Source organism: Anarhichas minor, unplaced genomic scaffold, assembly GCF_050575085.1.
Source record: "Anarhichas minor isolate MPS153535 unplaced genomic scaffold, ASM5057508v1 ptg000037l, whole genome shotgun sequence".
Classification (NCBI taxonomy): domain Eukaryota; kingdom Metazoa; phylum Chordata; class Actinopteri; order Perciformes; family Anarhichadidae; genus Anarhichas; species Anarhichas minor.
This window is the reverse complement of record NW_027466483.1, coordinates 2,374,203-2,442,500: the sequence shown is the minus strand read 5'-3', so window position 1 is coordinate 2,442,500 and position 68,298 is coordinate 2,374,203. Positions and strand designations below refer to the sequence as shown.

Sequence of the window (68,298 nt, the reverse complement as noted above, 5' to 3'; positions counted from 1 at the left end):
CTATTTTGGTTTCATCTGACCATATGACATTCTCCCAATCCTCTTCTGGATCATCCAAATGCTCTCTAGCAAACTTCAGACGGGCCTGGACATGTACTGGCTTAAGCAGGGGGACACGTCTGGCACTGCAGGATTTGAGTCCCTGGCGGCGTAGTGTGTTACTGATGGTAGCCTTTGTTACTTTGGTCCCAGCTCTCTGCAGGTCATTCACTAGGTCCCCCCGTGTGGTTCTGGGATTTTTGTTCACCGTTCTTGTGATCATTTTGACCCCACGGGGTGAGATCTTGCGTGGAGCCCCAGATCGAGGGAGACAATCAGTGGTCTTGTATGTCTTCCATTTTCTAATAATTGCTCCCACAGTTGATTTCTTCACACCAAGCTGCTTACCTATTGCAGATTCAGTCTTCCCAGCCTGGTGCAGGTCTACAATTTTGTTTCTGGTGTCCTTTGACAGCTCTTTGGTCTTGGCCATAGTGGAGTTTGGAGTGTGACTGTTTGAGGTTGTGGACAGGTGTCTTTTATACTGATAACGAGTTCAAACAGGTGCCATTAATACAGGTAACGAGTGGAGGACAGAGGAGCCTCTTAAAGAATAAGTTACAGGTCTGTGAGAGCCAGAAATCTTGCTTGTTTGTAGGTGACCAAATACTTATTTTACCGAGGAATTTACCAATTAATTCATTAAAAATCCTACAATGTGATTTCCTGGATTCTTTCCCCCCATTCTGTCTCTCATAGTTGAAGTGTACCTATGATGAAAATTACAGGCATCTCTCATCTTTTTAAGTGGGAGAACTTGCACAATTGGTGGCCGACTAAATACTTTTTTGCCCCACTGTATATGTATGTATACAGTTGTGTGAAAAAGTGTTTGCCCCCTTCCTGATTTCTTATTTTTTTGCATGTTTGTCACACTTAAATGTTTCAGATCATCAAATAAATTTAAATATTAGACAAAGATACCACAAGTAAACACAAAATGCAGTTTTTAAATGAAGGTTTTTATTATTAAGGGGGAAAAAAATCCAAACCTACATGGCCCTGTGTGAAAAAGTGATTGCCCCCCCCCCTGTTAAAACATAAATTAACTGGTTTATCACATCTTTGGAAAGCTGAGTTCAATTTCTCTAGCCACACCCAGGCCTGATTACTGCCACACCTGTTCTCAATCAAGAAATCACTTAAATAGGACCTGCCTGAGAAAGTGATGTAGACCAAAAGATCCTCAAAAGCTAGACATCATGCTGCGATCCAAAGAAATTCAGGAACAAATGAGAAACAAAGTAATTGAGATCTATCAGTCTGGAAAAGGTTACAAAGCCATTTCTAAAGCTTTGGGACTCCAGCGAACCACAGTGAGAGTCATTATCCACAAATGGCGAAAACATGGAACAGTGGTGAACCTTCCCAGGAGTGGCCGGCCGACCAAAATTACCCCAAGAGCGCAGCGACGACTCATCCAAGAGGTCACAAAAGACCCCAGAACAACATCCAAAGAACTGCAGGCCTCACTTGCCTCAATTAAGGTCAGTGTTCATGACTCCACCATAAGAAAGAGACTGGGCAAAAATGGCCTGCATGGCAGAGTTCCAAGACGAAAACCACTGCTGAGCAAAAAGAACATAAAGGCTCGTCTCAGTTTTGCCAGAAAACATCTTGATGATCCCCAAGACTTTTGGGAAAATACTCTGTGGACTGACGAGACAAAAGTTGAACTTTTTGGAAGGTGTATGTCCCATTACATCTGGCGTAAAAGTAACACGGCATTTCAGAAAAGGAACATCATACCAACAGTAAAATATGGTGGTGGTAGTGTGATGGTCTGGGGCTGTTTTGCTGCTTCAGGACCTGGAAGACTTGCTGTGGTAAATGGAACCATGAATTCTGCTGTCTACCAAAAAATCCTGAAGGAGAATGTCCGGCCATCTGTTCGTGACCTCAAGCTGAAGCGCACTTGGGTTCTGCAGCAGGACAATGATCCAAAACACACCAGCAAGTCCACATCTGAATGGCTTAAGAAAAACAAAATGAAGACTTTGGAGTGGCCTAGTCAAAGTCCCGACCTGAATCCGATTGAGATGCTGTGGCATGACCTTAAAAAGGCGGTTCATGCTCGAAAACCCTCCAATGTGGCTGAATTACAACAATTCTGCAAAGATGAGTGGGCCAAAATTCCTCTACAGCGCTGTAAAAGACTCATTGCCAGTTATCGCAAACGCTTGATTGCAGTTGTTGCTGCTAAGGGTGGCCCAACCAGTTATTAGGTTTAGGGGGCAATCACTTTTTCACACAGGGCCATGTAGGTTTGGATTTTTTTTTTCCCTTAATAATAAAAACCTTCATTTAAAAACTGCATTTTGTGTTTACTTGTGTTATCTTTGTCTAATATTTAAATTTGTTTGATGATCTGAAACATTTAAGTGTGACAAACATGTAAAAAAATAAGAAATCAGGAAGGGGGCAAACACTTTTTCACACAACTGTATATATATATATATATATATATATATATATATATATATATATATATATGTATATGTATATGTATATGTATATATATATATATATATGTATATATGTATATATATATGCATATATATATATATATATGTATATATATATGTGTATATATATGTATATATATATATATATTAGTGCTGGGCAACGATTACAATTTTTAATCGCATGGATTTTTTGCGATTAATCTCATTGTTATGGCAAAGTTCAATAATGAATTCAAAAGTAGTGTATTGCGCACTTATATTTTAAAAGTACTGCTATATGAACAAACGGTCAATAACATTTGGTTTGTAAACACTTTGAACAAATTAGGTTATTTTTAACAGCAGTATTCCCTTTACACAGTAGCAGTTCTATTTCTTCACTATCTGTGCTCAGTGTGTGACTGTATGTGAAACGTTCCACTGCTGTGCAACAGGAATAACATGTTTCAGCACGTTTCAGCAAAAATGTCTGTCTTCATGACAGTCAGAGCATGTGAATGCAGCTCTACTGTTCATCAATATAATGCTGTAACTCAGAGGTGATGATGGTTACCCAGCGATCAAAGAATAAAGACACTTTACCCACAATTTAGGTGCATTTTCCCTTTAACTCACGATATGCAGCATGTTTTATACTTAATGTGAATATAATTCATACTTTGTTATCTTATTCTGAAATATCTTATTCTGAAAACCGGACGTTCGTCTGAAGAAACCGGATGTTGTCTCACATTAATCTTTCCGCTAACTTTCTTAGCTCATTCTTGAGGCTCATACATGCCGTCATTCGTTGCGATCCTAAAGGTGCGTTCACACCAAACGCCATGCGAATACTAATCAACACTAACCGGCTGCAGTTTGTCTCCACTTCTCTGTAGCATCTGTTAGCTTGTCTTGCTTTAGTTTATGTCTACTTCTCCCACACGCTGCATCAACGCAGTCTGAAGACTTCCTCCACCGCTGCCAGTGAGCTACGGACTTTCAAAATAAAATAAAAATTTAAAAATGCGTTAACGCCGATAAAATAATTGTCGGCGTTAATTAATTAATGCCTTAACGCGAAATTAACGCGTTAATTTGCCCAGCACTAATATATATATATATATATATATATATATGTGTATATATATATATATGGCACTAAATAGTGCGAGTTAGATATTATTGTAATGTTTCGGACCTTTGCCCAAGGAGAATTTCTCAATCTGGACCTTTTGGAATTGTAGTTGAAGACCCCTGCCCTGCCCTGCACTAGTGCCTGAATTTTGTGTTTTCCTTTACATAAATGAAGACATTTATATCATAAATTGATCCAGAAAATGGCGAATAAAACTTCACCACAATGTGAGTGTTTAACACTTTACATTTTCTGTGTCTCTCAGGTAAAGTAGACATTGTATTGTAGTTGCAATGTATTTTCAATACTTTGAGTTTTTTTGGAGAATCATATCAATGAAATGAGATATCATGTCAGAAATGTGTGTCAAATTGGAGTAGTCAATTTCTGCTTTGACCCATTCAAGAAATAAATTAAATTGTCAACGTTTTATGTTTTGTTCTTGACTTTCTTTTCATTTGACTTAAATCAAGTAATGACCAATCATAGTGACTTATAACCAGCTTGTACTGCATCATACCATGTATCATGTATAAGTCTATTATGTATATTACTCAGTAGTATATTATATACGTAATCAGTTGCAACCTCTTATAAACTCTCTGTGATTCTTTCATTTGGTTTAAATGTTAAAATCGTGAAATCGTTATCCTCAAGTTCTGCTTGGTTTTAGGAACAAGGCACAGACTATTTGCTGTAATGCTAGAACAGAATATGCACTTGCAGTCAAAGCCTGCTGCAGTCATGGTTGGTGGATGTATTTATTGTGAACTGTGACATGGACGGTTGCCACACATTTGTATTTGTTGCAAACTAACTTTCTGTCTTGGATTTAAATGTCCTACAGTTTGACCTAAACAACACCGTGTCTGCTGTGCAAGACTTCGGGTTTCTGGGATCCACCATCACCCACGACCTCTGGTGGACCTCCAAAGTAGACACCATCAGGAAGTTCAACCTGCCTCAAGGGGCTGCTGATACAATTCTCCACTGCAATCCTCCAGTCTGTTCTCCACGCAGCCATCACTGTGGGGTTTGGATCAGCCACCACACAGTCAGCACTGCAAATCATTGGGGGCCAGCCTGCCCTCCATCCAGGACTTACACACCTCCAAAGTCAGGAAGCATCGCTGCGGACCCCTCACACTCTTTAACCAGCTGTTTCAGCTGCTCCCCACTGGGGGACGCTGCAGTACACTGAACGTCAGTCACTAGTGTCAATCTCCTCTAGCAGTAAATGATACACTTCATAGTTTAAATACTCACTGTTCTATCACGTGTTAATATCACTACTAATACAGATACAAGCATCACTGTATACACTGTCCATACTGTCCAACTACCTGTTCATCATTACATTCATCATTCCATATATTACAGCACCCTTTGCACTCGGCACCGTTTTACTGTTTATGATTCTATTGTGTAGATCTGTACTTAGTTGTCACCTTTGTTCAGCTTTCCCTGTTTTTAGAATCAGTAATCAGAAATACTTCACTGATGCCCAGTGGGAAATGAATAACAGCCATATGTCAATATCTGTGCATTAAGAGCAGCAAACTCCTTGTATGTGTTCGTACTTGGCCATTAAAGCTGGTCCTGAAATATGATGATTGTGGAGTCTGTCCATCTTTTGTGTTTTTGGATGCGTACATGAACGAAACAAAAAACAAACAAACATAAAGCTCAGCAAGGAAGTGAAAATCCTAAAAAATCTGAGCGTAAAAATACTTTAAAACATGTAAAGTCACGGAGCAGAGAGAGGACTCAGGACCACAGCTCAGTGAGACCAGTGGAAGCAGCCAAGGTCTCGCAGCTGTTTGTAGCAGGATACTGTTGTGGTTTCATGAGAGCTTTTATATATCAAGCCACTTAACCTGAAGATCACTTCATAATGTAATACTGTGGAGCAATAAATAATAGCCACCTTACGTATTAATGTTCAGTTTTTGTTGATACTACTGTAGTTGCGTGTGTTGACTCGGTTATATGTTTGGGAGTGTGGTGGTATTATAGTGGAATGTACTATGAAAAAGGTGTTTCTGATATTTTACCCACCTCACAAAATCAGCATAGGATCTGATCTGACTCGATGTAGATAACAATATACATATATCCAAACATATTTATGAATTACCATTATAATGATATAACATTGCACTGCGGTTTCTATTTCATGTATCATTCTACGAATAGTAGAATGATATTGAGTGCTCAGTATATGTATCATGGTGGTGATGTGTCTCCTGGTGGGCCGGTCAGATTTTTATTCCCATTGTTTACTAACGCTGATTCATCAAGATAGGTCAGAGGACTAGATGGGGAAAGTATGATGCACTGAGCTTATATGCAAAATGTTTTTATTTTTCATTTCTCTGTTTCTGTCTGAATCCTTCCAGCTGCCTCGTCAGCCTCCGCCATGAAAACAAGTGCAAACCAGAAAGTACCTGAGAATCAAGCTGCTGATTGAAGCCTTAGAGAGTGTTAGCGAATAGGAAAATGAGCTGACGGCGCGTGCTTAGGCAGATAATCAACGCAATGTCAAGTTTGTGCGACGGCGCGCCCGCTGCTGTGTCCTCCTGCACTCTCCGAGCGCTCTTCCCCTTCCACACCGTCTGATGAGACGCAAATATTGAAATGAGGTTTTGGGCATCGGAGGCTCGGGTAGCAGCATGGGAACGGTGGGAGAGGTGCCACATAATTAAAAATATCATTTCAGCTCCTGCTCGGCCTATTTCCATCCAGCATTACCACGTCTCCACAGGTAAATTGCTCCCTGTACTCCTGCGATGATGGTAATGAGCGGTGGTTAGGTCTGACACCACGTCTCTTTGATTTAACCTAAATGAGAAATATGCCATCAACGGGGGCGGCTCAATCATAGCGACTTTAAATGTGATACAGCTGTAACAGTATGATATTAGGTTGGCTGATGGAAAAGAGATACTCACACCATCAGAGGTGTTGCGTGTGTGTTATCGCTTGAGTCATGTCAACTCTTCTAAAAAAACACTAAAAAACTATTATGCAGATAATAATATGTCAAAAACATATCAGCTTTGCCGTCGGCTCCGTCTTCGTCCCTCGTGTCTCTTCATATCACTCAGGCTGCATTTCAATTAATTGTGCTCTTCATTCAAACGCGAGCAAAGATATGATTTGATCTCCTCCCACAAGAATCATCTGAGAGGACATGTGATGGACTCTGAGACACTCTGATGTCAAACCTCCCTTAAATCCAGCAATAATATGAAAAGTTTCTTTTTCCCCTAACTTTTTGTTGAAGAGATCACAGCACAAATCCTTTAATAGTACGTTGCTTTCAGAGTTTTGGTCTGGAGAAGTCTGCTTGTGAGTGCAATGAGACCATGTTATCACAGTGAAGATCAGCAGGGCTCATGGGAGGAACCAACCAATCAGGTGGAAGGAGAAGACAACACAGAGGGAGAAACAGCTGGACAAAGAGTTGACCTTAGTATTCAGTTTATTACCTATAAGGAACGCTCAAAACTTAAAGGTTCTCTATACACTGTTGCCGTTGTTTGCACTGTTCATGCGCCGTTAGCGGCTAACCTCTGGCTCAGTCGTCTCCATGTTGAGAGCCATGCGGCGGCAATCCCTCAATCACAGATATTCTCTGAATTTCTTATTGAACACCTTCAATTTTTAGGGGATTGAATTCAATTTGCTTCTTACATTTATTCAATCTGAATCTCGGCGTTGGAACACTCCATTCCCCGAAATAATTCAACTTTAATAGGAGTTAATTCAGCTGTTTATGCTCATTCTGACACCAGAACTGGCTTGAGTTTAGGCTGATGACTGATAGCTCCTCGTCTCCCAAACACTAAGAGACACGTTGTCACAGTTCAGCTCCACACCCTCCTCACTCTACTTGTCCTACCTCATTAGTCTAAACTCCCTTCACCTGTTCACTCACCTGCCTCTGATCAGTAATCAAGCCCCTATATAGACTCCTGCCTCCCAGACACATTTGCCAGATTGTTCTTCGGTTCTATGCCAGACTCTCCAGCACGCTCTCACGGACTGATCTCCTGTTACCGATCCTGACTCCCGGTAAACCCACCCGCATTCAGATCCTGATCTTGATTAACTCTGCCTGCCGTATCTGGAAACCCTGCCTGCCCCTGTTCTACCCGCCTTGCCTGACTCCCGGTAAACCCACCAGCCTTCTGATCCTGACCCTGTTTGAACTCTGCCTGCTATATTTGAAGTTAGTAATAAAAGACAAAGATCTGTGGAATCCTGTGTGTTGCATTTGGGTCCATATACAACCCGTTACACACGTACTGCTCCTGCCTCTGTAGGGGAGCCCAGCGGAGTGGAGATGAGCTATTTCCACTATGCTAGCCCATGATTATTAGTCATTAGTAACTCAAGATGAAAACATTAACTTGATTGTGCCTGGTTCTCTGGAGTCAAAGCACGCTATAGCAGCACACATGCTAAGTCGGGTGATTGTTGTGTGCTTTGAGCGTTGGACCACAGTAATCAGCGTGTCGGTTTAAATTAGACACTGATCACGTGTGTGTGTGTGTGTGTGTGTGTGTGTGTGTGTGTGTGTGTGTGTACACACACACACAATGTCAGACTTTGAGGAAATAAGTGCAGAAAGAAGATTGCGTGTTAACATGGACACACGCATGGACTGGACACACACTTGTGAAATGTCTGTCTTGTTCATATCGATGCGAATGTGTTTCATTGGTGCTCAGGCCGTGTTTGCATTTGAAGACGACGTGATCCTTTCACAGGCTGAGACCGATGTACAGACTGTGGGCGGTGGATTTGGTTGCATAGTGTTCTGCAGCTGCAAAGTTATGATCGGCCACATCAAGCTTTGGCCCAGTAACATATTTTGAACCCTTGTGAATTCCTCCTCTGGGGATCAATAAAGTCTTATATTATATCAGGAGTTTCTACCATGTAACAAAATCTGGTAAAGCTAAGTCCCTTTCACAGGCTGCCGGCCGTGTCCACAGGACGACTACAGCAGACAGTAACCGCCACGTTACTGCTGCATATGTATGGAGCAGAACAGCCAATCCTTAAGAAAAACAAACAATGGAGAACGCTTCTTGGACAAACCAGCATGCCCAGGCCCTCGTTAGTATTTGTGAAGAGGCCACATATTAAACAGTTCAATCCACCTTTCTCTTGTTATTTCCGTCTAGTACCACCATGGAGCCAGAGTCTCTGCTCTCCTCTGTAAGGTGAATCTGTAGTGGCTATTTGTCAAAGAGGAAAACAATGAAAACCAAAACGTACATCACAAGGCCACTGATGCACCATTTCAGTCAGATTGTAACTCAGGCAAGAAGTTCAATGTCCAGTCGAGATTTGCGGTTTAGGTTGATTTTATTATCGTGATCAACAGCAAAGATTCGTCCTGCAGTCTCTCTCTTGCTCTGGTAAAAAAGAACATGTCTCTTCGTGGTGCATCACCTGACGCTGACCCACCTACTATATCTCTTCATCTAAATAGAAGAGACCAGGCCTGGTGCTCAGTGCCCTAGTGTCAACAAAAATATATTCTCCCAGAGGAGATATTAAAAACACAAATACAAGTGATTGACAAAAGAGCTGTGACACTGTTTACACAGAAAAGTTGGTTGAAGTAAAGGCGCGACTCAGCGTAGCTTTCCTCCAGCCCCACCCTCAGGCTGACATTTCAACATTGCAGCTACTAAAACGTCAGCCCAGGGTCCAGTTACGTTACTAGTGGGTCATTCTGCAGCGCTTAAGGTCAACTAGATGGTGGTCTCGCTAAAACAGAAATGACTGATATGCTGTGGAAGGCAACTAGTGTGTCTGCTTGATTATGACACTTTTAAAATATTTTTTGAAAAAACATTTTAAATGCTGAGATATCTTATTATTCACCTGCAAAAGTTTGTATTTAGTGTTTCTATTATGTTTATTTTGTGCAGTGCATGTGTAGAACAATTCCATTCATTTAGAGCGCTGACATTTGAATTCTATTTAATTCTATTCTACCATCTTCTTTGGCTGGATTAGTGTTTGTTAAAGGAGAGAGAGAGAGAACTCAATTCATAAGCTTTGGCCTTTGCTTCCAAGCTAATATAGAGACAATGAATTCAGGCAGGAGTTCCCAGCTCTACCTCCCATCTTGCCTACCAATAAATGGAAACTTTTTTTGGTCTTTCTTGTGTGTTAATTGTGTAATAACTGATTAAGGCTGCAAGCAGCTTTGATCGCGTTTACGCGGCCTTGCACTTTCTTGACTATCAGACACTGCGTGCATGAGTTAGACCTTATTTAAGACGTGACGCAGTGACGTCGTCAGGGGCTTAAAGCTCAGATGTTTTGAGTGTCTCTCTGAATACTATTTTAAATGTAAGCCTGTAAAGATAGAAAAAAAACCTTAATATGTGTTAATAGCTATATATATATATATATATATATATATATATATATATATATATATATATATATATATATATATATATAGTGTTTGTAACACAACAGACTGTCAAAGTAAATGCAGTTCTCTAAACCAGCTGTGTGTTTGTGCAGGAGGGTCTGACAGTAATGTAGTAAGTTAGCAGGAGTCACAAGAGCAGTCGCAGAGAAAAGGACCAGCTGTGAATACAGAGGCTGAGGGAGAGAAGTGGGATAAACTTGCTGTTAGTTCAACACTTCAATTAAACACTGACACTTTCATTTGCAGATGTTTAGTGATCTGTTTTAGCCTCTTCTGCATTTTCAGAATGTAGTGTGGATCATTCATTGCAACCTGAATCTCACTGTTTACTGCTTTACAGGTATTATTGTGTCGCTTTGGACAAAAGTGTGAACTATATTATCTGCCAGTAATTGATATGGCATTATGACATTCACATTGAGAAGATGCAGCATAACTTGTAATACAGTGCAAGATTAGATGGTCAGATGTCTCTTGATAAAGTTATCATGAACATACAAGCTCCCAATCTCCCTCTTCCTATAGCTAGCTACTCCACTGACAAGTTAACTTGCTAAACACTGGCTATGCACTAGCCTAGACAGCATGCTAGCGTCGTTAGCATCGATCGCTAGCTTGATATTATAACCATCACCATGTATATACAATAGGCTATGTAGCCAGACCCAGACATAAATTATACATCAAACTAGTTGACATCTGTCACACTCAGATAAAATATTTAACTTGACAGACAATCTGTTGAACTTGAGGATCTGAAGACTGAACTCGTGAACTGTTTTTTGATTCGTGGAGAAAGTATTTTGAGTATTTTAAATACAAAGTTACTCCACTCTAAAGTATTTTGTTACAAATTACGTTCGATTTTTATCGGCCCTATCAAATACAAATTACAAAATACTCAAAAGTAATTGAAATACGTATTTCAAATACAAGTAATAGAAATACTGCCCATCTCTGGCCATGGTGTGGATTTAGATTAGATCATTGAGCTGCTTGAACTGCTGTTTCCAATGTTGGGCACAAACTTTGAACCTCATGTCTCAAGATCAGTTCTCAACAACGGTTTCTTTAGAGACTTTCATTGCCCGTACGACCAGATCATACTGTATATTCATTTACACTCGAATGCATCTTGCAAAGAGTCAAAGACTGGCTTAAGATGGGATCTCTGTCACAAAGCACCAGATAAACACACAGAGTTGTTATCAAGCTAGTGTGTTGCAAGGAAACGCATTTACATTTTAAAGCCTCTGACAACTTACACCTAAGAAGTAGGTGGCACTACTAAAACATTCAGCTTATTCCAGCCCTTCATTGAAGCTATATTTACACAAAGGCAAATATTTCAATCTATGACTCCGAATGGAAATATTTTAAATGCATTTTGCATCATTAGATACACATTTCTCAAGATGTCTGCCGGACACTGTGCCTGTCTGTCAGTCTAGTGTATGGTGAGGAGAATAGTATGTAACCACGTGCTTGCCCCAACTGTCCAGCATCATTCAACCTGTCAGCAGCACAAAGGTGTGATATTAAGTGGGATTCTTTAGCTTAAAACCTTCTGGACCCTAGCCCTATTTTTAGGCCTCTGCTCAGCAATTGCCTACCCATACTAAACAGTGTATTTCTGCAACTACAAGTTCTATTTTAATAATTTTGATGTTATAATAAAGGTAACACTTGTGATATTTGTTCAGATATGTAAATATCAGTGTATATGTTACTGGTTAAGAGTAAATGAAGATGGGACACAGCTCAACTTGAAAAAAAGCCCATTTATTGGTATTATTTCTTTGAAATAATGCAGCTGAATGTCTAAACATCTCCCAAATCATAGCACAATATGTGAACAGTCTCTGCAAAGTTTGACTTTGATAAAGTGAAGCAGAACAAAATTAGAGAGGTTTTAGTACAGAGAGGTCAGGCGAGGTCTCCAAAATGGTCATTTTGGAAACATCTGTTCCATTTAAATTTTCTATACAACTATATATTTCACTTGTTTTATCACTGATAGTGTTCAATCTATCCATTTGGCTTCATTTTGAGCCTGTTTGTCTCTGAGCCTGTTTGTGTCTGTGATCCATGGATCTATTCTGGTCTGACTGCAGTTTCTCTGTCTATGTAAACCTAACTCAGCAGCCCATTGGTCGATTTCAGTTAATGACCCCTCCTTCGACGCGTCAGAGCCTGTAGAATTGAGCTGGGACAACGTGGGATTGATTGACTGAATCGTTAGCCAGTCGGAATCAAAACCGCGCCGTCCCTCGCGAAGCGTAAAATCCGATACACCGAAAGTCAAATCCCTTCCCCCAGCTCCCCTACGTTAGGTAGACCCCCCCCCCCTTTCTTCACGGAAGCAGTTCAATGACAAACATATTTGAATGGAAATAACCGGGAATTTATCCGTTCTCTTCATGAAATCAGCTCATGGTGAGGTGCGTTTATGATTATTATTGATGAAGCGGTTTGTGGTTCTGGTGCTTGTTTGCTCATAGCTCTGTAATGGTTTCACGGAGAGAAATTCTGAAGATATCTCTGGAGTCTGTGTCGAATTCTCTTGCTTTCTGATGTATTGGTTGTCCGTGTTAGCCTTTAGCTTTGTGTTCGTAGCTTTGTCCAGAGTGCGTAGCTCGCAGAGTCATGGCAAAAAATATGTGATTGTGGTACATCTTCAAGTTGATTATATTAGTTTGTGTAGAATTGTGTTTGGAGTGTGTAAAAATGGCTTCCATGATACTGTTACCCAGAATCTCTTGGTTAAGTGGGTATATAAAATGTGTGCAATATTCATTATATTCGTTCCTGAGAAGTGCATTGTACGACACGCTCTCGGGTGAGGAGAGTTAAATTAAAGTGCAAAACTCACCCACCTCCCTTTGGTAACAACTGTAATCAAGTGTCTGATACTCTTGTTTCAGGGTTCACATCGCATCACTGAGGTCCATGCTGCACATACATTTTCAGTTGTTTTTAATAAAGACTACTTTTCAAAAGTTTGGAATCACCTGTTATATTGATATTATTCTTCTTACCTTCAATAGTAGCTATTTTACACCAAACGTATGTTTTACATTCAAAATAGTTTGGGGCTTAAAAGAATAATAATGAAATGATTCAAATGTTCACTTTGTTGATGTCCCCACAGTGTTGCAAGGAAGGGGAGAATACTGTTTTTATTTCCCCCCCCAAATTTGATTTAGAAATTGTTTCCAGTCCAGAAAAGCACAAGTGACCTTCGATCATTACTAAACCACAATGTATTGTGGAACCTGTTTTTCTGTCTTTGGGCCCTCTGCAGACTGCTCACTGGTTAGATAGAGTGAGTTTGAGTCCATAGATGTTCAGCTGATATTTACTGACGACTTGGGAGCGAGGTGTTTTGGTCTCGATGTACAAAACGTTGGCAAACCCTTCACATAACAACATCTATTTGTGAAGAGGACCCTAAAACCAAATCAAAAATATATAGTCGTTCTGAATCAGGCTGTTGTGGAAAGAGATTCCAGACTTGTGAACGGTAGTGTAGGTGGGTTGAATGAGACAATGGGCGCCTGGACACACATCAGATAAAAGCCCCCTGCAGGTAACAGTTTATCGTAGTAGTTTTGAATTTTAGCATGTTAACCATATTTGAAAACTGCATGTAAACTCTATACAGCGTGTATTTTGTTCACACTGGGGATGAAGAGAGGCTGACTAACTGTATTTCAAAGCCACAGATGATCTATCTCTACTGACATAAAAGCAGCCGACATTATAACAACATTAACATTATAAGAAAACAGAGCAAACATGTGATGAGGGAGTCACAAAGCAACAGAGCAGAGATACTTGGCAGTCAAACGTTTCAAATGCTTTACTAATTAAATGTTGGCTTGTATAGTAAGTGGGCCTAGTAGTTGTAACAGTACAGTAGCTGCCTCAGTGTGGAATGTGCTGTCAAGTGACACTGTGCTCTTGTGCCTCACTTTACAAAAGTTGATCTATCCTCAGAGGACAAAACTGTCCCCTTCTTAAAACTGCTCTGAAATACTATATTATTTTACACTTTTACTGAGTTAAATCATTTAACCGACTTCAGTCCTGATGGTAACCAACGTTACCAAATATTCTTTGTTTCAGAATTTGAACCTTTTAAATGCTAGTTTGTTCCACTGTTGTTATGGGAAAACAACAACACAAACATTGAATTATATTTAGTGTACTAAATGCTTTCACAGTCTGGCATATGTCAATGAATAGCAACAACATCTCCAGAATCTAGAGTCACCGTAAACGTGCACTGTATCCTCCATGTATAGGTTCATATTCCAGATAGTTATTTTTATACGAGAGCTGAATACTCATTTGTTTGAAGAGAAGCCTCTATTATTTATCTGTGAATAAGAGCAGCTTGTTATGTCTCATGACTGAGAAGATGCTGAAGTCTGTGTTTATAGGCTACAGGCCCAATTTGATTTATTTTCTTGTTGGTTGTCTTTGCAATGATTGGGAATGTAACATCTTCTATTTGTTACTAATATTGAATTAATAAAAGATAATGGAAGTCAATTAATCTTTTTTTAAAATTTTTATTATGAATCATTACAAATATGCAGTGTTTTAAAAACAGAAAAAGAGTCACAGTGAGAAAAAATAAATCGTGTATAGAAAGATTTTGATGCATCACGATGAATCGATAATCGTTTTATAATCGCACCGTAGTCCTCTGAATGGGAACTAATCGAATAGTGAGGTGCCTAGAGGTTCCCTCCCCTAGTGGATGCGTTTGTCCGTGAGGGTCTGCGAGTCTATATTTGAGCTACTGTTTATTATACCTTATGGAGCTGAATTTGAACTGAAAATGATAGAAAAAGGGTAAATGTCTAGCAGTTAGCAAGCGCTAAAGTTACTTCTGGAGATGTACCTTTCTGTCTTAATCTGTAGGAATGAATGCAGAATGTTAAATTGTGAGAAGTAACTTTAACTGACTGAGCATGCGTCATAAATATTCCTAAGTCATTTTTGCCTGCTGTGTGTTTTTATGTAGAAATTGAAGTGTCAGACAGCGCAAAGATGAGTTGCCTGCGCAGATGAAGTAAGGTCTGAAATTACGCTTAAGCTATGATACGTTTCTGAAGATACAGTAGAGGACAATTTCACACACAACAGCAAAACTAAGTCCCTCTAGCTCCTCCCCTGCAGGTAGAAGAGGCTGATCAACTTGTTGAGGAAGGAGAGGAGAGACGGCCTTTAGCTGGACGCAGAGCTAGAGAAGCTGAAGCTGGTGCGTGCCGAGGTGATGGAGAAGAAACAGGAGCAAGAGCGCCAGATACAACAACACACCGTAATCAAGGCCGTCATGGAGCAGGCATGCAGGATGAGTAGGGTACTTTTACAGGCAGAGAAACTAAATCTAAATTTGTTTATTGCACATTAATAGTCTATTATCAAAAGGTCCACTTACTGAAACAGAGGTTTCCAAAGTTTTAAGATTGTACCACGATGCAACAAACCCCATTTTAAAATGTGACGGTGGATCTCAGATCGATGCAGCTAATTTGGTAACGTTTCTCATTTAGTTAGAAGTGGCGCAATAAGTCTTAAGTCATGGTGGTAATCCTCCCGCAACCTTGATGCATCTGATCTCTCAGTGATGAGAGATCAGATGATCTCTCAGTAGGCATGAACACTAAACATAGATAGCATTGCTATGTGAAATAACACCTCCGGCCCCGTCTCCTTACAGGTAAATGTCTTCTTTTAGAAAAATCATTTCTATGGTGTGTGCAGAGGTGGTCATGGATTTGTTTTGAGTCTGAAGTTGGATTTTTGAGCTGCAACTTTAACGTGTGTGTGTTAGTTTAATAATGTGCAGGACCTCGCGGATCATTTATATATCATAATCTTTTCCACATTCGAGATGATTTCCAGGAGAGGGAGAAAAAGGCGTACGAGCAGGTCGACCAGCTGAGAGGATCACTGCTGACACTGGAGGACAATGATCGTCTGCAGCGGCTGCAGAAGAACCTACTGCTGTCCCGGCTCCAAACCAAGTTAGACGCGCTGAAGCGAAACACTGGGTATCAGACGTGACACTGAGCGTACACCAAATCAAATGTTGCCTACATATGCAGCTACCATCTTGTGTGAAATGCACTTGTCCCTCACAGGAAAGCAAGTGGAACCACATTCAGGAAACAGCTGCAAAGAAAACAATCACGCTGGGACAGATTAAGATGGCGACCCTTAGCCTCTATGAAATGACAGGTGTCGGAGCTGTGGATAAGAATGACACAGTGAAACAGCTTGATAAGGTGTGGACCCTGACAGAGCAGAGATGGTTATGAACAGCAGAGAGACAGAAAACAAACAACTGACAGTTTTCTACCGTTTCCTCCTCAGGTCATGATGTTCATGCAGGACCACGAGGACGAGGACATACTTAAACAATATCAAACTCCCCCACAGCAGAATGATGGACAGGAAAAAGACAAGCCTGTAAGGAACAAAAAAGCACCACTCAGAGACAGAATATAGATTTCTTTACTTGGTAAAGGCAGGGTCAACACCGGTAGGTCAGCCCAAAAAGCAGGCAAAAGTGTGTGTGTGTGTGTGTGTGTGTGTGTGTGTGTGTGTGTGTGTGTGTGTGTGTGTGTGTGTGTGTGTGTGTGTGTGTGTGTGTGTGTGTGTGTGTGTGTGTGTGTGTGTGTGTGTGTGTGTGTGTGTGTGTGTGTGTGTGTGTGTGTGTGTGTGTGTGTGTGTGTGTGTGTGTGTGTGTGTGTGTGTGTGTGTGTGTGTGTGTGTGTGTGTGTGTGTGTGTGTGTGTGTGTGTGCCAATAAATAGGTCATCTCATACACTGAAGGCATCTGTCCTGGATTTCAAACCAGAGACAGCCTGAAGACCGAAGTAAATAAAACAACTGAGCTAGAAAACATATTTGTTAAATTAATCAGTTAATCATCAGGAAATAAATTGGCAATTATTAGATAATAAATTCATCATTACAGTTGTTTAATAAAGTAAAAATGGCAAACATCCGCTTCTCTAATGTGAAGATTGTGTAAGTTTTATATAATTTTAGAGCAAGATGATACATGAACTCATATAGTTTGAAAAGGCATGTATGTGTAGCGGTGCACAGAATGATGTCACACAGGCTCAATCTGGTGCTACACATTTAATGAAAATGTTCTGCAAAATACAAAAATATTCCTTTAGGTATACAGTCGCTCCACAGCGCTTTCTGCTTCCATCATGTACACAGAGATTCTCATTCTCTCATGTATTCACGTGTGACTTCCCTGTGACTCTGTCACAGACACTGCTCATATAACAACACTGACACCTACTGGATCTACTGCCTAAAAATGTTCCCCTGTTCCCCAAATTTGAACTACAATCAACACTTCCTCCTCATAAACACATAGGAAACATAATATACTCTCCTAACTTACATTACACCCAAGAAATGATTGTACTTACTGAACTACACATGACTTATTGTGCCACATATAGACTAACCAAACTCCATCAGGTAGTAGCGACTGTGAGATCAGACTGCCATGCCAGACACACCCTGAATATTCCCTTAACAGGCACATGAACTAGTGTCTGGAAAATACACCCTTAATATTTTTTTACTTTGTGGGGGCTGCATTTGTACCTGGGTTTCTTTTATTTCACTGTAAAAGGTTTGAAGCAAAAATTTCTGTCTCCTCCTTTAAATGTTTCTGCCAAGGGAAAAAAACACTCAGTGATATGGGTTTTAATGAAAATTAAACCTGCAAGCAGCGATGAACGGGCCCTCGCACCTTTGTGCACGTCGGGGGTACTGGCGGGACGCCGGCCGACGCGAATGTCTGTGAGCATCGGCCAACGCACCCCGAGTTTTTTGCCTGCGTGGAGTGATGCTGGAAATTATGCTTTGCAAATAATCCACCACTTCCTGTATCTCCACAATGGCTCTAGACAACATGCATCAATATGCATTATGTTGCTCTATATCAAGTGCAGACCACATCATTTAAATGTCATGTAATTTGGATAATGTTTGTTAAATAATGCTGATTTCCTGTTGCCAGTAGGTGGCGCTTTGACGATGAGTGAAAATTGGCTTTTAGACATCCTCAGGACTGTTATCAAGTATGGCAAGTTTGGGACAGATTTGAGCAAGTCCAGTGGAGTTACATCAGCTTGTTGTTTAATTAATGGGGAATCATGTAAAATGGCCACCACGCCACAGCTACGCCATTCCACCAAACGTAAGGAAAATTCACACAAAATAAAAAATGGCAGACCGTTTGATTTTAGAGCATGGTCCCATTTTGTTAAGTCTACATGTGCCTTAACAATTGCATACATGTAGGTTAAACGTAGGGCTGCCGCCATTTTTTTGAATATTTGTAGGGGACGCTAATGAGAAATATTTTGACTGCAAAGGCCCTCATGAAATATTTATTTCCATCACCTATGGCACATGAGCTTTTGAGCATCCTAAGCCACGTAAAAATCTGCTTCCTTTTCACGGCAAATGATGCGTTGCCACGGCAACAGCGGCAAACTCACAATATTCAGGATGGATTATTATCATGTCTTAAGGCTTTGAGTTTCAGGCCGATGTGGTCAACTAGGAGTACATCAAACTATAATACGCGTAATTTCCTTTTGCCAGTAGGTGGCTATGTGAACATTTTTGGCATGGAAATGTGCTCAGGCCTGGAGCAGTATCAAGCAGATTGACCAAATTTGAAGTTGATATTGCATAAATTCTGAAGGAGGAGCTTGTTAAAATACAACACCTGAAAATGGAAAATTGCCAAAAGATGCAAAAAATGGCCGAATTACCCCCTAGTGGTTGAATGCAATGAAAATTTGACGGTATGTTAGAAGATGCGATGTGCTGCAAATTTCGTGATGATAGGCCAAATGGGAGATCAATCTAGTGATGGGGTTAGATATCTCACATTCTAACTCCAGCTCAGGACATTCATGCTCTCATTCATGCTCTCCCAGTGATCCCATAACCACTCCTCTTACACCACACTCAAGGCAAACAATAGCCCAAGGACATTATTTATTTTGTTGAGCAATTTCCTACTGTGGAATGTAATGAACAGTGCAGTATCTGGGGGACAGAGCGCCTCTAAAAAACATACCATTTTACACTCGACAGGCTGAACGGTTACTCATAAAACTAAATCCCACACACAGAAATCCGATTGGCTGTTAACAGCTGATGAATGCAGAAAGTTAAGCTGTGGACATCTTTTCCTGGCCATCCACACATCGGCTGAGCTCCCATGGACACTGAGCCCCGTAGGATATAACAGTGACTTGTTTATCAAGCGTGACTTGTTGCTTGAAGTGTGAGCGAGTCATGAAATGGACCGTGAAGGGAAAGGGATGGAGAAGCACTATTTCTTTTTTTTTTTTTTTTTTACCTCAAATATAAAAACTGAAGGTAAATGCCCTGGAATTTGGGAAGTGGCTGTGGCGTCCGCCGAGGCTGATGAAGATGAGATGGTGGTATCGGTCCAGATGGTTCCGCTGAGCGTCTCAGTGACATCGACACCGCCAAAGATAAGCCGCGGCAACTCCTCGTGCAGGGAAACCGCAGCAGTCTGCATCGAGCTGTTGTGATTGGTAATACGGTACAGCTGTGACCATGAAATCAGGACTTAGCGTAATTAGTCACTTTGAAGCAGAGATTTAATACCAAAATCTTCGACAAAATACCAGGGGATCTGGTGCAACTTAATGATAATCTGATATCCAAGCCTCTCGTCTCATGTATTTTCCTTCTTAACAACCGTGCCATTCTGGAGCGGAGAGATGGGACCTGGGTTCCATTTGGACCGTCTGTTCCCGAGCCAGACATGAATGCCAGGGTGCAATACCCTCAATTCCGATTTGTAGGAGGGAGCCCCAATGTGACACATGCACTTTTTGAAAGAAAAATAAGAAGCTTAAGTATAATATTACAGTGTTATTACGGTGGCTTTTTCCCCTGCTGTAAATACCTCTGTATTGGCCCCATACAGCTTTAGCATTGAGTTGACTTGCAGTGGTGTATTTGCATGAAGCTTTTGACAGATGGCATGCAGGCAGCAGAATTCCGGATGGTAACATTTCTTTTTGTGTTTCTTTGTTGCATGTATTTATAAACGGATTCAGTGTACCAGCTAATTTTATGTGGAAATTTGTAAATTGCAAACATTAAAGGTGTATGTGGTGGCTGGGCGTGGTTGTTTGGGGGGGTTGGTTAGGCCGGATGGCTCCCCGGCCTATGTCGGGCGGTGGGGGTATGTGGTGGCTGGGCGTGGTTGGGCTCAGCTGCAGAGGGGACAGAGAGGGGGAGTGGTTCAGGGAACGGTGCCGGGAAGAGGCTTAATTAGCCTCAGCTGAATTCAATCTTTGATTGTGTCTCTCTCCCCTATATAAACACAAGCAGTGACGGAGAACCACAAAGAGAAGTTCAGACGGCACGATGAGGACAGAACAATAGTGAAATAAAGCAAAGGTGGCTGCAACCAGGGGGCCCAGGAGGTGGTAGAGAAGGTGGTCCTGGAGCGATTTGTTGGGGAGCTGCCGGCCCAAACATCGGCATTGGGTCCGCAACCACCGCCCTACGGCACTAGGGACCGCCATCACCCTGGCAGAGTGGTCAGGGGGACAGTGGTCGCCCACTGGCTCCAGCCCGGCCGACGCCTGCCCCCCGGAGGAGGCTACATCTGCAGCTCCTGGCGCGGCCCCTACCAGCTCAGCGGTTGACACCCCTCCTCCAGTTCCCCGATCCACCGACCCCAGCAAACGCCGGCGATGTTCCGGTAAGGATCCAGGGGGGTGTACATCAGGCAATGGTGGATACTGTCTATGATTCACCAGAGCCTGGTTCGGACCGGGGTATTGGTGGAGGCATTGTGGGTGAAAATTTGGTGTGTGCATGGGGATGTTCACGATTATCCCATAGTGTCAGTAGAAATTAGATACATGGGGAAAAAACATAGTGTAAAGGTTGAGGTTCGCTCCCGCCTTACGCACCCCCTAATCTTGGGAACAGATTGGCTGGGGTTTAATAAGTTAATGGGGCACGGTGTGGGGGGTACCGGGTCCCGATTTACACTCCATGGAAGGTTTTCCACTGGAGCAGTCTCGGGATGATACTCTACGCTCGGCCTTTGACCAAGTGATACGAATTGATGGTCAGTTGGTGCGCCCTGACACAGCGATCATATCTGCACTTTTCATTGATTAGGGACAGGCTGTAGTGAGTCGTGACACTCAGTCAGGTCAGGAAAACACCCAATTGTTGATGCCGAAAAGCCACCGGGAAATTATTTTCCAGGCGGCTCACTATAACCCAATGGCTGGCCACATGCGATATGAAAAAACACTGGACCGGATAATGACCCGATTTTATTGGCCGGGTATCCAGGGGGATGTGTGCCATTGGTGTGCTTCCTGCCCGGAGTGTCAATTGGTAAACCAGCCGGCCAATCCGAGGGCGCCTTTTTGGTCCTCTACCATTAATGGAGGTCCCATTCGAACGAATCGGCATGTACCTCATCGGGCCATTTCAGCAGAGTGCACGCGGATATCGCTTTGTGTTAGTCCTGGTGGATTACGCAACACGATATCCCGAGGCAGTGCCATTGCGCAACATTTCTGAAAAGAGTGTCGCGCAGGCTCTGTTTCAGGTCATCTCCCGAGTCGGAATCCTGAAAGAGATTCTGACTGACCAGGGCACCTCGTTCATGTCAAGAACACTGAGGGAACTTTACGGATTATTGGGCATTAACTCTATTCGGACCAGTGTGTACCACCCACAGACCGATGGTCTGGTGGAGCGTCCGAATAAGACTTTGAAGTCCATGATCTGTAAATGTATTCACGAAGATGAACGCAATTGGGATAAATAGCTTGATCCTCTGTTGTTTGCAGTGCGGGCCTCCAGGCCTCCACAGGATTTTCTCCCTTCGAACTGCTGTTTGGCAGGAAACCATGGGGGGTGCTCGACCTGATTAAAGAAAACTGAGCACCGGTAAAAGTTAAATTCAATACATCCTGGATCTGCGAGCAAAACTCCACACACTGGGTCAGATGTCACGGGAGAATTTGCTCCAGGCCCAGGAACGTCAACAATGGCTGTACAACAGAGGGGCCAGGCTGAGACAATTCACACCGGGAGAAAAGGTACTTGTATTGCTTCCTTCTTCCAGTTCTGAACTCCGGGCCAAGGGGCAAGGGCCCTTTGTGGTCACACGGCGAGTGGGGGATGTCGACTATGAGGTGCTGCCGGTGGAGCTCCACAGATCTACCACCTCAACCTCCTAAAAGCATGGAGAGAGGCTGAGTCTGTTTCTCTGGTGTATCTGAGAGGAGCTGGGGCCTAAGGTTCCAAAATCCACCAATCCGACCTCGCTCTTTTGTGAAGCCCATCTCCCCGGGACCCAGAGAACAGACATTGCCCAGTTGCAAGAGCAGTTTGCTGACATGTTCTCCCTACTGCCAGGATGCACAAACCTCATAGTGCACCAAATTGAGACTCCCCGGGCGTGACTGTGCCATCACGACCCTACAGGTTACCTGAACACAAAAGAAAAGTGGTTCAGAGGGAATTGGCTATGCTGGAGGTGGGGGTGCTGGAGTCCCTGAGGCAGGCTGGGCTCACCGCCAACCCAGGGAAGTGTGCAGTTGGACAGAGGGAGGTACGGTATCTGGGGTACCACTTGGGCGGCGGGCAGGTGGACAAAACTGCTGCTATCGCTGTCCGCGGCCCAAGACTATAAAAGAGGTTAGGTTTTTTTGGGGGCTGGCGGGTTATTACAGACGGTTCATCCCAAACTTTACAGAGCTGACCAGCCCTTTGACCGACCTGACCCGGAAAGGGGCCTCAGATCCGATCCAGTGGACGGAGCAGTGCCAGTTGGCGTTTGAGAGGGTGAAACAGGCTCTCTGTGGGGAACCACACCTAACTTCTCTCTTCCCAGAGGGCTGGGGACAGTTTAGGGGGGGGGGGGGGGGGTAGGCCGGATGGCTCCCCGGCCTATGTCGGGCGGTGGGGGTATGTGGTGGCTGGGCGTGGTTGGGCTCAGCTGCAGAGGGGACAGAGAGGGGGAGTGGTTCAGGGAACGGTGCCGGGAAGAGGCATTAGCCTCAGCTGAATTCAATCTTTGATTGTGTCTCTCTCCCCTATATAAACACAAGCAGTGACGGAGGACCAAGATGAGAACCACACAGAGACAAGTTCAGATGGCAGGTGCGCTCGGAGGCACGGCAGGAGAGCGCACGACGAGGCCAGAACAATAGTGAAATAAAGAAACATTGAGAAACGCTATTTGAGTGTGCTGTTCATCATTGTGCTGAGGGAAACTCACGGCAGAAGCCTGTTACAGTGTAGTAATGTGATTTATTTTTTTTTTTTTTTTTTTTTTTTTTTTACAGAAACAATGGATGAAATGACTAGGTGTGATGTGAGAGGGGTCACTCATAGTGATGAACTCGACAGTTCCCTCAGCTCTACGGAACATCTCTGATTTGTAGAGTGTTTCAAACAGATCTGGTGTAATGCGCGCCGGTTTCCTTTTTGGGGGAAAGAAAGGAGCTGTCTCATATGGAGGGAAACAGGAAAATGCTGAAAAGCTCTTGTTTATAGGGGTTAACTGAGACTTTCACAATGAGATTTGAGGCACATAAGATACGTGAATATTCACTGTCAGTGTGATAAATCGCTAAATGATGTGACAGTTACTAATGATGGACAGCTAACATTAGCTTGAGTAGGAGGAGGCTGCTGCAGTACAGTCATACAGTATAGCAGCAGACTGTCATCTACAATTAAATCTCTAAAAGATCAAACAGTTGGCTACTAACAGGTTGGTTTGCAGAGAAGAAGTAGCCTAATGATACCTGGTCATTCAATCAAATATTTATAAATGTCTGGTTAAACAATATCCAATCACTGTGTTGGGTCATTGATCCACTTGGATGTGGGAACACAGAAGGGGCAACTTCATTTATTAAGATATCGTGGTCACTCAGGTTCAGGCAAGGTCACAAAATAATTATCAGGCATGTCTATAAAACTAACGTTAAAGAAGAAATAAATGAATTTGTCAAAATTATAATGCAAATCAAATTGCATTGAAAATCTTATGTTTTCTATCCAGAGAAAATGGGACACGGACTTGATGTACCCATATGTAGAGGTCTGATGTATGAGGACATCATCATTCTACACATAGACTGTAAGAAGTGGACGTAGTCATCTTGACGGCAGCCATTGGTTTGTGGACCGTTTTGAAGCCTTGAGTTCAGCAATTTCGCCATCGCCATCTTGGAATACCGCCGTCGCCATGTTTTTTTTGTTCAGCCATTAAACGGAAGTGACCATATTTGGAATGTGGAGGAGTGATGTAGAGATGCCGTGTACGTCTCTGGTATTGACAATGACCTGTCAATCACAGTAAGCCTACTTACTATAGTCTATTTGACTCTAAATGGACCATAATTTACAAAATGAACATCATGCTGTATTGAAGAAGACTTGGAACTAGAGATTGAGACCATAAACGCATGTTTACAATGTTTACTGAGGTAATAAATCAAGAGAGAAGTAGAGTCATTTTCTCATAGACTTCTATACAACCAGAGGAGTCGCCCCCTGGTGGACATTAGAGAGAATGCAAGTTTTAAAGACACTTAGGCATTGGCTTTACTCGGCAGAACCGTAGGTTGCCGTCTGATTCTACATAGCTAGCTAGCTACATTCATGTTAAACAATGACAGAAAAATGGCGTCCTGTGTAGATGAGATTGACGCATCTGCAGAAGTGGTTGTAAATTGACTTACAGTCATTATTTTGAACAGGTTTGACAGGTTAACTGCAGCTAGCAACTCCTACCACAGCCGGGGCTGGTCTAGAGTCAATATTGTCAATATTATTATTGTATTACTTCAAACACACAGCTGACTGTCGAACATCTCTGGTCACATTTAACATATAAAACTAATCAAAACAAAGCTGTATTCACTTAAGCCCGAGCGCCCCCTTTTTGGGGGCTGTGGAGAAAGTTTAGCATATACCGTCGGAAAACATGCACTTATCACGAGCGAATATAATGATGTTGCATATCAGATTAAACAACAGAGCCTGGGCTACAATAATATGTCAGCCATTTTTACATGCTCAAAACACAACTCAAACACCAACTAAATGAATTACCAAATATCAAAATCCATATAGCGCCACCTAGTCAACCCACTCGCCACATTTCTGGCTCCACCGCTGTGGTATTTTATGCAATACGCACACACAATATCTCAAAAGAAAGTAGACACTCCATCAAATCCAGCTACAACAAAGCATCAGCAAGATGAGCCAAAGAACACCAACAACAGAAATCACTTCATCAAACGATGGTTGTAAAATGTATCTTACCTTTGCTGTTTTTCCGTGATACGTTTATTTTCCCGGTAATTCCAGACTGAAATACATTAGACCTACGTCCTGTTTTACACTAAAATCATTCCGGGCATTTCTAGGTGACTGTGGGTCCATGCAGGAAGTCTGAGAATCGCCTTGCGTCACAACCAGCATGTCTCACAGGACGGCGCCCTGCTGATTCTGATTGGCTAACAGTGCTGTCAATCTCATTTTGGTCAGTATAGCTAAATTCTATTGGCTCTAACACTTCAAATGAGGTGTCAATCACTGAAATTGAACAATGGGTGGCTGAGATAGAGCCCTGCGTAGTCACAGGGGTCTGACGTCGAGAAAAACTCCAGTACGCAGAGAGACACAGAGAGGTTTCTGGCTTTCATATATAGTTTGGTGCATGAGAAAGTTCAAATGGCACAGGTGGTGGCAAAATGACCATTTTGGAGACCTCGCCTGAACTCTCTGTACTAACACCTCTCTAATTTTGTTCTGCTTCACTTTATCAAAGTCAAACTTTGCAGAGAGACTGTTCACATATTGTGCTATGATTTGGGAGAGGTTTAGACATTCAGCTGCATCATTCCAAAGAGATAATAATCATGAAAGTGCTTTTCTTTTTTAGGCGAACCTGACACTTTTCAATTTGTGCTGTGTCCCATCTTCATTTACTCTTAACCAGTAGCATATATACTGATATTTACACATCTGAACAAATCTCACAAGTGTTCCCTTTATTATAACACCAAACTTATTCAAATAGACCTTGTGGTTGCAGAGATATACTCTTATTAGTATGCAATTTTCGAGCAGATGCCTAAAAAATAGGTCCGGTTTAGAATGTATAACATATGAGATAGAATGTAATCTGACTAAATTGCCATTTTTTAAAAGCCACCAAGGCGCACTTTAGAATATGATGCAGCATCTGCCAAATTTGATGAAAAACATTGCAAAATGCTTTTGATTGACGAATATTTCCGCTGCAAATAAGCGAATAAATGTTAATGTTAACGTTATTATCAGCCGCCATTAGATGAACAGACAGGAGATAGTTATGCTATACAGATATGTATTGAGGCACACCTGCGGGGCTCTGTCATGTGGGAGACCTGGTTTGTTGATTGGGGTCCATCGTTCAGCTTTCTGACACATTCATGTACACACACAATGCACACGAATACAGACTTCACTGTACTCTACTGTGGTGAAGTCGTCCATTTGAGTTTTTAAAGCTTTCACAACTTAGTAACCAAGTAAACATAGCTCTCCCAAGTTTGCTTTACTTGCTACTTGCCTTCTGCGAACTGACAGCATGATGGTAACTGGACACTCTCCCAGCCGGTGCTCCAGTGACAGGAGCTGAGCAACAAGGCTACGCAGGGAGGATAAGGGGCTCTGCTTTTTTTGCTTGTTCGCCCCGACCATTCACTTTCAACACGTTGGTTCCTACGCAGATGTCATTTAGTACAAGATAAGGCCATGGGAGATGGACAGTAAAGATTCAGGGTTTTCTGGCCTGCGAACTCTGAACAATTAAAAAAATGTTCAGTGAATGGTAGATGGTATTTTAATTCAGGCTGCTTCTTTCGAAGACAACTTCATTAGACATCATTACATGTCATCCTCAGGTGGATGTTACTGTCATGCAGCTTAACTTTTGGGAGGAAAACAAAAAACATTGTTTATATTTTACAAAAATCCCTTATATTTATATATTTTCATGTAAAGCAGCCAAAAAGTAATGTGCTTATTTAATAAACTACATCAGACGACAGACAGACAAAATTGCCGCAATTGCTCCACAATTAATCATTGTTGTTTTTCACATGCAGTCTAGTCTTTTGGAATGATCAGTGGCAGCTGGTGGAACATGTTCTAGGTAGGGCCATCCCATCAATTTCAGCAAACATCCCAGTATGATTTAATGCAGAAAAATTAAAGTATCAAACACGCATTACTACTTTGCAGTTAAATATTTAACATTTATTCCAACACGAAAAAAAGCAGTAAATAACACTTATATAATATAATAGAACATGTTTATTTATTGAGATGCCCCTATGGACCTTGTTATAGGAGGTAAAGATCAGGAGAAGTAAACATGAAGTGTAATTATGAATACTGATGTTAAATTAAGCTATGATGAGTTTTCACTGTTAATTTACCATCTCAGTTACATGTTGATGTCTCCATGACCAAGTTAAGCAGATGAGACTGAGGACAACTATGTAGAAGAAAAGATGTTCACTTTGTCTAATATGTAGCTTGACAGAGTTCTCCATGTGTGTCCTGGTGTTCTCATGTCTCCTTACCTCCTCATCCCTCACTCCCTACCCTGGTGTTCTCATGTTTCCTTACCTCCTCATCCCTCACTCCCTAACTGTCCATGCTGGATCTGTCCCCGTTGTTTTAAAAAGCTAAATAAGTTATTAGCATGACGTCATCCAGCTAGCCAAACCTGTCTGGTGTTCAACTAGTACAGAAGCTTCACATGTACTGCTTCCCTTTCCCGCTAGTCTGCTGTCTGATTGTGATGTCAGGCTGATCTAGGATCAGCTCTTTGGTCTGCAGAATCTCCGCCAAAGTTCTCCTCTCAAACGGGTCTTGGAGGAGTAGTGCTCGCGCTGGCATTGGCGCTCGCCTGTAGAGACTTCTCCTGAAGAGAACGCGCAGCTGGGGGGGCAGAATCTTTTTGGCCCCACACTGAATCTATTTGAGGGCGCTGATTGGCTAAATTGTCACTCATTTATATCTTTAATCAGCAATTGGCTAAACTGCTTCATAGACCCGCCTCTTTTGGGACAAAACGATTTGGCCGTGCACACAGGCGGAGAGGACGAGCAGGAAAAGCATATATTTTGCGCAGATATCATATTTTACACATATTACTGGGTACATTCCATAGTTCAAAAACACAAATATTGACAATTTGTATAATTTATGATTATTATTTAATATAATAATATAATATTATTATTTTTTTTTTTGTGTGGCACAAGGTGGGGCCAGGCCCCATGGCCCTCTATTGGCCAGCTGCCACTGGGAATGATATAACAAGAGATATTGTAATCAAACAACATTAAACCAATTTATTCAGCTCGGGTCTGATTTTAAGCAACTGGGGTCAGGATGTAATTGCAGGTAACAAGTTTTCTCCTGTGGTATTGAGACTCAAGGTGATTCCCAAATGGAAAGATTTAAACATTATGACCATTCCCACACAGTTCTCCAACAGTGTATTTTGTATGTATATGTAGCTACATACTTGTGAGAAAAAATAAAAGCTAAATAATTAAAAACTAAAACAAAACCTTTCTGAAAAACTGAAACTAAGATAAGCAAACGCACTCTGAAAACTAACAAACTAAAATGAAATTTTAGTTACAATACAATATTCAAAACTATGTGATATGTGTGAAAACAATGTGTAAATAGGCAACTGCTAACAAATTAGCATTACGAACTTTAAAGTGATTATATTTCAAATGTTGAGTTTTTATTAATGAATGCAACTTGAAGGCATCAAATAAATCCGGTAGCCTGCTGTAGCTTTTAGATTTTTGTTAGTTTGATGGACTAAATGTTCTATTTGTCTATTTGTTTTTCCAGCCACAAACAGCCTTACATGGCCTCTCTCTGCTTTTCTGCACTTCACTCCATTTGGAGGCTATCAAGCTCAATTGTTTCAGACAAAGTAATCCCTCGAAACTCGCAACTGCCTGTTTGTGCAATACCCCTACATGTCTTCAAAGTTAATTTGGCCGACCGTGACTCTCCACCGGCGGCGTAAGCTGAGACCCCGCTGGCCGATGATGAGGCATAAACGGACCAAATCAAGGCTCCACTTTGGGCTGAGCTGGCTCGGGCTTCTCCGCTTTCACCCTCAGCTGTTTAATGCCTTCCCGGAGCGTCTGGGGGCGAAGGCCCTTAATGAAGTCCTTTCAGAAGGACAGAGGCTTTTCAGGCCTCACACCGCTCCCAACAACCCCCCTTCAAGTCCAGAATAAGAGAATTAGCTAAACCTCGTCCAGGCCCCCCGACCTCACCACCCCGTCCTAAACACCGAACTTACAGACCCCCACACCAGCCTTCTCAAATCCCCCCGTCCCGCCTGCTCTCCCCCTCCAGCCCTGTCCACGTTTAATGAAGCTGTGATATATTTACGGCTAGCCAAATCCCGCTCTAATCCCACCCCTGATAATAACAGCTCGGTAACTGTTTTCCTTAAACATGCTTCATGAGCGCCGGCTGGAGACCTACAGGCCCCGGCTCTGTGGATATTACTCAGTAACCTAATTTGCACTTGCTGTGTGTAATGCACACCGATGTGCAGAGGTCAGTGGCAGGCTGCTTCTGCACGGTGGAGGGTGGAGGGAGGGGGAGGGGGGGGGGGATGGGTGTCGCTCTGAAAAAAAAAAAAAGAAAAAAAAAGGGGGTCCAGTTTGCGTCACGAAACGGGCACCTCAGGAGGTTGAGCGGGCAAAGGCAACAGCAAGGCTACCTCGGCGAGTAACGAGGTGTTGCTGGACCTGTTTTTTAGAATCCAATTACATCAGAGCTCATGAGAGCCATCGTAAACATGGACACACCGCGCTGGTCTCCAGAACGATATTTGAGAGAAAACAATCATACGCCTGTACAAAGATGACGTAAGAGGCAATAATAGTGCGTTTTAAAAAACATTCTGAAATGTCTGCTGGCAGAGATAGAGGTGATTTAAGGTTTTATTCTCCACTATAAACAAAAATGTAATGGACATAAACGTGTCGCTACTCAGCCAGCGCTCACACCACTGATATGATGCAGAGGAGATTTTGATGGACTTTTAGAGTCTTGGTTAAGTTTATGGACACAAACTGGAGTGAAAGGACTAATTTAAGACAAACTGGTATTCTATCTTCACAGTCACATATTACACAAGATCCCAGGGTGTAGGAAAAAGTCTATAAAATGGTCCACAAGTCAAAAGCACCATACAATGTGGCGGCCATTGAAGGAGCCTGTTCTATTTCATTGTATCTAACCTCCAGAGACATAATACCCACGTTTTCATCATCCAGGTGTTACGTACCTTCTCTGGGAGTCAAGAAGAATTCAGAGAACCATGGTTGATTTCATGTTAAAGATAAAGCAACTGGTTTAACACCTTAATTCAAAGTAAAAGCCAAGAGTAAAGGGAAAAGACTAAAATTAGTAAAACTGCCCAATTTAAAGGGTCATTCTCCCATATCATTAAAAAAATCAGCATTCTCACTTCGGTGATAATATGCACACATCTGCCTCCACCCCAATACAATGAAGTGAAAACATTTAGTTTGTGTTGCTCACTAGTTTGGTTTAATTTGGTTGAACTGACCCTTTGAGGTAAAAGGGTATGATGACAATTATTGTATAACAGAATTATTAGAATATAAGTGAATTAGAATTCACACAAATTTTCATTTGTTGTTGTCCATTCCTGGCATTAAGCCACAAAAAGTTACTCTGTGGCCACAAAATAGACCCTGTAAGTGGCCCCCAGTGGTTTCATCAAGTCTCTCTTGAGAGTGAGAATACGGGTCTCAATGACATTACCTGTCTAAACAAAAGGTGTAAAATACAAATGTAAAAAAATAATCACATAATGCAAGTCTTCACCAGAGCAACAATACCCAAAAAATCTGGCTTTTATACATATACAAGATATTTTTGTCATTGTTTTTTTAAACTAAAATGTGTTATACAAGTAGCAAACTCCTTTAAGAAATACCTGTTGAGTTATATTCTGTGTTGTTTCAACATACATTAAGTCTACATTTGGGCCACCAAATGTATGCGCTCAGTGTTTAGCGTCCATCCTGCCGTCAGATTGTGCAGAACTATATCATGGTAGTGTACTGTACATGTGTAATAGATGACTTTAATGGGTGTGTTTTCCTAGAGAGTTGTCGACTGTGTCCAGCAGAGTCAGTGTGTCCCCGCTTCCTAGTGATGAAGCTGCTGGTGTTAAGATGTTATTGTAACCCAAAACTAACCACATTTAAAAAGAAAGTGTAAAAATACCTTGATTAAAGTAAAAGCTGGACTTGGCTCGCTTTAAAGTAACAGATCTGACTTGAGGTTAAGGAAGCAAGGAGGGTTGGAATGGGGGTGGGGGTGAGGGACTCTTTGATTCTCCGAAGGTGAAACTTTCACACCTGAGCTGTCAGTGAAGCGAGAGAGAGAGCATCAGCTTCCCCCAGGCGATGTCAGCGCCGGCAGTCGGGACGCCTGAGAACTCACAGGGTCCCTCTCTGTGGACCGTTGGTGCCATTTCAGGCGTGCTGTTTATTTTCACCGTTTCACACAAGAATTTTAATTCATTTCATCGGCCTTTCATTTTTCCTCGCCGACACTGACCGTTGTTTAAGGATACCTCGGCTCCCCGGCCAATTAGTGTGTCAGGAAGAGTGAGCTTAAACATCTGCAGTCGCTGGGGGAGATTTAGCTCCTAGCATGTTGGAAGCTCCTCCCTCTGAGCCGTGTTATGTGTGGGGATCTATGCAAACCGCCGTCTCCGTCATCACGTCAGCAGAGATGGACTGATGGTGATTTAACCTGGTGAAACACATAAAATAACCTCAGAAAATACTCCTCCTGCCTCCAAATACAGCCATTTGCCTTTAATCTGCAGAACAACACCTTCTAGTGAAATTTTGTCCGCAGGCCTTTTATTTTCAAAACCACAGCCGGAGACTGAGCGTGGATTAGCATTCTGAGCTGACACAAACCTCCCTATTACCCTTTTACACTGAGAATTTCTGGGGGCGATGCCTTTCGGAGTATTTCTTTGTTTAAGCTCTGTGCCTCTCCTACAAGAGTGATTCAGCCCGGCGCACATGGGCAGTGTCAGCCGTAATTAGTTTTGACAGGGGCATTTAGTGGTTGTAATTCAAATCTAATTCAGAACATCTTAACCCTGAAGTCTGTCAAGATGCTTGAAACGCGCTGGAACACTCATGGTCCCAATCAGGCCCGCGTTAGTGTGGCAGCACGCTGATGTGTCAACAAGGCTGGTTAGAAAAACAGGCACAGAAAAAATTCATCTGCAGTACAAGCCGGATGGGTTCGGAGCAGCAGAATGTGGACTGTCTGAACATAAATACTGATTAATCTGCTTCAGATTTTGCCGCAGTGATCAGCCTTAATTGCAGGGACCTTTTACCTTCATACCCCGCACCACCTTTTGAACTCGTCTACAATACAACAAAACATCATTGTCTGCTGTGGAAAAGAAAAACAGGCAGAGGTCTGGTTGAAAGAGAGGAGCAGAGGAACACAGCTGACCTTCAGCTGAGGAGACTCCCGGTCCTTGAACCGCTCGGAGCTTTGTAATCCGTTTGAACTGCACATGCAGCACTTAGCCTTCTGCAAGGAACACTTTGCAGTACAGTCAAGGTTTGAATTTGCTACTTTTGTTTCATTTGCTGTAATTCTGGGGCCTCCGTCCCAAAGAAGTCACAGATATGCACCAACATTTAACTGTTTAAACTGTTTACTTTGTCCACTCACCTGGAAACAGTGGAAATGTCTTTAAAGTTGGCTGGTGTGAGGTCAAGCACAGTGCACACTCTGCTTTAACTTTAGAGAGAAGGTTTAGCCTTGGCTGAGGTTGAATGAACAAACTGCATATTGTATGGAAGCTAAGAGAGGACAACACTGGGAATGAGTCCTCATGTTCCATTAAAATGATTTTCCCTCATGTGGGAAATAAAATTGTATAAAGAAAAAACCCTCCTACAACAAATATAATAATCATACTGGCAGTCTTCCGCTTTATGTTTTCAATTTTCACTCATGCCAACATTATTTATGAATGAATATCCAGCAAAACGCTCTACACAAAGCATGTGAGCTTCATGTAGCTATTCTAAACGAGGCAGCAGAATCCCAAATGACAAAACTGATTAAAAAAAACACTCTCACTCCCAACTAACTCCAATGTAAAACCACCCACGTCGTTATTGGACAGTCATAGCAACTAATGTAGTATATAGAGCAAGAAAAAACATTTAGCACAGGTGGCATCAAAGGTTGGTTGGGTCAAATAAACATCGGTGTTTTCATGTCCTGTGTGAAACCAACTTTTTTACCATTTTTTTGCTATGTAACTGAAGTACTTAACTAACACCAGTTCGGTAACAAAGTAACAAACAGACTTTTGTCCCGAACCTCGATCTTTTCCAAAACCTAACCAAGTACTTTTGTTGCCGAATTAAACTTAAAAACTTAACCTAGGTTGGAAGTTGGTTTTGAACGGAGATTGTATGCATGTAACGAGCAGAAACTGACAAGTCGTCCCTGACACGTCCAAAACTGATGCTAGAGGGGAACCTAGAGCGCCATAGTATGAAGCTTAGGGCCATTTGAAGAGTTGGGAATGAGAATGTGTTGCAGCAATAAATAGGAGATTCATTGGTACAGGTGGGACCTTCATGCTCACAATGTTCATTTATAAAGACTTCAACAACAAGTTTTAAAATCCACCATGGCTGCAGCCTGGGAATACTGTTCTTCATTCATATCATTACTTTCCATCAGCCTCTAGCAGTAACTCCTTCCACTCCCAAGTGACACAGATCAATGAGCATCTGGGCTCTTTCTTTAGAGTGGTCTTGTCATTTCTAATAAAGCCATGAAGAACAACAAACACCTAGGTCTGAATGACAAGAAAACCTTCACTAACAAGTAGATGAAGCTTCAATCTTCTTTATTTTACGCCTGAAAGGGGCTTTATTTTCCATTTCAAAGGCCTTGATCGTGACTTCATTCTGACTGGTTTAATTCTAACTCATGAGGAGGAGGGTGAAGTGTCCTGGTGGCCTCAGTCCAAGATGTTGACCATGTTATATCACTCAACCTATCCTCTTACGTTTCCTATGATATCTACGGAAAGTTACACAACATTTTTTGTGCGTTTTCTTACGAAAGTCGAGCAAACGTGGCAATTTCCGCTCGACATACAGTCTTTTCAAAATAAACTTCCTTCTTCACAGGAAACTCGTTTGACCAGGGAATTGAACAGCGGTCTCGTAGTTGAAAGATCGATGATTGTTGGACCCATCCCCCCCCCCAATGGTGTGTGTTTTAACAGTCTTTACACTTCCTCTTTCGAGATCACATGAATAACATATGAAAAAAATTCATGGGGTACCTACGCCTTACACTGCAGTATTTTTCATAGTTATTGCTACGAATGTTGGATGACACCAGCCTGTATCACTACATCCCTGGTTCGAGTCCAGCTTGGGACCTTTGCTGCATCCCCCAACACTCTTCGCTTTCATTTGGTGTCAGGATCTCCACCCAGTAAATGTCTCTCTACCTGCGTAATGCATGAATATATAGAATGGAAAAGGTTTTTAACGTAGAAGGTAACAACAATATATTTCTACAAAAAGAGACATCATTTGTGAAAATATTATTGTAAAAAAAAGAATGAACTCACAGACACTTTTGGCTTCCGTACTTTACACCGTACGATAAAATATCCAAATGCATTGGGCCAAATCCACAACATCAATATATTATCTCTTGCCCTCCTTTCTGTCTTCTACAACATCCATAAATGTCCACATGTCTCCTCACAGCGTCTGTCCGTTTTAATTACGGGCTACCTGAACGCCCCGCTGCCAGCCCCAGCCTTCATTCATGTGGGACAAACCCTCCGCTTGATACTTGTCATTTTCTTTACAGTGCAAACAGCCAGCAGAGACTCAGAGAGCCAGCTGTCGGACAGCCTGCATTTAAGCCGGCCTATTTGCATTTCTCCCCATAATATAACACTTCTGTTAAGTGACACATGATTGATGACGGGGAGCGAGGTGGCTTTTCTAACCCCTGTAAGTGCTCTAAAAACAAATTAAAGCTTTCATCATTGTAACGCGTCTATTACAAGATGTGGTAATAGCCCCTCGTTGTATCGAATTATTTGTGTGTCTAAATAATTTTGAAAAATTAAACTATTAATCATCCGCGAGGGCGTCTGACAAAAGATCAGGGCGGAACGTGCTGAGCCTATATTCACAATACACTTAAGAGGTGTTTATGGCTTACTTTGTGAAATGGCTGTAATTGCTTAATTGCTCATCTGTCGGTGGCTGCGGTGTCTCTCGGGGTAAAAGTTACCGTCTGTACTTGAGTTTCAGCGGAATTATCCAAAGTAAAACCAAATGTTCGCTTTGAGCTTTTCACTGCTCATTTGAAAATGTGAATGTTTGTAGGCTTTTTTTTTTTACAGCACACATAGGGTATCGTTCAAGGTGGTGTCAAATAAACAGCCAAACCAAAAGGAACGACACATGAAAGAAAAGAAAAAGGAATTCACAATAGATTTCTCTGTGATAGCGTTCCCGCTCCGCAGAACTCGTTGGATGGATTTCCTGAACATGCTTTATCGCAGCAACAGTATGTTATGATACAGTGAGTAATATCTCCAGCTCGGCTTGGAGGAATGAGAAGAAGCAAAAAAAAAAGTAGAGAAAGTTCACACATGGAGGTAAGTGGAGGTGTCGCTCTTCATGCTCCAGCGGCTCTCATGAGGCGTTCACGGGCAGAGCGATCCGCCGGCCGTCCCCGTGCTCTTTGTTATTAAGCAGGTCCAAGTCACACACAAAGGGATACTGTGTTTTTATATGAGTAATGCATTAACCTGCTCGACAAAAGTTCATGTTAAACGTATGGGCTCGGACAGCACAAGATTTATGGCGATGGCTGCAGAAATTATGCTTTCTGCCCCCCCCCCCCCCCCCCAAGGCACTTTAATTATGTAATTATTGCCAGCTGCTTTTCATTTGTGGTCACCGTTAATTGGGGGCCCGGGGTCCGCAGTTCAAGTGCTGGGTCTCTCCCTCTCCCTCTCTCTCTCTCTCTCTGATAAGTTCTGAGATGATTAGCCAAATCCTCAGCAAAACTCATTTGTTATTCAAGCTCTGCCCGGCAGCCCCCCGCAGGGCCCAAGAAAGAATCCCAGAGCCCAATTTCCCCTAGATCCTCCGCTCCTTATCCCTCCAACTCATCAGCAACAGTTGTCGTGAAATAAGAAGCAGCGCTATCTGTGTTTGCTTTCCTTATTAGGCCCCCAGATGCATGGAACACATCAAGAGTGGGGGAGCCGAGGGGGGGTCCCTGATAATGCACCTGATAATGTGAATTAATCTCTCCCATCACACTTTACAGTGGAGACAGAGAGAAACTCATCTGAAGCAGACAAATGGAGCCTCGGCTCAAGGTTTGACCGTCACCCTGCTGCCACTGTCTCTCCGTCTCAACAACAGAGGATCTGGAACAAGAGTGTCACAGACTCACAGTCAGCTGTTCTCTGTCTCCACAGCTCCACATTGTCACGGGACGAGACGGTTTGTCACAGCAGATGTTTGTGCATTTTTCCTTTGATATTTTATTTCATAGTTAGGGTTGACACTTATGTGAAGATGAGGAACAAAAGGGTGACAGCACCTTTTACAACTAAGTACATATTATATGCAAATATATTTATTTTTCTATATATTGCATGATACGTTTTTTGTCATTCAAGTTTGTTGTGGGTGCTTAGCAATTATTGTTTGGGATAAACGAGGGGCATAAACGTATGGATGTGATTATTGATGGTAAATGAAATGACATAATTATAGTATTTGTAACGAAAATTGGCTAGATGGCTGTAAACTGAAATAGATGAAATTAGTGTATAGCTACATATAGATCAGTTCATAAATGTTTATATATCTATAGAATATCATATAATTCTTTCAATATAATATATCAAATATCATGAGATATTTTCCAAACCACAGGCATATGGTATTCCTAGATATGATTGTGCATAAATTGTTATTTTTGCTGATTGTAAATCTGAATGTATAAATGTTATATGTGGAGTCCCACATCCATACTAGGCCCTACATTCCTCATTTTCAATATGAATGATGATTTAAAATTGTTGCTTTGCAGGTGATACGTTTGGCTCTGGGGACAACCTGTGGAAACGTTTTAATAACACTGAAATCAAAATGGTTGAAATGAAGAAGTGCTTTTATGTAGATTAATTATCAAAAGAGGGATAATACCTACAATGTATAGAGCATACGCTCTCCTAGAGGCCTCATACAGCTTAATTACCAAAATACCAGTACCTCAGTTGTGTTCATAAATAAAAGTACGTGTGTGTGTGTGTGTGTGTGTGTGTGTGTGCGTGCGTGCGTGCGTGCGTGCGTGATGACATTGAGGTAATATAAAAACGTTTAAACATGCTTCTTTTCAATCATGGAATGTCTAATACTTGGTTAGATGTTATCTCATCTCTGTGTTTTGGAGGGGCACGCTGATGTTATTGAATCAATAAATCTCTTTCTCTGTTTTATTGTAACTGTTCTCTTTTTATTATTGTGCTATAAATTCCTTCAACTGTAAAAATGGGATAGATTGGGGATTAGGAAACCAGTAATGATATGATTCATGCAGTAAATAGGAAAATAAATTGTGTTCAGAAAAGGCTTATAGTCAGCTGTTTGAATTCATTTCCCAATGTGACATGAGGTCAAGTAGTCATTAGCAGGAGAACAGCATAAACATATTAAACACATAAAGATAAAGCCTAGTTACACTTGAATGCACACAAGTCTGTCCACTCACGGCATACATTATCATTTGTTGACACGTACCGATGGCTGGCCTGTGAATCGGGCTCATTATGAGACGAGCCTTTTAAACTGCTTCAGATCTGAAGAATCACGGTCGATGGAAAAATAAACTCCTTAAAAACAAAACAAAAAAAAGAGTGAAGGAAAACAAAACAGACGAGACAAATGACTTCTCTTCCACAAACCTCTTTCACACACGGTGTCTGTAAATGGTGCCAAGTGAAAACAGAATGACCCATGCTAAGTGCTGCCATTTCTCTGCGTCTGCTCCGGGGCCCCCGGCCCGCCAAGCGGTGAACCAGCCGACACTGAATGAAGACGAGCGTCCCGCCGGCCCCTCAAGTGTCACACATGTGAATACCAATGTTTCCTTTTCTTCCCCGTCAGCTATTGCATCCATTTGACACTCAAAACGGAAAAGTCAACAATGGCAAAAAAAAAAAAATACATATCTTTGAGTTTGAGTGTGTGTGTGCTGGTGTGTGGGATAGTTGACAGGTCTGACAGGGGCTTGATATTTTACTCATGGAAATGATGCCCTCACCCAGCCATCAGTGTCACACAGTCTCCCTGGGTGTCCATCACAGGCTTCGGGAGCAATAAAAAAAAGAAATCCAAAGGAGGGAGGGAAGAAAACATGCTGTAAAAAGGATGTTTTTTTATGTTTGGAGTGGCCGGCCGATTGGCCTGTCAGGAGGGGGAAGTGGTGAGAAGTGACACACATGTGATTACCTATGCATTAGGGGAGATGATGAGGGCCTTACAGCTCAGGGAAGCTTCAAAAGAGCTGTGAAACATTTAGGCAATCTGGCATCGAATGCATTACAGTATCGCACTGTTCATCAGAAGCTTATGTATTCCAGCTTTCATAATGCTGGATGAGAGGCCTGCGGTTGCAATTCGTCGACGCGAGCGACGCATTGAGAGGCTTTCTGCTCGGCTTCTACGCTCTCCTGAAATGTTAGGGTGGATATCTCACCAAAGTTTGTTGTGGTTGTTGCAAAGCTAAAAATCAAACAGCATCTTTGATAAGGGATGCAACCATTATTTTCATTGCCCAATAATCTGTTGATAGTTTTCTCATTGAATAATTAGTAGTTTGGTTTATAAAATTTCGGAAAATGGAAATAAATGTGGATCAGTATTTCCCAAAGCCCAACAATTACATTCAACAGGTAGACACAAACTGGACTCCACATGAATGTTGCTCGATACTGGATGTGTAAAAAGTGGCTATTGTCTGTCACTGTTGTAAGATAAGATAAGATAGACTTTATTGTCCCGAAGGAAATTTGTCTTGGAAACATACAGTGTCTGCTGACCCCCCAAAAATCTATGAATGCTGCTTTAAATCTCCTGAATGCTCGGTTTGACTTTAGGCAAAAACATTGTCAATTTTGAGATCCTAGGCTGTTTTGCATAACATGTCTTCTTTCAGACTAGTGGAAAGAAAACATTCAATATACACATTTAGGGGTTTATTTCACTACAATTTGTCTGCGTTGGAATAGTCTTTTTTGTCAGGAAGGTTCCTAACGGAGTGAAATGACCGCGGCAGCAATGATGGTAGAATCCTCTAAACGCAGAGCAAAGGTGCTTCAATGCGTCCTTTATTACTTCCTTTAGCATCAGATTTCTGAAAGCTTGTAAAACTAAACAAATATTGTCTTAATGTGAGTAATCAACTCAGGACGTTTCATGGTTATTATTAAGAGTTTAACAGTAAATAATCAAGCTGGTCCAGTTCAGTTGTTGCTACAGACATAAGCCCAAAAGCCCACAGCTGCCTCCGTGCTAAACCCTGATTGGTTCACTCAACTGAACGGTCTCTGAATGACATTATATTTCTTTTCAAATGAGCTGCTTTGGCAGTAATTGTATGAAGGCTCCATAGAAGCAGATCATAATAGGACCCTCAAGATCTAATCTTGCTAATGCAAAACTGTTTAAATGTAAAGACAGAAGAAACTGACATAATAGTTTCAGTTCGAGTAAAACATATTTTACTAAATGGCTACCAAGTTCATTGTACTTCAGATATGTTTCAGCACAACTTCAGCCTGCCGGGGAGCTCTTCATTCCCAGCTCTTAACAAGCGCCATACATCACAGTTAGCAGGTATTGGGTTACTGATGGTTCACTTGAGGTTGAAGGTCAGAGAAGGTTTGATGAAGATTTGACCGGTTGGATGTGATTGGGGGTGATAGACAGGCTGGGTCTGAGATAATGCCTCTACCCAAAGTCTACCAAATCTGTTTATCCTGAGCTCGCCCTCAGGACTGAGAGGTGGCTGGAACAAGGTTAAGAGTTCGCCCACAGCACCTTTGGTAAACTTGAATTCATGTCATTTACGGTGGATTCCAATTTATTGATTAAACAAGGAGGCCTCGGGGCCTGGAAGTAAATTATGAGCTGCAGAATCATCCAATATAAAAGAAAGAAATCACAAAAATACTGGCCTTATCTAAAGCGTGTCACAGTTGTGTCACTTGCCAAAAAGCAATTGTTGTTGTCACAAATGTATGAAAATGCAGACTGCAACCAATGAGCCTAATCCACTAATATGTGCGTAGAAATGTTTTCACTTTGTGCACAGAGAAAGTGCACATGCAAAATGACCATTGGATCACGACACGTGTGGACTGGCCAATGTTGATCAGAATCAAGAATCTGAATCATTCTGAGTTGACAGGCGCATGCCCGCTATATGCAATCAGCATGCAGCCTCTGTCTCAATGTAGGGAAATACATGTGCCTAGAGGTTAATCGTGGAGAGAGAGGAGAAGTTATTTTAAGAGAGAGGAGCATGTCCCCGAGAGCAAAAAAAAGCAGAAACGCAAAAGAAATTTCACGACTGAACGTTGGCTACAAACACGCAATTTCACCTGTGACATTTAGATATGGACATTCTCATATACTACTGTCTGCTAGGACCAGGACACTAATCATGACAATAATTGATGAGGATGTGAGGGTGTTAATAGTTATTTAAGACATTTGGCTAATGCATTCTAAATATTTCCGTCCATTGAAGCATTTTTTTATATAAGCGGATTTAATATGCTGTGCATTTAGCTAAAATTGTGTTTACATTTTCTAAGACAGCCAGGCAATTGTGCGTGTGCACGGTCTGAGGCAGTTCTAAATCTGTTCAAACAAACAAATTCCGGTTAGAAAATATTGATCTGTCGTATGCACGTTTTAAGCACAGATGTGTGCGTACGCACCGCTTGTGAATGAGGCTCAATGTGCCTTCCACTCAGTCCTGTGAGAGGACGGAAAGGAGGAATGTAATGCTCCTGTCATTTATTGTCCAAAATAAATAGTGGACACTGTCCACAATAAACTGTCAGGACTTTGGGAGCTTTTTAGACAAAGATTGTGTGTTGTTTCTGGCATCGACGTGGGCTAAATTAACTCTAAATGTGAAAATAAGCCCTGTAAGAATGAAAAGAACAAAACAATAAGTTATTTTCATAAATCCCCTTGTGCACTTCAATTTCTTTGATCACAAATCACATACAGCCTTATGGCAACGTATTGCTGAAGAATGTAAAGAAAAGTTATGCATTCGATTCATAATGGAAAAAAAGGGATTAGGTGTTGCATGAAAAAACTAAGGTCTGGTCTCCAACAGATATACGATAGCTCTCGCTGGGATATTTGTATCCACTTAAGCAAAGCTTTTCAACAAGCAGAGTTATCAGTAATAGTCCACATATCATCCTTGTACAGTTGGATTGGGAACGTGGTGGGAAAGGGTCATTTAAAGGCACCATTAATCAAATGGAGGTCGACTTGCGCCTGATTGCCATTTCCAAATACCTCATTAAGATTCCTCCGTCTTTGGGACATTTTGACTCGTGCACATGTGTTTTAAAAATGAACCTTCCATGCAACTTGTGAGCTTTGCTTTCCCTTCAAATGGAAGCTTTTTTTATAAAACGGATTGTATAAAAATGTGCTTTTCAGGCACAGCGCTCCCGACTTACACAAGTGAGTCAGGAGAGAAAGCGCCTCGGGCTGTAGCATTTTGGGCAAAGATACTTCCCTGCCAATGAGCCTCCATTAGTCAGGTCATCTTTGGAGGAAAAATACTTAAGTTTGAGTTGCTCTCAACGGGGCGACCGCTTCACTCTTCACCATGTGCTGAGAGAGTCTTGCCTTGCTCTGCTCTCACTCAAATGAAAAGTACCATTGTTGGGAATAATGTTATAAAAAAGACAGGGGGGGGTGGAAAAAAAAGTATACATAGAGGAGGAAGGGGGGGGGTCTTGCTTTTTACAAAGTCCAGGACTCCAGAGCTAAAAGTTGGGAGAAAAACCCTTGATAGTTCATTTTATGAGGGGTTTTGAACTCCCTGTCTTGTAATAATATATAATGCCTGCCTGGGTCATCTGCAGTGAAGCGGGCGGCCTTGACCTGGGGCCAATTACAGACAGGCATCAGCGAAGCCTCCCTTTAAATCCCATCGCGTCTGAATTCTCCCGACAGTGCGTATTACTCTGCTGTCAGGGAACGGCCACTACAAGCCTCTCGCCAGGGCCAAGAGCCTGCAACTCTGCTAATGTTTGGCTCTCTCGGAAACTGCGGAACATTATAAATCTAATAGGGAAAAACACCTCGGCTTAAAATTTAGATTTTTTTAAAAAGGAGGCGTATGTCACACACCGCCCTCGCAGGGCTCGACTCCGAGAGTCGGGGCTACTATTCCAGGGAGATGGAAGGGGTGGCGGGCTCTTGCTGGAAATGTGACAAAACATTTGGGGTTGTTTTTACTAGCAGGCATGTTTCTGCTTTGCAATTTGTTAATTCAGCTAACACTCTCGTAAAGCATGGCTCTTTCACTGTGAAGGTGTCTGCCAAGTAGATGGTGGGTATTTGGATTGGAACGTTTAAATAAGTGCTGCTTTCTCCTCTCTTTCCATTTGCCTTTTTATTTCTGTTGGGAGTCTATGATAGAGGTTAAAAAGGGCTCTTCTGAAAATGGACACGCAGCTCTCCATGTATGTGTGGCCGGCCTGTACACTTGACGCCATCCACCGTCCAGCCACCCAGCGAGCGTGACAGAGGACACGGCCGACTCGTTCTGACAGTAAACGTATGATCCCTGTTTTCAATCCTAATCCTCGCAGATTTATTGGTGCCTTCCCCTGTGTTCATCCTGTTCTTTTTTGTGTTACTCCCCATTCTCCTGTTCAGCCTCAGGCAGGAACTTATAAAGGTTTTACAGGGTTCAGAAGCCGTTTATTAGCTCCAGCTGCCCAACTCCATATACTTTTATGGGATAGCAAGGATCTGCCGTGTTTCAGCAGCAACGCTGAGCCATCAGGGTATAGGTTATGTAACTAACCTATACCCTGATATAAAGCTGCTTTCTGAGGTAGAATCAGGTTCACCTGTAGAGACGATGGAGTTAGGATTTGAATAGTTAGAAGGGTGAGTCAGAGAGAATGATTCAGACTGGGAATCTCCACTCATTCACAACAGACCACGAACACTAGAAATGTTTAGTTGGAATATATTTACTGTTTTCTCTTTATGAAAAAAACTGCTTCAGAAATGGCAACAAGTGTCTTCAGTTCAATAGTTCATCAATTGCACTTTTATAATTAAGGCTACAGTAATGAATATTCATTCATATAATTGTGCACTTTTGCAGCAGCTATCTCCTCGGAGCTCCGGCTGGTGTTGATCATCATGAAGCTGGAGCTCTGAGTACCTGGAGCTACTGACACCTGACACCTCTTTATTTTCTATTTCAATTGATGTAATGCTGCTTTACAGAGCATGATTATGTTTGGATGCCATTATTACTTTTTTAAAACATCCAATCTACTCCGGAAGGGTAGCTGTTTTTTTTGTTTTTTTAACACTTTAACATCTGGAACTTTGCAGCATTAGGCGTCACTTTCCTCCAGTTCTTTTCTCCTTTTAATGAGCTCAGCCAATGTACAATACAAATGTTCAGTGTCAATACAGGAAGCAGTGTCCCATTTATGTGGGGAGATGGAGAGTATAAGGTGGCTGTGGAGGTCAGAGTGGTGGAAGCTGCGTAGGGTGTCTGACTCTCATGCATGAGATCAGAGGTCTCAGAGATCAGTTTTTTTTCAACTTTTTATTCAATACTACAATGGTTTATACCCTAACATTAACTGTAAATCTATAGAAAAATGATTTATATCTTTTTGCCAAACCTAACTATGTAATTTTGTTGCCTAAACCTAACTAGGAGTAACTTTTTGTAAGATATCATACAAACCATTGAGGACACGTTAACATTCATTGTTTGTCTCCTTTACTCCCTATGTCAGCTAACTGTAGCTCTACTACTCCACAGGCCACCTTCAAGCATACCGTAACCAGATTGTATGGGCCATAACCACAATCTAACCTTGATTATACTGCAGTTGACAGGCACAGGTAGTAGAGAAAGAGACTTTAAAAAAAGATGGCATTGGACAACTTTGTCGTGAAACCTTTTTGAAGACTTGTCCAATATCAACATTCTTAACTGGCGACTGGGTTGATTTTCTTAATTACCCTCAGTAATGTCTGGCCATGCAGACTGTATTTTGGTTTAATGGGAACAGGTTTATAAGACATCAAAATATGATATGTTTTTCAAATGTCATTTGTCAGTGCTTTTAGAACACCATTTCCTTCATTGTGTTGGGGTGGCACCAGAAATCTCAGAGATGGATATCTCAAAATCTCAGCAGATAAAACCAAAACCGTCTGGAAAGTAGGAACCTTTATTGAATTTGGGACAAATGACTCTGTCAACTAGTACAATTTTCATAATGCAGTCGTCAGTTGTCGGCAAGAGAAAAATGCTAAAGCTCTTACCCCATCAAACCAATCACCAAGCAGCACCACGGTTCTGTACACAACAGTGGTGGGCCGTCAGGGCCTTCTCTGCTGGCCTAAACAGAATCACAAAGTTATAGCTATTTTATAATTTAATAATTTTTCACAAATACACTACATGTATTATAATTATTTTTCCCATTAGCTTATTTTCTCATTGCACAGCTCCTGTCTTCCTCTGTTGCTCTGCTTCCAGTGCAGCTTGTTATAAAGAGAGCTTTTATCCAATCAGATTCAGCCCCTATGTCTCAATGTAAGGAGAGAGGCCCGAGGCCCTCTAGGTAGACTTTGCAGTTTAAGTGAATGGGGACATAATTGTTGATTGTCATAGTCTTCAACCAATCAGATCTTTAGATCACATGTTGGGCGTATTCTTTGACGTACCTTTGGCACCGAGGTAGCCTGCTAAGTACGTCTGCATTAACGTGCTCCGTCATTGGTCAGTGGGCCAGCGCTTGACTAATGTGAAATTTAAGGAAGCTGGCAGAAGTTAGTCGGAGTAGTAAGAGTTCAAATTGAAAGATATGGAAGAAATTATAATATTTTTTTGCATTTTGCTTGGTGTAGTTTATCATTTTTTTTACCTAGCTTTGTTTTTTTAACACTCTGGCTGAAGGAGGAGAAACGGATTTAGTGGCGGAGTTACTGGCAACGCCTTTCTCAAGAAGGACATTTCAGGGAAAAAAAGAAATAGTCAGTCAACCCCACAGCTAGCAGCCCTGACTCAGCCAGGAAAAGGATTTGTATGAACGGTGTTCCTGGCTGACAGCGTCACACATTTTATAGCTGAATGTGTTTCATTTTAACTGAGCATCTTGGTGTTTGGAGCTACGCTACTCTAACATGAGCACGGCATGTTCGTGACACTACGGTGGACACTACGGTGCTTTTGACAACTTTTGGAGAAACCCGAGTGTATCTACAGATCAACGAACACGTTCGTAGGGAAACGGAGCTCCACAACTGCGGTCCGTCCACGGCCGGTGCACCGGCGGAGGTGGGATCCCGGTCCCGCTGCGAACCGGTGAAATACAACTGGGGAGGCTCGACTGGCGTCCATGAATCGAGAAGGACTTCTTACTGGAACTGAAACGATGTTCTGGGATTAAACTCTTTGTCAACAAAGAAAGGAGGATGGACTTTGTCTTTAAGTGAACAGCATTCGGTAGGTGACCAACTGCGTTTGTTTTTTACATCTGCAGTAACGTTACTACTGTTCATTTGTCTATCGTGTTGTTTTTATGAATAATATTTGATGGCTCGTGCTCTTGTGTGGTGGAATGTGTGGATCTGCTGCAGGTCTGCTGGATTGATGTGTCATGCTTTGTTGTCATATGAATATATGTGACTGGTTCTTATGACTTTGTTGTTATTGTGTTAATTACGTTGATTTGACTATGCATTGTCCGTTAATGACGCAGCGTCCCGTCATGCACGGATTCATGTATCTGCACTCTGCAGTTAGTGTTTTGTACGTGTTGAGCTTCATGTAACATTTTATTTCACTTGTCAAATGTTGCAGTGTTATGTGAATATGTGGCTTTACATGAAACACATAATAACCTGTAGCTGTGGCATCATAATGAGGTTATTAGGAGGTAGATAAAGTAGGACAGCACTGAAGGCCCAGGTATAAAATGCACAGCCTGCCACTGGTACACAGAGTTCTGTAAAACACAAAAATAATGCAAAGTGAATGGGTTTGCAGTTTTGCTGAGTGAGATTTCAGTGAAGGATCATGTGGGTGGGATTGAGAAGGTGTCATTTGGGGGTTTTGGTCTGGACCTCCACTGATTTTGCGTGAAGGTTAAGACAAACCTGTCTCTTAATAATTCAGTCTATATAGTAGTGTAGTTGTTTTGCCAAATTTTGTTTTTTGCCAGATTATCTTCACTGACAGCATTTTTCCAGTCCAGAAGGCGTACTTGCTCTGCATTGAACTTAGAGGGAGCTGGTCTGGGTGGATGGTGGATGTAATTAGTGCAGGACTCTGACACCCCACATGTAAGTTGATACTTTATTCAGCAGTTTTACTGTCCACATTGTTTGAGGCTTCACCAGCATTAAAACAATACAGGACAGTTGATGAAACAAACACCAGCAACACAGTATCAACAAACAACATGACATCAAAAACATCAATAGAGTAAAAATTAAAAAAGGGAGTCGTAAATGCTAAATCATGAAAGATCATGATTTAGATCACTGCCTCCATTTCATAGATCGTATATAAAAAGTGGACGTAGTCACCATGAAGTTTTTTTGCTACATAAACTGAAAGCTGAATAGACATTTTTAGGCGACTAAAGTGTTACAATTAACTGAAAACACACTGTGAAAGGGTTCATGTTGAAAGACAAAACACAGACAACTCTCAGACCACAACACGCCGTGGTAGAGAGCTGTCAATCAGCAGGTAGCCCCGCCCCTAAAGCACACCCTGCTTTATGGTCTGTTTGACTCTAAATGGACCATAATGTACTAAATGAACATCATGCTGTATTGAAGAAGACTTGAAACTAGAGATTGAGACCATAAACTCATGTTTACAATGTTTACTGAGGTAATAAATCAAGAGAGAAGTAGAGTCATTTTCTCATAGACTTCTATACAACCAGAGGAGTCACCCCCTGGTGGACACTAGAGAGAATGCAGCTTTAAAGGCACTTCCGCATTGGCTTCATTATTCAGATCCATTAGTTGCCGCCTGGTCCCATTCATGCTGTTGACTGTATCGGTATCAAACCAAGACCACCATCATGTTGCTGAGTTGGCCAAACTGAGTTGATCCAAACATAACTTGATTATGCTTTTGTTACCGTGTTTAGATATCGTAGGAAAACAAATGAAACATGTTGTTAGTGAACATTTTAAAGGCGCGTTCATTAAAACCCTTTCCTAATTATGTTGATGAAAAACTTAATCCAAGCGGCTTTGCAATCTTTTCAAAAACGCATTTGCTGTGGCAGTTCAGAAGTATATAAATGCCATTTTTAGAAGACAAGGTTTGCACACGAAGAAGAATCTGAGTTTGGAGAAAAAGACAAGGAGAGAATGGAATACAGATTTTCTTAAAGTCATGGCTTTGCAAGCTCTATATGTTGGTGTATCGGCTTCTGTTCAAGGCAACTTGATCTTAGGAGTGTCACCTCAGTAAGCTTCAAACAAAGTGTTGGTCACATCACCTTACGACGCTTCAAACTTTTTTTTTAAATTAAGGAATGAGATGGGCAGCCAGTGACGGATCAAAGAACACAACCCTGCCCACTTTGATTGGACAGGTTTTTTGGAGAGGTGAGATGTGTTTAAACTCTCTCAAGCTCTCATTTTGCATTCTTAACACAACTTCCGTCACTTTTTACAATGAGTGCCACACCATAAACGTCTTCAAGGACAAACTGTTTCTGCTGTCATCACGTTAAGACCACAGAGTCTTTTCAATGCCACTTTTGTCATCTGACCATGCCAAGACACATTAACCATCAAGACTGTCTGCTCCGAGGTCGGATCTTACTCGCATTGGGATCAGATCAGCCAGGCCACATGCCAGACATACACAGTCCAGACAACTTATCAAGCGTAGGTCTCCATCATCTTCATCATCATCTTTAAACCGGGGCTGGAGCCCAGACCTGCTGTCTGAGTCCTGTTAGTATATTTATTGACGAAAGACCAACATTTCCTCATGTTGCTGCTTCAAAATAAAAGCTTTAAAATAACAAAAAAACAGGGGAGTTTTATTGTGAAGAATTTAAAGGTAAACGTGTTCATCACCGAATTAGCAGAGCTTTGTTAACATCTTTTCTTCAATAAAACAAGTCTATTAATACTGCCGGGAAGAAGAGTAACATAATGGGGGGCTATTTTTTGTAAGGCAAGTTTATTTGTATAGCACATTTCAACAACAAGGCATTTCAAAGTTTCAAAACCATTAAAAGCATCAAAACACAAGGCAAAAGAAAAGGAGATTTATTTTTGTAAAGAATGTATAATAAATAAAAAGCACTCCACCATTTTACAGCCGCTCTTTTGACCACTAACCATTATAATGATAATAGAATATTATATATGGTATTGTATTATAATATAATTATGATATAATATATTTATATGTACTTTGTTTTGGTGATATATTTTCATGAGTTTTTGAAAATCTATATGGTTTGTACAAATAGCAAATCATGGAAAAAAACTAGATTTCATCTGTAAACAGTAATTGTGGTCCATGGTGAGATTCAAGCTGATGTCTGATTGATCAGACCTTTTAATGAAACTCTTTGAGCCACAGGTTCTCCGTGTTCATGATTATGTGTTTATCTGTTTGTCCCGGTCCTCGTTGATCCTGTGATGATTGTATATTTATGTGTGTACTTGTCTGTAATCTGGCGGCGGATTACATCACACCCCTGTGGTTTTTCAATTACCTCAGTGACAGGCCGGGCAGCGGTAATGACCTGTGAGCGCTCGGTTCTGCTTTCTGGCTACGCCGGCCCTCCGTAAACCAGTTTGACTTTGGGTGTCCGTCGGAGCCGGCCTGTATTTACATATAACTCAAACAAGTGGGGGTCTGCACCCTGTGTGAGGTATTCTGGCTCTCGATGACAAGACCAAGGTTGCCTATTTCGCCTCTCTCTCTCAGCCCAGACATGCTAATACCAGGAGGCTACGCTGATGGAAAAGGATAATAAAGCAATTTCTTTGTCAACAGCCAGGCGCGGATGATGTTGAGCCGTTGCATTTGGAAAGGAATGCAGATTTCTCTAAGAGTTATCGTTCTCTTTTTCCTCAGGCCTCAGCAATGCTGACGCCCTGGCCCCTGTGCCCCTAGAAAATAATTCAGATGAAGTGGTCCCATTTTGAGCCTATCCATCCCCTCACATCCCCGTCCTACTGATTTGTAGGTAAATCATGGCTGTCAGTGTAGTAGCAACCCTGATTAAAGTTCAGGGGTTTAATAGATCATTTTAAATAACCCCCAAATTACTCCCCTCTCCCCAGCCGATCCACCTGGACCCCTGCCCTGGGTGCATGGCAGTTTTCAGCCGTCGCGGGGCGAGCCAAGTCCAGCCTTGTGGTTCCTGCCTATTCCCCCAGGATGCTGCGCTGCAGGCCTAGACCAACATTCTCAGCTGTGTTCAATCTGCTCTGAGACAAGCTGGCTATGAGAAAATGCAAAGGGAAAAGGCACTTGTGCGCACACACACACGCACAACACACATACAGGAGGAAAGACATGGAAAATCCTGGACAGTTAGCGCACTTTGTTCACTTGGTTCAGCTGGAATCTGTCTAGAAACACCCTGACACACACACACACACACACCCTGACACACACACACACACTTACACACACACACACAAACACACACACACACAAACTGCCTCCACCTCCCAGCTCCCCGGGCGACTGGAGTCCGTTCCAATGAATCGTGTTTAACCATTCTAATCACACTTTAGCACATTAATCCTATTTTCAGTCCAAAACACATCTGAGACGACCGGCATGTGGCCCGCTGCCTTTTTTTATTTTGTATTTGTATTTTTTATTGCCACCGCAAATCAGATGAAACCCAGAGGCGGTTGCAGGCCCCTGCTTCAGCCTGCACTCTCACTGAACTTGGACTTTCAATCTCTTTTTTCAAATCATAGGTAGAATTTATAGCATGACGCTGATGCCTTCACTCAAAATACATCCCTGCAGAATTTAACAATTACCTCGGGTGAGGTAATAAGTAAAAGGCTCGGTATGAGGAAGTGCAGTTTCTTTTTTTGTTCCTTGATTAGGTGGTATTATTGTGTATCGTGTGGACACAGTCCCAGTATCTTATCAGATTGACATCCTAAAATAGCCGGATAATTTGAGCCCAATCCATCTGCTATGGGAGCAGCCCTGGAGGGCGGGCCGGTCACGATACTGTACCTACACTCTCATTTAATGCTCTTGGAATACATTTGAGCTGCATCATTTCACTGTGGATCATCTGGAGGCTAACAGTTATCAAGAAGAGGGAAGTTGTTGTTCTGTGGAATTACATCTTTGGGGTCCCAAAAGGGGAAAAAAAAAAAAGAAAAAAAAAAGTGGGGTTTCTGCCTCTTTTTGTGTGCGTGGAGACCTTGGCAGCAGTGGAGGTGTTTATAGCACCTCCCAAGGTTCCTCCTGGAAAGCCACAGAAACAAATCACAGATCTAACCTCTCCTGGAGCTCTTAAAACCTTACAGCCGGGGGTCCTGTAAAAGGTGCTGGTACATTGATAATTGAGCCCTGCAAAGCAAACAAAGTGTCAGAAAGGGCGTTTTAATGGGCTCTTCTCGGGGGCTCACGGCAGCGCCGCTACAACGCCAGAGACATTAAGCTAATTGAGTTTTAGAGTCCATGTTAAACTGGCAAAGAGTGATATTCAAAATTATGAAAATAAACAAAAGGGCTACTCATAGGAAAACAAATGGCTTGGAAGCTGAGTAAACTGAGTGACATCACCAAGTCCCAGCTCAGCATGTGGGTGGAATGATGTAATGGGAGCTGGAGCTGCTCGCCTCCCATTGACTCTCACCATAAAGCCATTTAACCCCCCCCCCCCCCCTTATGACCCAGCCATACACCCAGCCACAGCGGTGCTCCGAGCGACATGTTTTAATTAATCATATGGTTTATTGGAGCAGAGAGGCGAGCCTTTAACTGGGACTATTAGACAGGAAAAAACACTTGTGACGGCATGACAAGTTCTCCTCTTAATGTGGCTGCTTAACATAATGGTGAGAAAACAAGACATTAATCCACAAGGAAGTAAAGTGGGAGGGCAGGGAGCCGCGAGCGTTCTGCATAATCTCTTGTCAGACGCAAACACACAGGAGTTAAAGTCAGAGTCCACAGCTCCTGTCCTCCGTCTGTCTCAGGTCAAACTGAGGGCTTGACAGAAACCGCTAGTTGGATTGTAAAAGTAAGAAAATTATTGTTTGGCTTCATTTCCTGGGTAATGAAAGGTGCACAGCAATCATTATACCAGGGGTCACCAACCTTTTTTAAACTGAGAGCTACTTCAAGGGTACCGAGTAGTACGAAGGGCTACTTATTTGATACAAACTTCCTGAATAACAAAGTTTTCAGGCTAATAATAATATATGTGAAGAGACTGTTTGATCACATGTCAGTTAATTATTCCTCACAATAATTATTAATAATGATTTTCACAACAATGATGGTATAGCTACACATACATATTTAAACATGCAACTTTTATTTCTGTTAATCTGTTTCAACATTTGAAAGTCAGAGGTATCACATCTCTGATATTTTTGTATCATCACATGATTAAAGCCGGTTACTTTTGCACATAGCGCCTGCTGGTGAATGATCCAGTGGTAATGTAGAAATGTTGCGAAGTCTGGGTCACCTTTGCATTGCGCAATGAAGCCGCATGCCGGCCCGTCATCGCCGGAGCCCCGTCTGTTGTCACCGACACCAGCTTTTCCAATGGTACCTTTTTCTCAACGAAGAAACTAGTAAACAGTCTCGTCTATATCCGAGCGGGGGATCCAACCCTCCGAGGCGCGCGAGCTTCTTCGGGCGCCCGCGTTCAAACCTCTAGTCTGGGCCTTTTCGGTCGGATTGCGTTGCCTCACCTCTACCCCCGCCACCCCTGAGTTGTTGCCCTGCGGCCTGTTCCGAGGATTTACGGACCTGATGACGGGGTGCGCTCGCGGCTCGCGTCTGGCGCCAACGGGATGTGCCCGCCATTCAGAACCTGAAAACCTAGTGCGGTGCGGCAGCCTCGTCCTGGCTGTCCGCCGTGCGCCCCCGGGTACCCGACTCTCTTATGACAAGAAATATTGTCATTTTAAAATCTACAATAATGCAAGCGTTTTTGATTAAAAAAGAACAGCAACTACAATTTTAGATGGAGCTCCATGGTGAGTGCTATTTTTAGAACATGCCTTGCGGGCGACTCAAATGGTTCCCGCGGGCGACAGGGTGCCCGCGGGGACCGTGTTGGCTACCTCTGCATTAAACTGTACGCTACAAATTATTTTTTATTATATGTCTCAACCCAGTGGCAGCTGGTGGAACATGTTCTAGGTAGTGCTGTGCCACATCCAATCAATTTCAGCAAACATCCCAGAATGATTTAATGCAAAAATATTAAGGTATCAAACACGCATTACTACTTTGCAGTTAAATATTTAACATTTATTCCAACACGAAAAAAAGCAGAAAATAACACTTTGACAAACACGTCAGGACATCTTATTTTAGTCACCCTCACAGGGAATTCAGTATAATATATAGATATATACAGTATATATTATATAATAATATTCAGTATAATATAAAACATACACATAGCTACATATATAGAAATAAGCTATGATGAGTTTTCACTGTTAATTTACCATCTCAATTAAATGTTGATGCCTCCATGACCAAGTTAAGCAGATGAGACTGAGGACAACTATGTAGAAGAAAAGATGTTCACTTTGCCTAATATGTAGCTTGACAGAGTTCTCCATGTGTGTCCTGGTGTTCTCATGTTTCCTTACCTCCTCATCCCTCACTCCCTACCCTGGTGTTCTCATGTTTCCTTACCTCCTCATCCCTCACTCCCTACCCTGGTGTTCTCATGTTTCCTTACCTCCTCATCTCTCACTCCCTACCCTGGTGTTCTCATGTTTCCTTACCTCCTCATCCCTCACTCCCTACCCTGGTGTTCTCATGTTTCCTTACCTCCTCATCCCTCACTCCCTAACTGTCCGTGCTGGATCTGTGCCCGTTGTTTTAAAAAGCTAAATAAGTTATTAGCATGACGTCATCCAGCTAGCCAAACCTGTCTGGTGTTCAGTAGAGAAGCTTCGCATGTACTGCTTCCCTTTCCCGCTAGTCTGCTGTCTGATTGTGAGGTCAGGCTGATCTGGGATCAGCTCTTTGGTCTGCAGAATCTCCGCCAAAGTTCTCCTCTCAAACGGGTCTTGGAGGAGTAGTGCTCATGCTCGCCTGTAGAGACTTCTCCTGACGAGAACACGCAGCTTTGGGCCAAACGACTTTGGCCCCACACTGAATCTATTTGAGGGCGCTGATTGGCTAAATTGTATGTCACTCATTTATATCTTTAATCAGCAATTGGCTAAACTGCTTCATAGACCCGCCTCTTTTGGGCCAAAATGATTTGGCCCCCCTAGCTGCCGTTCTGAGACTTGTCGTGCACACAGGCGGAGAGGACGAGCAGGAAAAGCATATATTTTGTGCAGATATCATATTTGACACATATTACTGGGTACATTCCACAGTTCAAAAACACAAATGTTGACAATTCGGGTTGTATTACCCTTTGTAAATAAACGGTACATTCTGGCATATACCGTAAAATCACGGTAAAACGCAGTTATCCTACCATCACATACCGTAATCCAGTATACGGTAGAATACCGTAAAAGTAAATTACGGTAGCTGCGCTGTAAAAAAAACGGTAACTTACTGGCATCCCTGCTGCCAGTAAGTTACCGTTGGAGGGCATTTTCCGACCATGCCCTCCAAAACCACAACAAATCTTTGATCTAACACCGCTATTATTAGGTTAGGTTAGGGTTATACAGAAATAACTTAGTTAGAGTAAGGGACAGTTCATAGTTTGGATTAGAAATAACTACTCAATAAAGATTAGGGGACCTTCAGTGTCATGCTTAAAATGATAACTTGGTTAAAGCTGCTACGAGTAATTCATTCTGTGTCGATGTTGGCAGTCCAACACCCGACACCAGCGCTCCTTTACGAAGCTGCAAAGCAGTGAGGTGAAGCTCTGCTCCTGGCCGGAGGAGACCAAACCAAGAGACCATTGTTCCACCGTTGCTCCAACAGAGAAGAGGCAGCAGGTGCCAGAGCTCAGATGTCAGCTTCATTTGCTCTCTAGTCGTTGTTTAAGTTGCTGAAGATGATTAAACTTGCTTGCAACAATTTCATGTGTGTGTAAGTGTGTGTTTGACATCAATGAGAAAGTGCTTATATATCTTCTATTTGAGGAGCTGAAATTGGCTGATTTAGAAAATAACTATACAGTACATGATGTCAAATTTGGAAGCAGGTTATTGGAGTTATCATGCAGACCTGTTTGATGCGTTATTTGTATGTGGATCAGAGAAATGCCTTCATATTGTTGACACTGTGAGCACACTAGTGTTGCTATCTGCATTAACATGTATAGAATATTGCCGTTTGTGTTTTGTTGATTTGGTTTGTTGCAAATAGAGAGGCGGGACAATTGTTTTTTTTGCAATTCAGCATTAAATTGAGACTGTTTTATTAACACTTAGAAGTCCCTCACAGTAACTTTAAGGTAAAAGAAACATTTACTGTCGATAAACAGGAAACAACAGCGATCTACTGTGTCACAGCACAACGGTATGTACTGAAAAACAAACAAACACTGGAAAGAGTGGAGAACTGCTGTCTTATTCCCACTTCCTTACTTTTATGTGGACATGATTGCGGTTGTATTTGTATGTCGCCAATTTATGATGAAACATCACATGACATCTCCTGATTAGATAAATTCCCAGTCATTGTGAGTGAGATCAAGATTCCCATGTAAATATAACATTTTTGGAAGATGTCTCTTCTTTTATACTATTGACTTAATAAATGAAACAGAAAATCAGATATTCAGGTAACTAATATGTCAAAAAGTGAAAGTAAAGTGTCAAAATGTCACAATGTCCTTACACTTCAAGATAACCCAGAAACAATTTAGTAAATCTAACAAGTCAACTCTTAAATGTTGAACATCTTATTAGGGATTTAATTAAAAGGACAGTGAACAGTATGCCAGAACAACCTGTAGTAAACCTGACTTTCTCAGATCAAGACATCACTCTATTATCATCACATATTTTTGTAGGCCAACCAGAAAGGCAGCATCTGGCCCTCAACAAAAAGCCAATGGGATTTTTCCATTGGATTTTGGATTATTGCTTAAAACAAGCTCTGTGGCAAACTCAAGTTTATGATACTTCCACATTTTATAAATTCAGATAGAAAATCGTCACAAGTGAACGCCACTTTTATGATTTTTGAAGTGTGAAGACTTTTGCCAGAAGTAAATGTTTTGTATAGTCTCAATCCATACAGTATTGTATACAATGACGTCAGTCAGCAGATTGTTGTTGCTTTTTGGTGCAAGACGGTGATACTTATGCACCCTGTACTTACCCTGTACTGGCCATTTTCTTATGCTGTCTGTTCCCAGGCAGTGTGGTCAGAGACTGCTAGTGACCCCTTGCTCCACTTGAGCTTGGACTCACTACATAATGCCAACTGGAGCGGAGCGGGGCTGGAGCGTGTGCTGAAATGCACAGCTGCTCCGTGGTGCTGGAACCTGGCCGCTTGGAACAGACTTCCTCTCAAATATACAGTATTCTAAATCACACGCTGCACTGTGAGATGTACAGATAGAAACAGATGTGGTTAACTTTTGTTTGGTCACTCATCGGTCAGCAAGAGTCACAGTGGGAAAGAAAAGCAAGTACCCACTACTTGTGGTTGACTTGAAGGAGACCAAAGGAACAACCGGGACCGGCACGGGCATCTTTGGAGCCCTAAGCAGTCAGTCCCATCCCTACCAGACCATCTAAAAGTTCAGTGTTCTTTAAGATTATCATAAGTCAGACTAAAAGATACCACAATGATGCATCAGGAATGTATTGTATAAGGTACATGGCATTTAATGTGAGACTGAGGTTGGCAAGCAATAAAACACACCCTTGCTCAATTCAGGACAGTCAGGGGTTTTGCTGCTATACGTGGTCTGGTATGATCAGTAGCTTATGGGGCCTATCATTATGCTAACATTAGCCACCATAAGCTACTGGTCTAGTCCAACCAGTAGTTTATGGTGGCTATTTTTGTGCTAACATTAGCCACCATAAGCTACTGGTCTGGTTTGACAGTATTCTCCTGAAACAATTTTCAAAAGTAATACTGCAACACAACACAGACCTACTGTCTGGCACTATCACACCCATAGCATTAAACTAAATGAAATGAAATTGAAATACTGTCGCTGTCCTGTTGGTCTTGATTGACAAAGACTTTGTGACAGCATTATGAGATAAAACAGTTATCGGGAAAATGTCTTTGTAAAATTAATATATTGAGTAGGAACTCTTTTTTGTTGTTTTTTTTACTTTTATTGGATAATTTTTTTTACAATTCCATGGTTATATAATATATTGAGTCTTTTTATTAATTTCATTTTTGTTATTTATTATATATACACTTTTGGCCTCTATATTCTTCACTTCAATGTATTCATTTTTACTGCACACCACATCTCTCATAGTAGAGGCACAGTGCCTATGGAGTACACCATACTACAGCCATTTAGAGGAAATGTAGATCAATCTCACTCAGTCTTATAGGCTGAGAGACATTCATGCAGAACATTACTGACAGCTTAGATGTCACATGGCCATTGAAATGGATGATGTAAATTGCTCTGCAGTTCCTCAACTCTGATTCTGTGAAATATGTGAGGCCCGAAAAAGGCTGAAAGTGTGCTAGATTTTCCCACTCAGCAGCGGAACAGCGCGAAAAAAGTTTTATATTAACTTAACACATGGTCTGAGAATGACTCTTTGTTTCCTCCCTTTTCCACAGCCACCACTTAAAGCTGTGCAGAATAAATAAGCTAGCAACGCAAGGAAACACTAGAGAGATAGAGTGTGTTCTCTGGAGTCGTGCCACTGCTTGGTTGTCAATGTGAATGTAAGTAGGCCGCAAGTGTGAGCAATCACTGGAAATTATATGCTTTTAGAGGGATTTGATATAAAGGTATTAAGCCGGTCTGAGATGTTTGGCAGCCCAAATCTATAGGAATTATATTCATGGACATGATATGCACCACAACTGCGGTTTCTTGTCAATTCCATCGTATTGCACATTTTCCAACTGTTTGTGAGCGTATGAAGTGGATCCCAGCAGATTGGTGTAATAGGATAAATGTGGCTATGGAGTGGGCTCGGGTCCGGCGAGGGCACCGCATGGTAGGTGGGATGGAAACTCTACTCCTCAGCCTGTCTCCCTTTCCCAGAGCCTCTGCTCAACTTGTAGCGTCATTGGAAACTTGAGGAAGCCTCTAACAGGCTGCTGAAGGGAGGATGGTTAGGATGAGCCAGGCCCGTATTCATTTAGACTCCACTTTTTTCCCCTCCTTTTCAACAAATCCTTCTGCGATGGGGGCGAACGGCGAGTTAGGAATGACGTCTGCTTCATTCAGCGTACGGGACGCTTTGGTTCAGTCTACCATCAACTCCCAGTGTGGCCAATTGCAGTCGGCACACAGCCATGCAATCAGGTCCAAATTTCAAGCTCGGTTTGGTTCGGCGTCCAACATGGTTTCTCTGAGCACGCAATGCCGGGGTGTTATGACAGTACACTCGTGTTTATCAGGTCAGATGTAACTGATATCAACCAGGGTGTCCTTGTGTGTGTGTGTGTGTGTGTGTGTGTGTTTGTGAGATCACTGCACAGCTGGAGGGGCGATCCGTTCCTGCCGCTTCAGGTCTGATTGTAAATGGTCAAACCTGATACTGAAACTCAATAGGCCTTTATACCCCAGTGTTTCCTCCAATGCTTTCAACATTCGAGTTCTCTGCATTCTGTATCTTCACTCTTTACTTATATTTCTCAAAATGAATACTACAAATAAGATGAAGCACAAAAGTGTGGCCATTAACTCTGGATTGTACTGTACAAAAAACAAACCAATTTTTTAATGATGTCCCCAAAAAAAAACGGTCTACGTTCATCAATTAACAATAAGATTGTGTTGTTTTCTATGTGTTGAGGGTACATTCAAGTTGGTTACATATTTGTCCTTAAAGTCTGGAGAAACAGGCAGTAGTATCAGCAAGGGACCAAAGCAATGTACTGCTATGGACGGGGGCAGTAGCTAAACATATATTAAACACATACATAAATCAGTATTATCAGTCATTTGACCTTTCAGGACAGGAACTGAAGCTGTTTTCTATGCTCCCTTCAAAGCCAAAAGACTCCTTTGCCATTGATATCTTTATTTGAAATATCTCCAAGTGCCTATGTGTACCTTTTGATGTGCCTTGTTCTGTCTTGTGTTTGTGTATTGTGGAAAAGACAATAAAAAACATTTGTCAAAAGACAAAAAATGTACATCACAGAAAACAGAAGTTGCTGCCTCGATCGGTTAGTATGTTTGTGTTATTGTGTGACTTTGCATTTAAAAGGGTTAAACTATGTGCACATTCATTCCAAGGATCTAACTATCAAAATAATATATTATTCTTTATTGTTAACACTTGCCTTTTATTGGGGTTGGTCTTCCTAAATTAATATATTCTTTGTATATAAATAAGTCAAATAAGGACTCAAAAGGCAATGCAACTACCCACTGTATTATATAGAAATTATACATTTATATAGAGTCTTTGCCTCTTAGAAAATGACAGTCAATTATTGAATTCTGCAATATCTACATGCCATGATCACATTTCCTCTTTCTTAAAATGGAAGATCTCATTTATAAAACATCTCCCGGGGTGGAAAATAACAGCAAATGGAGTAACTCTGTCCACATGTATTGAATATGAGATAAATTAAGCATTATGGCAGGAGGTATGCCACTCTAATTCTCTATCTCCAATCCATCTCCTCTATCAATACAATCTAATCCAGCCGAGGCTGAGGCCAAGAGCAATATGCACTTATTGGAGAGGTGCATGTTTGTGCTGATGGTGTATTCATACAGTGGACAAATGAATAGATTTTTTTATTCATCACTGACATGCTGTTATCAAATTCTTATGTTTGCTACGTTGACATGATGCCAAAGCTAAAATGTATTTGTGGAATTACAGCGGCCGGGTCGAGCCATTACTCGCTATAACAGATAGCTGTGCCTGATATGCACCTCCAACTTTCATTTCTCGCTCAGAGACTTGAGATTTCCCAAGCCTCATGTAGGGATAAGAAACTTTCATATTGCTTGTTTTCACATATGAGTGTGTTAAAATTGCCTGCCAATGCAAAGCCATTTGCCTTGACAGAGGTTTCGTAGCTGCACGAAAATGTATTTACTGTCGAGGATCTGGTGTGACTTTTCATCTCCGAGGGATATCGTAGAGGAGGACAACCGAGCAATTCCAGGTGCTTTCGTAGTATTTTACCTTCAAATATTGTGTGTGTATAGTAGAGGAAACATTCTGAAATCTGAAATGTATAATATGTCCCTCTAACGGGCTACGAGAGATATTTGCAATGGGACCCGGTGAATAAAGCTACAAACTAATGCCCAACACTTGTGACGGTGGTGCCGCGCTACAATTGAAAGTACAATTGAAAGTCTCAACTTTTTTCGGTGCATTAATGATGTGATGAAGCATCATCCAATCATATGGGGTTTTTCACCGTGTTCCGTTCAGTCAAGAAAATGCTGTTAGCCAGTGTTATTTAATGATGTCAAAGTGCGCGTGACTAACAATTCCATGGTGACTTACCATCAATGTAGCTGACCACACTTTGTTGCTTTTGTTGTTCATAGTATGAACACAGCATTGCTATTGCATTTCTGAGTTTCTTTGGGCAGTAACAATGACATCTAACCTTGAACTTTCAACTTTCATGCACAGTGGATGGTTATCATGTTGGTCTTGTCATGGTCATCATATCTGCTAAGGAAAACTTCTAGATGTGGTTGAAAGACCTGGAAAAAACTAGTAAGTAGAACACGAGGGTAAAAAAATAATCCAATGTCTGTGCCCAAGGTCATGAATTCAATTTCATTCTCCACCTCAGAAACGAAACTACAGTACATAAAAGAAAATCCAATTTCCTTTAACCAAAAACTTGTCACATGGCAAGAGGGATTTTTCAGGTGCTGATTTCCTGGGAGGAAGCCTCGAAGCCACAGTGCCACAGTGGGGATCATTTTAGGCCAAACATACCAAAGAAAATGTTGGCATTAAACATCTCTACAAAGCAAGGGTACGTTGAAGAACCAAAAATACATTTCAGGAATACGTTTCATATCAGCCTTGTATCAGGCTAGCAAAAACGCAAAATGCTACATGATTAATGTTGTGAAACAATTGGTTCGGTTTAAGCAACAAAACTACTTGGTTAGGGTGAGAAAAAAATGTATGTTTTTTGTTAAAATATCAATGTCTATCTACGATGTAACGTAAGAAACTTAACATAACAACGAAACTTAACGACGTAAAGTAACAACATAACGTAACAACATAACCTAACAATGTAAAGTTACAACATAATGTAACAATCAGTGGCAGCTGGTGGAACATGTTCTAGGTAGGGCCATCCTATCAATTTCAGCAAACATCCCAGAATGATTTAATGCAAAAAATATGAAGGTATCAAACACGCATTACTACTTTGCAGTTAAATATTTAACATTTATTCCAACACGAAAAAAAGCAGTAAATAACACTTTGACAAACACGTCAGGACATCTTATTTTAGTCACCCTCACAGGCAATTCAGTATAATATATAGATATATACAGTATATATCTATATATCATATAATAATATTCAGTATAATATAAAACACACACATACATATATAGATATAGATATATACACAGTATATATCTATATCTATAAAATATAATATAATAGAACATGTTTATGTATTGAGATGCCCCTATGGACCTTGTTATAGGAGGTAAAGATCAGGAGAAGTAAACATGAAGTGTAATTATGAATACTGATATTAAATTAAGTAATGATGAGTTTTCACTGTTAATTTACCATCTCAGTTAAATGTTGATGCCTCCATGACCAAGTTAAGCAGATGAGACTGAGGACAACTATGTAGAAGAAAAGATGTTCACTTTGTCTAATATGTAGCTTGTCAGAGTTCTCCATGTGTGTCCTGGTGTTCTCATGTCTCCTTACCTCCTCATCCCTCACTAATTCAACCTTTGTGGCTCAAGGTGGGGCCAGGCCCCGTGGCCCTCTATTGGCCAGCCGCCACTGGTAACAATGCAACATAACAATGCAGCGTAACACTTAATGTAACTACATAATGTAAAGTAACGACATAAAGTAACGACGTAAAGTAACGGCGTAAAGTAACGGCGTAAAGTAACGGCGTAAAGTAACGACGTAAAGTAACGACGTAGCGCAACGACGTAGTGCAACGACGTAGCGTAAGGACGTAGCGTAAGGACGTAGCGTAAGGACGTAGCGCAACGACGCAGCGCAACGACGCAGCGCAACGACGCAGCGCAACGACGTAGCGCAACGACGTAGCGCAAGGACGTAGCGCAAGGACGTAGCGCAACGACGTAGCGCAACGACGTAGCGCAACGACGTAGCGCAACGACGTAGCGCAACGACGTAGCGCAACGACGTAGCGCAACGACGTAGCGTAAGGACGTAGCGTAAGGACGTAGCGCAACGACGTAGCGCAACGACGTAGCGCAACGACGTAGCGCAACGACGTAGCGCAACGACGTAGCGCAACGACGTAGCGCAACGACGTAGCGCAACGACGTAGCGCAACGACGTAGCGTAACGACGTAGCGTAACGACGTAGCGTAACAGTTAACCTAACAATGCAACATAATGCAATGTAACAACGCAACATAACAAATGTAACAAACACATGGACATTCGAGACATGGTTTGCAGAAACATACAGTACAATACATTTTTTCCTGGAGACTGGGCAGAATTAGTTGGGACTGCAACCAAAAGGTTGAGGAAGCCATCAGTGCAGTGAAGCAAGTGTACTGGAATATTATAGGTATAAAACAATGAAACTTCAGGACTGGTGGATCTTTTTTTTTTATCCTCTTATCTGTTGCAGAAGACAACCTGTGAAAATGGAGAATTCCATTAAATAAAATGAACAATGAGGAACAAAAACAAACTCTGACCCCATGAATGTTAATGTTTATATTGATTATGTATTAGCTCTCGTCAGCTTCCCTCCTCCTCATCAAAGCCAGTCATCTCACGCTCTATAATTATTTTCATATGGACTCTGAAAAGGCAGGTTTCATCAGCCGCTCTCATCTGTCACCTAAAGCAAGACAAATGAGGGCGCAGTTCATGTTCATGTACATATCTGCGCAGACTACACAAAGCCCATACATTAAGCCAGCTAGGTTCACTGCAAAGGCTAGCACTGGTTTCCTGCAGCCTGAGATCAGATTCACTTCTTTGATTTTTTTCATGTGTATCGCACCCTGCCAGCTGCTGAAGCCGGTGTCACAACGGCTTAATTCTCCTGCAGGGGAGTATTGATGAATTCAGTAGAACACTCTAAGTTACAGCTCAGTTAATGTGAACGCTTTACAGGACATGATGAAATGCCATATGTTTTTATTTACATGGAAATCATACAGCCTGTCTCTGACACTATTGGTGGAATAGATTTGACCGTGGACATACTGCTAGATGTAGATATTGACATCACTTTCAGACATATTATCTCTAATGAATGAATTAGATTAGATGTAGATACAGAGAGGTCGAGAGACGTACTGATACACATGTAAGCCTTAATAAAGACAGACAGTAGATGAGATCTGATGAGACATACATAACAGATGTACTTCTATCCTCCTCTCAATTCAGTTCAATGCAATTCAGATGAGCCTTTAATGGAAAGTACAGTAATGCTGCATGTTTTCAGGGCCGTAGATCTGATTTCAGGAATACTGGCTCTTACATGTAAGTGGAGACACCACAGGTGAACAGACTAACAAATAGAAATCGTGATTGTTTGTTTAAATATGCATATATATTTACAGAAGTGAACATTGGATATAGCCAGGTTCAAAATTCCTGTTTCGTTTTATTGACATAGAGTAAAATGTTTTTACAGAACAAATATTGGATATCTCTTTGTATCACTCCATAAATCACAAAATACTGTCAACAGCCATACAAAATCAATATAGATAGGAATGAAACTGTAAAGTTTGATGTATGTCAGCGCTCCTGAAGTGGAGATTTCTGGCTCAGAATCTGAGAAAAAAAAAACTAATTTAGAGAAAATGGTGTTTAATAAATAACTAATAGATATCACCACCCAGTTGATTACTCACATTAAGACAATTATTTTAGTATTACAAGTTTCCAAAATGGGGACTTTTGGTGAATTTAGAATAAATCTACAGACACAAATAGACTAAACACCTACATGTGTATTTTGGATGTTATGGCAGCAAAATAGAACAAAATCTATAAAGTTACCAGTTTGAAACAATTCGTTAACACTGGCTATTAATTTGGATGTGTTTCTATGTTTAATTAATTCAACCTTAATTTATAATAATATATTTTTTCAGAAATACTTTTAAATATTCTATTGTTTTTTACTTTAATTTGAATACCTGTTATCAGTGATTTAAGTTCCACCATAAGTCATGAACCATGTGATGTTGTTGAAGCTCTGGAAAAATGAAACTTGAGTGAAGATATTTTTTTTTGGTCAACGTTGTGCATTTAAAAACATTTTACAGTTTACATGATAGTCTGATAGTTTCCTGTACTAATCTGAGCATTTCAGTCCACCATCATGAAATTCTGGTGGATTAAAATAGTTAAAAATCTCATTTATTAATGGATTATGTTCATTTTTGTTGGCCTAATAATGGTCATATTTAGGAACTCTGTAGTACGTACAACTATAAACACTTGTAGTACCTCAGTGTCCTCAGTGATGTTGATCCCTCCTTTTCTCTTATCAGGTGGAGGGTAAGAAAGAGATTCATATGAGCAGGTTATAGTGCTAAAGCAGAATACTGAGGATGTGTCAAAATGTCTCTCAGTACACTATTCATTATAAATAGGAGAATAAAATGTATTTATTTTTAATTTAAAAACACATTGATGTGCAGCTTCTGTATTGTTTCCTTTCAGTCAGAAGATATTTTTGTCACAGGTGTTACTAATAACACGTTTCCCGCTAAGTCGTGACAACGAGCCAGCATGACCGACACCAGGACCCCGAACCCGAAGCGGCTCCGTGGAGTTCAGCCATCATTCTTTCCGTTGTTTCCACCTGTGCTTTCCCTGCCGTCACACGTCAAAATGTCAAAATGTCTGCAGTGAGAAGGCCTGCTGCTGACAAAGCATCCCTCTCTCTCTCCACATAAGTGTGTCAACAGAAGAGTGAGGGGTAGAAAGGGCTCCCCTCTGTGTTGGTCAGGGGTTACTGCAATACTGAAGGCTCAAATGAAAACTTACTGAAAATATGTGTTTCTGTTATAGGGAGGAAGTAAACAGGTGAAACCAAAATGAACAAACACTAGTTCACTATTTCTTTTTAGAGTTCTGCCTCATGCATATCTGTCAGATATGTTTCACTAAAGGCGCTCATGCTTCACTGTAAACAGCACAATAGCTGAGGACACCGGGGACTCAAAATCTTGTATTGTAATTACCTCAGAAGAAGCTCTATTTTCTATAATTACAAGCTACTTACACATTGGTGGGTTATAAAGACTGATTCATTCTAGTTATCTTTCAATTTACCTTTTTTTTTTACAAAACTTAAATTGCATAAAAAAACGAGAGATAGATTCAGTAGTTCCCCACTCGATCCTGTCAGCGGGAAGTCATGCTAAGTGCAAATACAATTAGAAAAATAAATTCATAATCTGGTATTTTTTAGCTGTGTGATTCTGTCTTTTTAAGGTCAATGTAGATTTGTCTTCGCTATTTTAGAGATATTTCACATTTTGCTTCACCATTATCCAATTCGCTTTTATTGTGATGCTTCGGCTGAACCCGTCCCTCAATGGTTCCATTTAACATTGGCAGTACATATATATATATATATATATATATATATATATATATATATTTATGTGATTAACAGCCAATTAATGGAGACATTTTGTGATTTTTGTTATCTTCTGGATCGCCGTTCCTGCAGACTCGGTTCTGGATCCACACGGAGAGCGTCGAGCAGAGAAGACATCCAGATCTGTGGGGTTAAGTAACATGCGGCGCTGGTCGGACCACCCGTAAGGATCAGATAAGTGTATGTGGCAAGCCTGGCCCGGATCAGCGTGGCACTTGGAATTACACTGATGTTGAAGTGCCCCCCCCCCCCCTCCGCGGCCTTATAACCACACTGTTCCCTTGTAATAGATTTCAGCAGGTTTTTAGCTTTCCTCTGCGCATGTTTATTATTGTTCCAAATGACAGAGTGCAGAGTTTAGGGTGGAGGAGCCGGGCTGATGGTGGTGGTGGTGCGTTTGAGCCTGCTATGGGTTTTCTATACTTATGAGAACCAAATGTCATGACAGGGATCAAGAGAAGAGGAAAATCATCCAAGGTGAGGATATGCGTTAGCTGGGGCCTTCACAAGTACAGTAATAAAGACGTGTGTGTGTTTGTGTGTGTGTTCCACGGAAAACCAATCATCGTCAAATTGGAACACGACAACTGTCAGTCCACACCCAGAGAGTAGAGTTTTAGCCCAGCAGCTCAAGAGGTTTATGGGGTTTTAAAAGCCACATATCCTGAAGGTGCCATCCGTCCGCTCATCTAACCATCCTCTGTCTGATGGCCAATTTGCTACTGACGACAGCTGTGTGTATACGTGTACAGACACACACACACACGCGAGCTTGAGTGATGAGAGTGGGTGAAGAGGGGGTCAACAGTCACTCTCCTTGTGTATTGCTCAATGCCCCCCCCCCTCCTCCTTTCAGACCAGCTAACCAGAGCTACACAACAACCAGGAACAGCTCGGTAGCTCTGCTGTAGAAGTGTTACATTTAACTTGAATTCTTTTATTAATTTTTATATCTGTCTTGTTTATTTATATGCTGTCATGGTCGATTACATGCCACATGCCAAGGTGTTTATTAACTCTCAGTCATTCACTTTCCTACAACCAAAAAAACAACGTGTTCAGAAAGTTAAAGAACAAATGGCTACATTAAGGTTAATGTACTTAAGTATTTTCATTTGATGAAATGTATACTTTAACCTATGGAAGTCAACAGCTGCTATATTGAAATCAAATTTTTAATAAAACTGAAATTAAATTTTCTATGTCTCTGTACAGTTAAAATTGAAAATAATAATACAATTTTCATTTGAAAATATGAATATGCATAATTGCTGTACTGATAGCTCATTTCAAGTAAGAATGCTCATAACAACGGGCCTTTTTGTGAAATGATAAAGACAAGTTTGCAACCTAATTTTGGCACTGATATGAATTGTTTTTTTTAAACCTGAAAGTTGAAATACAAAAAGTACAATAATAAACACTTTTATTTTAATGTTGTCATACATAATACACACACACTAATGCAAATGACAATTTGAAAAATTAGTTTTAATCTTTGCGGCAATGACGTTCATACTCCTTCATGAAACATAAGAGCGGAATATTGTACTTTAGACATTTAGTTGTTTATTTGTTATTAGTCACATTGCAGACTTACAAAGCGACCATGCGTTCTGAATAAAACATGATGCATTCCTATATCTGATCTTCCCAACATTATGTCCAGTTCTACACATCACAGCAGTTTACTTATCATGAGTACTAGTATCAACATGTGGAAACAATTGTATTATGTCTTATGTGGTTCTGGAGGACCTTTGTTAAGGTAAGGTAAATAACCTGGATGATGTCATCAGGGTTATCTCCGCTTGGGCTAACAATGGAAACCAGGGGTGAGGAGTTTGAAAGATATGATTGTTTACCAGGCAGGGAGGGTCTAACAAAAACCTGCTAATGAGCTGCATTAAGGGCCAATACAAGGGACCGATTATCAGGATGTGTTAGACTCTTGACCTTCCCTCTTGTAATCTGTCTGTCTGAGGCCATGTCCACACTACTCCGTTTTTACTCCGTATTTGCTACGTTTACACTGAGCGGCCACACTACGCCGGAGTTTTGGAGCACCCTAAACGGAGGAATCTGAAAACTCCGGGGAGGTTGGAGGTGTTTGAGAACTCCGGGGTTGCGTTTGCGTGTGGACGGTCGGATACGGATGTGCTTAGAAAAAATTACGCCCACACCCGTGTTCGCTACTGGATTGGTTCTTGGCAACCATGACGTCTCCGTCCCTGATTCGTCACACTCACTATCACATGACCCGTACCCGGAAGAAAACAAACTGGGCTACCAGCGATTCATTTCAACATGGATAACTAATTGCAAGCGTTGCTGCTAGCACAACAGCTAGCAGCAGCTATGCAGTAAAAGTCTGCATTTCTGTGGAGGTAGCAG

At 41.6% G+C, this 68,298-nt stretch overlaps 1 pseudogene; it reads left to right on the top strand.

Moving 5' to 3' along the window:
* Positions 1 to 8,823: 8,823 nt before the first annotated feature.
* Positions 8,824 to 20,846, top strand: LOC142966291 (coiled-coil domain-containing protein 42 homolog; annotated as a pseudogene).
* Positions 20,847 to 68,298: the final 47,452 nt, after the last annotated feature.